The sequence below is a fragment of the Rutidosis leptorrhynchoides genome, chromosome 1, assembly GCF_046630445.1.
Source record: "Rutidosis leptorrhynchoides isolate AG116_Rl617_1_P2 chromosome 1, CSIRO_AGI_Rlap_v1, whole genome shotgun sequence".
Taxonomy (NCBI): domain Eukaryota; kingdom Viridiplantae; phylum Streptophyta; class Magnoliopsida; order Asterales; family Asteraceae; genus Rutidosis; species Rutidosis leptorrhynchoides.
Window position 1 is genome coordinate 260,621,380 of NC_092333.1, and position 72,089 is coordinate 260,693,468.

The following is a 72,089-nucleotide window of genomic DNA, read 5'->3' on the forward strand; positions in this document are numbered from 1 at the left end:
ACACTTTAACACCCTAACGAGCAACAAAACCCGATCAGATGTAGTATTTTAGGTTATCGTCCCAAGAAAGCGTAGATGCGTTATAAGTTGTTTTATTCTTTAGTCTAACTCTTATTAAAGAATTAGAAATATATATATTTATGTTTTTGGTTGTTGTTTAGGTTTTGGATATTATCTCTTAGGAAAGAGACAATTGAAGGTACGTTCTTAATGAATTGAATAACAAAATAATAAAGCAAAAATAAGAATAAAAGCAATTGTAAATAAAAGCAGTTACATGGACAAATAATTTGTACGGGAATCATATTAGATATGTTTAATAACTTATATTAACACATGGCAAAATAATAATCATTGGCCAATTATTATCCTAATCAGGTTAAGACGGGCATTGCATATTATTTAATAAGCAGGACTTAAAGCATATGCTAGATATGTGATGTGCATAACTAACATCTTAATTTTTCATGTTCAATTCAATTACATGATAAATATTAATCTTATGATGCGGATCAACATGCAAATAGACTGACAAATTATATTAGGTATTAATCACCAAGTAGATCAACTCAAGTTACTAGCTGAAAGTCAATTACTACTAAGTTTTCATGCAATCATTAATTAAACATATCCAAACAAAGGATCTTTGATTAAGCCTAACAATATTAATCTTCATTATATAAGCGTATGTCAAATTAAACAAGTTTATCACTATGATGCTGTTTAACTTAGTTGCATGCAATTCAATTTAACAAGTTTGATGAACTAGATCTAAACAAGTAGCATGAATCGAATAATAGATCATTGGATTAAGTATTAATTAATCCTAAAATCATGTTATCTAATCATTAAGCATGGCAATCAAGCATATTAAAGCATAACAGATTCAAAATAGTTCAAATATCATTACAGAAACTAGATCATATAGATCTGGAAAAGAACCAGAAACTGTACGGATATAAGCACGAAGCCGGAAGCTTTGTCCCAATCAAGTCGGTGGCTCAAGTTGCTGAAGCCGGTGGCTTCATCTGATTCCCAGACAAAGTTTAGTTTTCATCCAAGTAACCACTACGAACGTTTAGTTCATAATGGTATATGAACAGAAGCAATTAAAGTAAATAAAACAGAATAAACGATAATATAAAGATAGGATCATACCTCAAAAAGGTAGATGAAAGAAACTTGAATTAATAACTTGAATATTCTTGATTACAATGGAAAATAAAGCCTAATCTAAGAGTTTTCGTAATTTTGAGAAAAACCCTAAAAGAAAATCGAAACTGATATCTAAAACTAAAACTAAAACATAAGACCTATATTTATACTTTTTAGAAATGGTGGCCAAGCCAGTAGCTTCATTGGGAAGCCGGCGGCTTCTGTGGGTCAATGATTCCTTTTGCAAGTTTAACTTAGGCCGTAAGCACACAAACACGTAACAGTCAAAGTTAAGCCGGCGGCTTTGGTAGCAGGCCGGCGGCTTCAAAGATCCGGCAATCTTTTTGATTTCATTTCCATTTTTAGCTTGAACTTGGTCAGCAAGTTTATTAAACTATGTAACTTAGACCGGCGGATTCAGTGTGAAGCCGGCGGCTTTAACTGCTTTTGCTTGAACAACAAGTTCATCAAATTCTGCAATCAATTCTGAACATTATGGAATATTCTGTCCAAGCCGGCGGCTTCATTATATCCATGCCGGCGGCTTCATCCACTTTTCTACAGTTTTTACATGTTTTTGATCCTGTTGAAACATAACTTCAATAAAATCGTTAGAATTACCTTTTTCCCCGTTTTAGTGTGTTTTAGGATTAAAATGACTTTAAAATACTAAGATAACTCCTTAAAATGTTATCAAAATACTGTATAATTTCGAAGTTATCAAATTCCCCACACTTAAACCCTTACTTCTCCTCAAGTAAATCCAAATCATTTTAAATGGGTATTGAGTTTGAAGTAAAATGCAAAGTATGTCTAATTAAAAGTTAGCTTTTTATTATTATTATTAGAGTTAGTCTGAACTAAACCAAGGAATACAAGCAGTCCTAATGTTTATTAAATCAAATTTATACAACTTGGTCATCTTTGGACTCTTTTGTTTTCTAACTAGAATTTTTATAAGTGTGTGGTTCTCATTGGAACTCTTTTCTATCTCATTGGCATTCATTGGGCTCTTTTACTTTTCATTTGTTTTGCTTTCATGCTTAGCATTAATTTTACACTTGGTAATTTTTTCTAAGTTGGCCCTTATTAGGACTCTTTTGATGCCTCAGTGATCTATGCTTTTTATGCCATATGGTAGTGGCTATAAGTTTGCAATCATTTCACAATATTTGGGTTTACTTCTTATCTTAAACAAGTAATCCGATCTCGAAGTTGAGAGTAGTTCTATTATTATTTTAAGATTAAGTTAGTAAAAGACATAATTAAGAATTTATACTTCTTAAAAAAAAATTAATTTGTACCCATTTTTGCAATTATTTCAAATTTTTAGGAAAAAATTGTATTTCTTTAAGCTTTTAAGTGATTAATCACTTCCTTCCCCACACTTAGATTATGCAATGTCCTCATTGCATTTATAATCAAAAATAATAATAAATGAAAGACATAATTGAAAATACGAGAAAGAGTGATATTACTTGATTGTAGGATCATAAAATGATTGCGGAACACTTTGTGGATTTCTTTGGAATTTAATATGAACAACTTGACAGAATTTAAACAATGCAAAATATAACACAAATATAATATTTTATTAATAACTTCCATCACTTTATCACTTTAAATATTGCTCTTACATTCATAAACAAATAATGAAATACTTAGAAAAACATAATCATAATAAACATATATGGATAGGTAGTTTTGATTATAGAGTCGGTTGAGCGACTCATTCTTCCATCGGGATCACTCCTTAGGCTTATTCTCCCCACACTTGTTCTTCCCAATCTCATTTAACATTTTAATTTGCTCTAAGAAATTTAATGTGGTGTTAAGACCCTTACGAAATGACATTTCAAATTTAACATTTAACTCATGGATTTGCTTCCTCCATTCTTTACTAATCTTATATTTTTCTCTTATGAATTCAGTCACTATTTTATCAACGGTAAGGTCATCATCATCCTCTTTATCTATCTTAACCATCTTCACATTTGATCGTGGAACTCTAGATCTAGGCATTAGTGGAATGGCTTCAATAAGAGCACTATAACAAATGATTAAAGTATTATTTTCATAGTTAATGGTAGCATGAGCGGTATCTAGAAATGCTGATCCTAATATTAAAGGAGTTATAGGATCTTCTTCCATGTCCATAACCACAAAATCAATTTTATAAAAAGTATAACCAACAATGATTTCAACTTCTTTAACAATCCCCAACGTCTTTTGTAAACGGCTATCAGTAAAGCAAACAATCCCTTGAATAGGTTTCAAAGATGGCAATCCTAAGTGATTGGAGACAGAAAACGGCATAACATTAATGCTGGAACCAGTATCGGCTAATCCAATGACAGGAATGGGACCACAAATTAAGCAAGCAATTTCACATTCTCCCGGATCAGCACGCATAACAGGAAATTTGGGTGTTTCAGATGGTTCTAATGGCTCAACGGTGAATGAATAAAGACGGCGGAAGCCTTCCTTTATTCTTTCTTCTAGTTGCTTCATAGTTTCAGCTAACCAATCTTCTTTATTATCACACTCAGATTTTTCACTAGTAACTTCATCATCTTCACTAGCCTTTTCATTAACTTCTTCATCAAACAATTCATGCCAAAAAATAACATCATCACGATCAAGACCTTGAACTTTAGCATCTTTTGACTTATCTTCTTCATCAGCAGTTAGTTTCTTAATTTTTTCTTGATCATAATCATCTTCCTCCATTTCAAACTCCCATAAGAATCTTAAACCAGGTTCATAAGTTTCAACCCTTTTCACTTCTCTAACCATATTAACTTTCTCAAAACGAACTTCCTTAGAATTTTTAGATTCAGCTGGAACTTTTCCTTCAACAAGTTTGAATAACTTAGTAACATTACGTTCTAAGTTTTGAATGGATGCTTGATGATTATTTTGCACTTGGAAAAGTTGAGCGTTTATGTTAGCATTAGCTTCATTTTGATTCTTGATAAAAGTTAGGATGCTTTCTTCAAGATTGGACTTCTTTTCGGATTGAGCATTAGGAGACGAATTTGGAATGAAGGGCACTCTAACAGGAAAGAAACGGGTGGATTTTTGTTATTAGTAGGATAAGGTGTATTATAATTATTATGATAGTTTGGATTTCCTCCTTGATATTGATTCACGTAAGCGACGTTTTCAACTTGCTCCATAATAAGACTAGCAACACAATCTTTCGTAGCATGAGGACCTTGGCATTTTTCACAACCTACCTTAATGATATGCATTTCTTTGGTAAGCTTTTCAATTTTCCTTCCTAAATTACCCAACTGCGCATTCATATCCTTAATCATATCTTCGAAATCATAACTAACAGGAACGGGAAATGTCTAAGTCTTGGTGCCATTCATGGGAGTGAGCAGCTAACTTATTAATCAAGGATTCAGCTTCAGCGGCAGTTTTACTCATGATATTACCTCCAGCAGACATATCAATCTCTCTTCTCGTGGCAATATCACAACCTTTATAGAAAGTAGTTACCTTTTTGAATGTATCTAAACCATGTTGTGAAAAACCCTTAAGCAATTGACCAAATCTAACCCAAGCAGAGTAAAGAGTTTCATTATTTTTCTGACGAAAATTAGCAATTTTAGTTTAAAGGGTGACAGTTTTGGACGCGAGAAATAAACAAGTTAAAAAATTTTCAACCATAGTATCCCAACTAGTGATATCTCCTTCGCGCAACGAATTTAACCACTCCTTAGCTTCATCTTTTAATGAATATGGAAATAAGCGAAGAAAAATTACATTACTTTCAACATTAGTGATATTAAACAGATTGTAAATGTCCTTAAAGTTTCGAATGTGAGCATTAACATCTTCTTTTTCAGTACCCCTAAATTGGTTATCCTTAAGCAAGTGAAAGATAGTACCCTTAATGTCAAAATTTTCTTTTATAGTTGGCTGAGTAATAGCGTGACCTAATCCTTCTCGACCCGCTTTCATTAGTGCTTCCATTGAATTTTCGATATCCATTTCAATGTCTGAATCAAAAAGATATCCCAAATAAATAGAATCAGGACTAGATGGTGTACTAGACAATGAACTATGAGAAGTAGTTCCCTCATCGAAGTTTAATTTTCTAACAATATTCGGCTCTTTAGAATGTTTAAATAGTATATCAGGATTTGGTAACATGTCTTCTAAGACGGGATTCTTGGATCGGGTATTCATGTGATCTAAAATCATAAAAAGAAATATTTTAGGAGGAAATGTTTTAGACTTAAAGGGATGTAAATGATTTAATTTTAATATTATTCTTAATATGAATTTTATGTTTATGAGGATATTTCGGGAATATGTTAATATATTAACTAAATGTAAATTGATAAATATAATAATAAATATTAATGACATAATTATAAATATAAATATTAAATAACAATTTTTATCGCATAACAACAAATAATCAAACATAAACGTCCTATTGAATCTTTCAATACTTAAGTGATCGTCAGCGTCTAGGTTCGAGCAGGTGCCTTTAAATCAGAACTCCAGCCACCCTCCCTTAAAGGAAGACCGTCATCAGTTGTTTTCAAGAAATATCAATAACCAAAACATATCCAATTTCTGTATTTACCGCGCTCCCTGGCAGCTGCGCCAAAAAGTTGATGTGTGGAAAGTGTGTGCAGTAGTGATTAGTTTGAATTTCAACTTTTAAATAACCTTAATTTAATACACTTTAACACCCTAATGAGCAACAAAACCCGATCAAATGTAGTATTTTAGGTTATCGTCCCAAGAGAGCATAGATGCGTTATAAGTTGTTTTATTCTTTAGTCTAACTCTTATTAAAGAATTAGAAATATATATTTTTATGTTTTTGGTTGTTGTTTAGGTTTTGAATATTATCTCTTAGGAAAGACACAATTGAAGGTACGTACTTAATGAATTGAATAACAAAATGATAAAGCAAGAAATAAGAATAAAAGCAATTGTAAATAAAATCAGTTATATGGACAAATAACTTTTACGGGAACCATATTAGATAGGTTTAATAATTTATATTAACACATGGCAAAATAATAATCATAGACTAATTATTATCCCTAATAAGGTTAAGACAGGCAGTGCATATCATTTAATAAGCATGACTTAAAGCATATGCTAGATGTGATGTGCATAACTAACATCTTAATTCTTCATGTTCAATTCAATTACATGATACATATTAATCTTATGATGCGGATCAACATGCAAATAAACTGACAAATTATATAAGCTATTAAACACCAAGTAGATCAACTCAAGTAACTTACTGAAAGTCAATTACTACTAAGTTTTCATGCAATCATTAATTAAACATATCCAAACAAAGGATCTTCGATTAAGCCTAACAATATTAATCTCTATTATATAAGCGTATGTAAAATTAAACAAGTTTATCACTATGATGCTGTTTAACCTAGTTGCATGAAATTCAATTTAACAAGTTTGATGGACTAGATCTAAACATTTATCATGAATCGAAAAATAGATAAATGGATTAAGTATTAATTAATCCTAAAATCATGTTATCTAATCATTAAGCATGGAAATCAAGCATATTAAAGCATAACAGATTCAAAACAGTTCAAATATCATTATAGAAACTTGACCATACAAATCTGGAAAAGAACCAGAAACTGTACGGATATAAGCACGAAGCCGGCGGCTTTATCCCAGTGAAGGTGGCGGCTTGAGTTGGTGAAGCCGGCGGCTTCATCTGATTCCCAGACAAAGTTTAGTTTTTGTCCAAGTAACCACTACGAACGTTTAGTTCATAATGGTAGACGAACAGAAGCAATTAAAGTAAATAAAATGGAATAAACGATAATATAAAGATAGGATCATACCTCAAAAAGGTAGATGAAAGAAACTTGAATTTATAACTTGAATAATCTTGATTACAATGGAAAATAAAGCCTAATCTAAGAGTTTTCGTAATTTTGAGAAAAACCCTAAAAGAAAAATAAAACTGATATCTAAATTGAAACAGGAGACCTTTATTTATACTTTTTAGAAACAGTGGCCAAGCCGACGACTTCATTGGGAAGTCGGCGGCTTTCGTGGGTCGGTGACTCCTTTTGCAAGTTTAACTTAGGCTGTAAGCACACAAACGCGTAACCGTCTAAGTTAAGCCGGCAGCTTTGGTAGCAGGCCGGCGGCTTCAAAGATCCAGAAATCTTTTTGATTTCGTTTCCTTTTTTAGCTTGAACTTGGTCAGCAAGTTGATTAAACTACGTAACTTAGGCCGACTTTAACTGCTTTTGCTTGATCAACAAGTTCATCAAATTCTGCAATCAATTCTGAGCACTCTGGAATATTCTGTCCAAGCCGGCGGCTTCATTATATCCATGTCGGCGGCTTCATCCACGTTTCTGTAGTTTTTGATCTTGTTGAAACATAACTTCAATAAAATCGTTAGAATTACCTTTTTCTCCTTTTTACCCGTTTTAGTGTATTTTTGGATTAAAATGACTTTAAAATACTAAGATAACTCCTTAAAATGTTATCAAAATACTGTATAATTTAGGAGTTATCACCTATCCCTTTTATTCTTTAAAGTTTGTATTATCTTAGTTAAATCTAATCTATCACCACTTGTCATTAGGGTTAACTATTTAGGCACTTTTATCCCACATTACTGAGCAAACATACAAAATTACAAACCTAAGTTATACTTACCACTTACTCGTTAAAAGGAAGACAAGTAGGTGAAATATAGCTAGGAAACCCAGCTAAATATAAATAATAAAACCATTACTCCCTTTTGATAGCTGATTCTGACATTTTGCGACCTAACAACACCGCACAAATAAAACCATCCGTTTTGTCCATATCAAGGGAGGGTAAGTTTTTGGCGCCGCTGTCGGGGAATGAATTTTCTGTTTGTTAAGGTAATCGTTGATTCTGTCAAGATATCTGAGATTCTTGAGTGGTGTAAAAGAAAGACAATTATACACGGACTTGATTGTAGGATTTTCCGAACAGCCTCCAATTATATTGGAACCAAAAGGATCATGCATCTCCGTTGTCGGCCTGGCCACTTGTTTCAAATGTAAACTGATAAGGAACACACATGCTTAACAAATAGAGAGTTTGTCGGTATAGGATTTAAAGTCGCCATTATAGTAAACCCTTTATAAAACTAAAAAAACAAAATATTAATTATGGTAATAATTTCTGTAGATTCCAGTTCAAACTTAACCGATTATGAAGAAAGTGTGAAACAGTTGCTCTCCCACAACTTCGAAAACCAGAGAGGTTTTCCTTTATAAAAAATAAAATGAGTCTAACCCATAATGAGTCTCAACAAGAATTACTTCTTGATCCTTGTAGTCCAAGAAGCCGGATAATTTCATCTGACTTAGAGATTTCATTGCTTTTGGATAAGTTTTAATCAAATGAACCAGTATTCGACCCTCTTCACAATCCAAAAGGGAGGCTCAGTCTTAATGAACTCCTCATTATGGAAGATGAAATACGGGAAGAATACCCAACTATTTTCAAATATCCCGACTTGTTTGAATATGTTCCGAAAGAGAAACGACACGCTGATAACTCAGATCCTCTATTTACTGGAAATCTGTTAAATCCTAGCAGAAGGTTAGACATCTATAGAGAATTTGTTAGGCACCTATATTCCTCAGATTTAAGTTTCAAATAAATCTCTTAAAAGAGCTGCGTAATCAAGTTCGTTCTCTTCACAAACTATTAAGGGAATGTGGGGATGATATTTTTGTCATGTATCGGGATGTGGAAATCGACCTCAAATTTGATTTAGAGTTATTTGTGAGTTTTCTACCTCATATCGATGATAAGGATTTTCTCAAATTCATATCAACCGTTATGTCGCCGCAATGATTTCTGAATTTGAATTTTGGATTGAAAGAAAAAAACCTAACCCTATTTCAAAATATGGATATCGAGATTTCTTCTACTTTGACCCAGCATCATTTCTCATCAAAAGATTAATCGAAGTTTTTCCGAATTCAACCGAGGAAAGAATACATCAGAATTTCTTCACAAAAAGAATGGAAATATATTCTGAACTCGTGCAAATCCTCACTATGTCAAAATTTCCATTTAAACTTTCGCAAAGAAAGGTCATTCGAGAAATGTCTAAAAACTTTAAATTTACTATCGGTGATCCCGACTTCACGGAAGATCTTTTGTTTCAAGACACAGTGTCAAAACTTCTTTTCGAACTTAATTATCGAGATACCGGACCTAGGGATGGAATTTCAAACATTAAGAAAGTTAGAAGGGCTTTGGTTAAACTCATAGACGACAACGTGGATTTACAAAAGCGTGAGCGTAAAGTGATTTTGAAATATTCTCAGTACACTCCGCTGATTTACTCTGGATGGTTAAAGAAGCTTTAAATTTATCTTTCTTTTCGCGTCATTTCTGGAACTTAGTTGTGAAACCTGTGTAATTTGCGTTATTAATAAAAATAAGAATTTTTATTTTACTCTGTCTATTCGTTTTTTTCTTTTGGTTTAATTAGTAAAAATAACCGGATTAAAATCCGAAGCAAAATTTTATAAATCTTTTATTAACTTAGTGATTAAATTTAAATTTTAAAAATATAAAAAATCGTTAGTCGGATCGGGGAAATAAGCGCGTGCGCCACACGGCCCATTTTTCTTTTTCCTTTTCTTCTTTCTTTCAATCTTTTCTTTCTTTTCTTCTCTTCTCTTCTCCTTATTCCCTGCTTCGGTCGACGAGTTTCACACCACCACCATCATCATTTCTTGACCAAAATTTATGAATCAAAGCACTAATCTAAGTCTCTCATACCTTCTAAACTCGTTCGCGCTGTCAATTTCGCAAGTAAGGTACTCTTTTACGGTTAAAAATTGAATTTTTACTTAAGGTAAAATTTTTGACTTTTGTAAAAATTTGTGTTTTATGCCCAATTTTGATTCCCTACATGCTTAGTTAGACAATGTGATTGATATGTGTTAGTTTTTAGGTTCGATTGAGGCATTTTGGTTCACTTGTAGCTTACGATTCGTGAGTTTGTGTTCTAGGATAGAAATCGGTGAAATTTTTAGAATTTTGATATTTTGCTAGCTCATTTAGGATTAGCGATTCACCTAATACACTTAGAAAGTAGTTTGGAACAATTTAGGATCGTTTGATTGAAAATTGTAATTTTGATAAAAATGTACGAAATTAGGCTTTCGATTTTTCCTAACGTTAAAACATTTTTAAAACTTAGGATGACTTGAAAACTAGTTTGATTTAATATATCATTGACTTAAGAATGAATTTGGAACCTAATCTTTGATTTTTCTTATTTTGTACGTTTTAGTTAAAATGAACATTTTTCGATAAAAATGGTTTTAAATCACGACTTAAGGACGTTATTGGCAAAGTTTGATGTTTGAAAATATTTAAGGTAATAAAAAATGGCCATTAGGATCGTTGTATGCTTAGAAATCATCTTACTTTGAACCAAATTTCTTATTACGACTAACTCGCTACAATTATTATTTTTAGCATTATTTGTTGCAATCACGGGTACGCTTTGAATTTTGCTTAAAAATAAGTTTATAGTTAGTTTGGATATTGTTTGCGGTAATTTTGGCTATAAGTGACAATAACAGAGATATGGAAAATGCCATTTTTAAAACCCTCATTTCGAATTTTTTCAAAAAATATATGTATTTTTCATTGCTAATTGTTATAATAAGTCTTATTATTTTGGAACATAACCTACATTGTTTAATTATTGCTGATGGCAAATAGATATCATCTTCCCGTAGAGTATGAGTTGCCTCATTCTATTCACGGGCAAGATAATACGGGGGTAAATGAGCGGTTTATGAGAAACTAGATAAACACGCGAAAGGGTCATAATAAGTACATCAATTGGGAGATAATTAAACAATATGGATGGGCAGATGAATTGAGAGGAATGTTAAGTTTTCAGACGAATGGAAAAACATACAGCGTCTGGCAAAAGCTGTTTGAGATTAACGAGCGTGTGTATCAGGAACCATTTGCTGAGTTTATGGCTACATGGAATTTTGAGGCGAACGTTGACCCATAGTATAACGCTCGTAATTTCATCCACTTTCGCCTCCAAAATACCATGCAACACCTCACTCTTTCACAGTTCGCCACTAATCTGGAACTGTACAAGAATTCTCATGTAAACCGCTCAGTATTCAAAAGAGGGTACACTACTTTGGATCCTACAGTCTATCATCAGGTTTTCTGGAAAACCTACACCACCGATCAAGAAGCCTGGAGGTCAGGGAAAAATGATTCCAGTTTCATTAACTCAGTCCATCGCATCCTCCACCACCTCATCGTCAAGATTCTTCATCCAAAAACCCAACATAGCGGAGTTGTCACCATTGCTGACATATGTCTCATGCACTCCATGTTCCACAACCGGAACATGTAGGTTGCATATCTTCTGGCCCATGCATTCACTAATGAGAGAAACACACCGGGTACAGTTGAGCCGGTTTTGGGAGCCGTGGTCACAAGACTTCTTCGTCGGATGTGCATTTTGGGTAGTATTAAAGCAATGGGTTATCGGAGAGTGACTAAGTCGGAGGAGATCGGGTACAAACTGCTGCACAATTGGCAGTTCATTCAGATACGGGATCAGCAGATGATAGTTCTAGCTAACCCAGCGATTGCAGATTCAGTCGATCGGACTGTGCCTGGTGTGACAGTTGGAGGTTTTAGACCCGGCCCTAGGACGAGGGATGGCAGGAGACGAGGGGTTCACAGGAGCCAATGGATGAGAATGATCCTATGATGCATGGTGGGCCCACTGATAGTGACACCCAGAGACACTCACCAGTACGTCAGGGGGCTCAATCATATTATGAGCCGTATCATTATCACATGGGGGATTTTCCTGGGCAGGAGAGATGGTTCACTGAGTCTACAATATTCCAGAACCTGGAACAATTCACGCATTATGCAGGTAAACAGCTTAATGTCCCACCATATCCTTGGCAGTATCCTTTGATCGTCGCCCATAGAGAGGCTAGAGATGCAGGGACTAATTATTGGCATCCACCACCTCCGCCTCCTCAGCATCAATACACCCAGCACACGGCTATTTCATCTCCACCATGGGAGCAGAACACAGAGTACAAGGATTTCGCTAACAGCATTTTCGGGCAAAACCTCATCAACACACATATAGATACATCTGTTGGTGTTCAAACTTCTGTATGGGATCAGGCTGCAAGAAAGGGTATGGATGAGGATGTAACATAGGTATAGGAGTAATGGGTGTACACACTGATAAGGGTCGAGATCTGCAGGAAGGACAGGGTTGGCGTACTGGACCTATGATTCATACTAGCACCTCATCGCTTACCAGACTGATTGCACGTTCGGACGTGGTTCGTTTTGTGGTATCCTCAGGTACAAACACTTCAGGATAGGTACGACAGTTGGCCACTGACGAGGATATGGCCGATAAAGGACAATCAGACTTGAGACATATGAGGCAGCCCCGCACGAGCGTATCATATTCTCTCCCTCCGCACTAACCAGATCAGCCATGATTCTACCCTACCTCTCCATTTCATTTATGATCATCTGTGATGTTATGATACAATATTAAATTATTTCTCTACGCCCAATCTACGGCATAACTGCTTTTTATGTTTAGTCTGTGCGATATTAGTGGAATAAATTTTCATGAATAAACGTCACAAATAAATGACGATCGAGACCCTACACGAGATAGAAGCACGACTTGGAGCAAGGACGCATTAAATGAGAATGGCGCCACCACAAGAATAGGAGAAACCATAATCGGCGAACCATCCACACACACCTTGCGACCATAGGGGAGTACTACATCTTCACCACTTTTTCAATATTATATACGCAATATACTAAACCACTTTAAACACTAAGTGTGAGATTAACAACCCTACCAACATAAACTTCTAATAACAAAATGTTTTTTTCAAAACCTAAAGTGTGGGATACGCTGTATCCTTTACATTGAGGACAATATTAATTTAATTGTGGGATAGCAATATATTGCACATAATGATTCTCACAAAATCCTTAAGTGTTTAATAGTCTAAATTTCTCACAAAATTTAAAAACTTTTCGAGCCTTAAAACACTTAGGATTACAAAATTCTATAAATGATCAAAAAGTTTTTGTTACAAAATAGACGAAAGAACAAGATAAGGTCAAAACATTTTGCGAAAACTGAACCAAATTCTCCAAAAGAGCATTGCATAACCAAAGGCGCAATTTGACCCAGTATAATTGTTGTGAGGCACCCCAAAATAAGGCCTGACTAGCACTCATTTTTAGTGCTTCACTATATTCCCGTTGAGTGCGCCGATTTTAGCATCTCTGAATCAGAACTTGCTCTTGATCTACATTTCGGAATCACACCTTTTGATGAGAATTACTAGGTTAGAAACCTCGGCTATTCGTGAAGACAAGACACCCCCATCAAATACCTTCATTTCCATTTTCACTCCAAGCCACCACAATTCCATCTACCGTTACCTAGTCTTTTCATTCACTTCATAAATAATGAAATAAATCCCGAAGAAATCATCACTTCCAGGAAATCCAAGTCAAGTATCAAGGAGACCGCCAATAAAAGGAGACCTTGAAGAGAAAAGCAAAAGATGCTTGCTATATATATATATATATATATATTTTATGAATAAAGATTCTGAGAAAAGGAGCAGAACCAAAAAGATTCGAGAAAAGAACTCCTGTCAGTCACAAAGAAGGATGCTCACTCTAAAATTCCCGACAAAAAGCTGAAAGGATTATCAAAGATCGATCCTAAAAGAACTCCTATCTATCCAAACCCTTTATAACCCAAACCCAAACCTCCAATCACCATCCCTTCACAAAAATGATCTGAGCCTATAACTAAAAATTCTCTCGAATAAGTGATGGAGATTTGGGTCTTGATCATGCCTATGACGAAGAGTGCAAACATGACTGGCTATGAGCGATTTTATTTCTTCGAACTATAGGACACTCGATACACTTTAGTGAATTGAGTGACCCGAGTGAGATAGCCTTAGTTATGTAACCTCCTCTCATGCTTGCGGAAAAAGAGATTCGGGAATAACAAAATGGATAAAACCAAGTTTTCACTCCTACGTCTTTCGAAACAAAGATCGCTTGATCACTACGAATAGGAATCTTATGTGCTAAAAGCTCAAAAGTTTGCTTGAGGACAAGCAAAGTCTAAGTGTGGGATATTTGATATCGGCTAAAAAGTCACATTTTTACCTCGTTATTAGAGCCCAAAAGTGATAAAGTTCCAAACTTTGTCAGCAAAATATTCACTTTGTCAGTTAATTTTGTAGAATTAATAATTACAAAGATGATGCAAAAAGAATCAAGGAAATCAGAGCTAAAACGAAGATTCTAGAGTGAAAACGTTGAAAGATAAGTTACAACCAAGGAAATCAAGTTACGATCCAGGAAACACAAGTCGACCAGGGCAGGATATATGGCTTGCCATACAACCTGCCAGTATGTAAAATGACATGCTATAAGGCCTTGGCAAACGGTCATGCAAAACGGCTTGCCTGGCAAACCGGCCTTTTCATACGGCCTACCAGCCGTATGCAGGCAAATATCAAGTCTATTTAAGGAGCTTTTGTCATCCAGTATTACACACACCTCTTTTCACTCTCTCACTACAATAAACTTTCTGTCACTAGAGCTTTCAAGGCCTTCTCACCTCCGAACGGGAAATTAAGTACCCGGAGGCGAACGCTGAAGATTGTACTAGGAGCGGTTTAGAGGATGTCAACACTTATAATGGTCCAGATCTCGTCTGTAAACGGTGAACGCTTTCCTTAATATAATAAAGTTATCTTTTTACTTTAAGTTGCTTTCATCTTGCATGTCTATCTATCTGTTGCAAATGTTTATTACATGTTGAATTTCTTATCTGAAACTTATGTTATTGTTATGCTGAAACCTTGAAGGTTTAGAAGTCAAATTTACGGATCACCCTTTCCACTTATTCACATGGCTATAACCTAGTATTAGGACCTGATCAACCTTAGGATACAAGGTAAGTAGTTATGTGTGCTTAACGTCACAATAGGGATATAGTATGAAACGACCCGTCCTAATCCATCTGGACGAAGTCCATATCGATTATAAACGATTCACAATAGTTGATTTCATTGCAAGGTACTTGACCTCTATATGATACATTTTACAAACATTGCATTCGTTTTTAAAAAGGCAAACTTTTAATACATTGAAAGTTGACGGCATGCATACCATTTTATAATATATCTAACTAGAATTGACTTAATAATAATCTTGATGAACTCAAAGACTCGAATGCAATGTCTTTTGAAATATGTCATGAATGACTCCAAGTAATATCTTTAAAATGGGCAATTGCACAGCGGAAGACTTCTTTCATACCTGAGAATAAACATGCTTTCAAGTGTCAACCAAAAGGTTGGTGAGTTCATTAGTTTAACATAAATAATCATTTCCATCATTTTAATAGACCACAAGATTTTCATTTTCAGTTCTCATAAACATACGTCCCATGCATTGAGACAAAAATCATTCATATGGATTGAACACTGGTAACCGACGTTAACTTAATGCATAGAATATCCCCAAAACAGAACCTCTCGTATGTATAATAATCTCGAAGTACTAAAGCATTCGTACCCCGAATGGGACTTGTCAAGGTCCATAGATCTATCTTTAGGATTCGCGTCAATTAGGGGCCATTTCCCTAATTCTTAGGTTACCAGACTTGAAGGGCGATATTCGGTTAATAATCCAACCATATAATGTAGTTTCAAGTACTTGTGTCTATTTTGTAACACATTTATAAAATCAGCGCATGTATTCTCAGTCCCAAAAATATATATAAAAAGGGAGTAATGAAACTCACAGTACTGTATTTTGTAGTAAAAATACATATGACGACATTGAACAATGCAGGGTTGGCATCGGATTCACGAACCTATATCATTTGTATATTTATTAATACATATAATCGTATTCGAATGAATATATATACATATATATATATATATATATATATATATATATATATATATATATATATATATATATATATATATATATATATATATATATGTATATATATATATATATATATATATAAATTTATTAATTACATTATTTTTATATTAATAACATATATTTTTAATTTGTATGTACATTCAAATGGTTAATATTTTTATAGTTATATTAATATATTCATATACATACTTGTTTAATGTTATATTTAAAAATCGATAATTTTGTTGTTTGTAAGTGTTTATATAAATAATTTTAGTAGGTTTTATATATATATTTATGTGTAGTTTTAATATAAGTATAGTATATATAATAAATATATTTTATGTACAAAATATTTATTTGCTTAAAATTATAGTTTTGATATTAAAGTTTTACTAGTGATCATAATAATAACTTTATTAATAATGAAAATATTAATAATAATAATGATTTTGTTAATAACGATACTTATGTTAATAATAAGGTTTACGATAACAATTTTAATCATAATTATATATTATCTTATACTTATAATTTTTATCATTATCTTTTAAATCATAATACTGATAATTTACTAATCATCCTATTTAGTATCTATCATTTTATCATCTCTTATATCCTAATCGTAATAATACTTATATCAATATTACTAATACTAATAATAATAACACTAATAATAATGTTAATGATAATGATAATAATAATGATAACTAAATGATAATAATAATAATAATAATAATAATTACAATTCTATTAATAATTATAATACTAGGAATAATAATAACCACAATAATAACAATAACATAACAATAATAATTATAAGAATAACAATAATAACAATTAATAATAATAATAATAATAATAATAATAATAATAATAATAATAATAATAATAATAATAATAATAATAATAATAATAATAATAAAAATAAAAATAAAAGCTTTATACCCTTTTATAAAAACTGCTGTAAAAAGAATTGCTCCAAACCGGGTTCGAACCCGTGACCTCTCGCACACCCAACAACACCCTAACCATACAGTCTAGCTCATTTTTCAATTTCATATTCACTACTTAATATATTAACCCGTTCTTTTTTTTTCTTTTCCCCTCTTTCTTCTTCCTCATTTTAATTCTCAATCGACCAGAAATCGTACCCAGGTTAACACAGCTAGTTCCTTTGGTTTTAAGACCCTCAATCCAAACAAAAACTACTACGACTCAGTTAACTTGGATTGTTTAACAGAAAATAAAAAAAATAATGGAACAGTCGTGTTCTTGAGTTCCATGAACTCAATGTTTGATTATGTTTTTAAGATCGTTTTAAAAAAACTTTATACATGAAATAGATTGGAAATACTTCTTAGAAGCTTTCGGTAATCTCAGTTTAACTTAAAACACAACCTATAGCTTGAATTCGATTGAAGAACATTTGTTTGACTTTTTAAATTATAACTTTGACTTCCAGAATTCGCGATCAATAAGAGGAATTGGAACACTAAATTTTGCAGAAAGATCAAATAAAAGATTCCTAATAACCCTACATTTATAGATTTTTAAAATTACATCAAATTCGAGCTCTTCATAATTTTAACCCACGACAGAGTACAGACCTGTACTCTTTATTTATATATATATATATATATATATATATATATATATATATATATTTTTTTTTTACAAAAAAAATCGACAATGCAAACCTTATTAAAGTTATTTGTAACTGGTAATGAAAGAGAAGAATTAAGTGAATTGTTTTACATCTAAATTTCTCAACTGATAGGTATAACGTGATATATTGGACAGATTATTCTAGCCAAGGACTATCAAACAATAAAGCTAAAAAGCAGATAGAAACAATTAAAAAAATGAATCTGTGGTCGATCTCTTAACTGATTTTGTTTGTAATCTGGACAAGAATCGACATATAATATTTTCAAGGACGGAAATAAAGGATGATACTGATAGGAGAAGGAATCACACGTTATATATTAATTTTTATTATATATCTGTATTCTAATTAATATTAATGACTAATAATTATATTAATAATAGACATCTAAATAAAATTAATACTGATTCCCTATATAACTGTATACACTACGTGTATATATATATATATATATATATATATATATATATATATATATATATATATATATATATATATATATATATATATTATGTAAGTTTGTATATATCTATCTCTCTATATATATACCTATTATATTTATATATATATATATATATATATATATATATATATATATATATATATATATATGTATATATTTATAGATTATAATTAATATTATTATTAAATACAACTATAATAATAATACTCTTAATATTATACATATTAATAATGCAATTTATAATGATATAATAGTAATAATAATGTAACAAACTACATGTAACAACTTTTTATGTTGATATATTAAAATTACTGATATCTTAATATTTATTTTAATGGAAGTATTAATAATAATATTGTAACCATATTTTGATTATAATTTCATATATTATAATTCACTAATCATGTAATAGTTTAATAATTGTTAAATAATATATCAAATTTAATATTTGTACCTTTTATATTATCATATGCATCCAATAATAAATATATACATAAATCATATGTTATATTTATAGATTAATAACAACTTGATTATTATATCGTTTATTATTTTACAAATTAGTTCTTTCCATTAATCATATATTATTTCGAATTATTATAAATATACTTATATTTATATTTACATATTTATTTACATACTATTGTTCATGAATCGTCGGGAGTAGTCAAAAGGGTAAATGCATTTATGTAAACTGTTTCAAAATTTTGAGACTCAACATTACTGACTTTGTTTATCATGTCGAAAATATTAAATCATATAAAGATTAAGTTTAAATTTGGTAGGAAATTTTCGGGTCATCACATAGTACCTACGTACGGTTAATCACTTATCCGTCAAAGAAGAGCTGCTCATTTAGGTTGTGATTAGAGTAGGCAATATAGAGTTCAGTGAACACTGGCTTACTCAAAAGCATGATTCACGTCAAAAGCAACGTTCTTGCTCAGTAATACTCAAATTTCTAGCAAAATCACTATGATATTGCATCCAGTATTCTATTTAAACTGAAAGTTTGTAATCTTCATAAGTCATGTTCAGATCTTTGGTTGTGGCTACTACGATTCTTCCTTCTTCTGTACTTTGAAGAATGGAATATTCTTCCATACCCATACCCAGTTGATGAGCCTCAGCAAATAGAGCTTGATCTTCAGGAGTTCATAGTCTTTGCTCATTTACTTCATGCACCAATTGTCAGTCCCAAGTTCATAGTCTTTGCTCATTTACTTCATGCACCAATTATCAGCACCAATTGTCCAGTGGATGATGTAGAACTATGATTCTTATTTCTCTACCTTCTCTCACCATCTCATCTCTACGCTGCCATTCTTCAACATATATTTTCAACCTTTAGGCTTTTCATTCCTCAAATGATAAAGGTGGAAGTACATAAGTGCTTGTTGACATAACTTCAGCTGTACCAGATCGACCAACTTCTCCATGTTTAAGAGATTCCATCATTCTATCAAGATCAGCTTCCAGTTATGGATTCATAGTTGAAGATCCTGCTTGTTAGTCAGCAGCAACTGGAGTTGGTCCAGAGTTAGTACTTGTTTCCTGTTCTTATGTACCTAGCTACTAGCTACCAGCAGAGACATACTTAGCCTCAGTAGTGGATGTTGAAACAGTATTTTTCTTCTTGCTGGTTAATATCGGTGAAAAAGTCGTGTTTTTACCCTCAATATTAAGCCCAAAATCTGTCACGACCCCATTCCGATCCCAAAATGTGGCGTGATCGGTGTCCCAGTTATAATTAACGATTACTAAAGACGACAGTGGAAACGTTTTTATTACGACATACAAGTACAAGTTTTAAGTTACATGCCGAGATTTAAAAGTAAAGTACACCAAATACAACCAAAATATAACATAGTACAACACTAGAAAAGTTCATGATGATTTATTTTCAAAAGACGTCCTGACATCCTAATGACATCCCAAATGCCAACCTGTAAATATGCGGACTCCTGCTTATGGACCTAAGAAAACACATGCTTAAAATGTCAATAATAATGTTGGTGAGATCATAGGTTTAATATATAAGTGTATGGACCATAAGATTTTCAAGTATGAATAGTTGTAAATATATTCTATATAAACATGAGCTCCCGATATCGAACTTAATAATCAAGAACCCAAAATCATGTAGTCTCACTTAGCTAGAGCTACAAAGTCGAAGGTTATGCATCCGCTAGCCCGAAGACTATGCCGGATGTGAGGAGTCACCCTCAAATAGATCTATCCATAGTATTCGCGTTTACCGTAAACAAGTAATTAACGATATCAAAATCGGGGTTTAAGCTAAGTCACAAACTCAACACAATAGAATATAGTTTTAAGCACTTATGTACATAATTTAAAGCATAAAAGAAGCATGTTTCTCATCCCAAAATAATAAGTTTGCTAAAATCAAATACAAATGGGACTATGATACTCACAATGATGCATAACGTTAGATGTTGTAGGTGCGGTTAAGTGATCAAACGACTCCAAGATCAAGGACCTAGACAAATTATTTAGATCAGTGGTCATATTATGTCAAATATAGTATTTATTTAAGTTTATGATCTGAGTTCATAAGTTTTACATGTTCGTTTCGGTTTTCGGTTTAGTTTAGTACTTAGTTTTCTAACTTAGTATTTTCAGATTTTTTGTTTCAAACCAACACTTTGACCCAATTATTTTTTTTCCCAAAATACACATCCATCTAGGATGAAATTACCACCCCTAGAAAGGTTTTTGTTTCTAGTTAACAAGCATTTAAAGTTCTGTTTTAGATTCAAAATAAAAGTTAGTCAAAATTGTGTTCTCTTACAGGTGTGCAAAAACTGTCCAGATTTACACTATACGCTTCCATGCCAGCTTAAAAATAGTAAAACACATTTTTTTGACTTAGGAATTTTACATAGGGTTTAAAAGATGTAAATAAACATATGTTTAAAAGGATTCATCTCCAGGTTTTTATTAACTTAGTTTTTATAGGTGGTGTTCTAGACCATCATTAGACTACAACAAAATTATGGGTCAACTTTGGATGGCCATTTCTCCATGATTACTACATGGATTTAAATGGTTCAATTTGTGATTTACTCCTATATATGTGCCATTTAAAGAATACAAATGTATATTTCCAGAATCAGTTTAGTTTTTGATTTTTACTTGATTCTTTTGAACTTGGTCATATTTGCTTAAAAACTGAAATGTAGTGAGAAAATAAAAATCAAAAATACCTTTTTCTTTTTAGAAAATTATGAAAAATTTACAGAAATTCAAAAACATATATATGAACATGGATTAAAAGTATAAAGTCCAGAATCAAAGTTTAAGTTAGTTTTTAGGTCGTGATATTATGAAGGTTGATTTGGACAGATTCTTGTTTATGAGGTTTCTATGTGTTTTTGTTACTTCTTCTTGGTTTTACGTGTTCAATTCATTAAGATAACTTTTATTAGAGTTATATAACATATATATAAGTACATATATATCCACAACTTGACAAGATCATGGCTAGTGATATGAACATCCTTGTGTTTAAAACACTACTTCTAACATTTACACTAAGTTTGATCTTGTTAGAGGGCTTTATATAAGAGAAAGATGAAAAGAAGTAGTTTAGTTTTTATACCTATATGACGAATGATGAATGAAGATGAAGAAGATGGTTGAAGATATGATGAAGGTGTATGAATATGGTGTTGAAGGTGGATGAAGGTTCGAGAGAAAAGTGTAAGTAACAAGTTTGGTGTGATGGTGAGAATGATGGTGGTGGCGGCGTGAGATAGGAAGAAAAAAGGGAGGAGAAGTTGGTCAAAAGTTCATGAAACATTAAATGAAGTGATGTGATTCATTTGCATGAAATTAACTTTACCTAATCTTAAGTCATTAATCTAATTGTATAAGTAAAGGTAATTTAGTATGTAGTTAGTGTTAAATGTTGCTAGTTATGGATTAGGGATGCAAGTATCATTTAATGTACAAGTTCATGTATTACTTTGATCTTACAAGGTATATATGACATGTTACTTGACAATATAAGTCTTTTATTTACCATTGTAAAATACTTAGGTGATTTGTTTATATACATTTATATTATAGATTTGTATAAAATGTTATAGTATTTTATTTGTTGTCACCTTATGAACCCGTTCGAAACACCATTTTCTCTCTCCTTTCTAAGATATGTTGCCATGAGTATAATATTACCCGTATTATTGAGGAAATCCAACCCCTACTCCGCATCACTAATCAACCAAATCTAGTAGATGAAGTTAATGAACTTCGTACTAGAGTAGTGGCTTTGCATATTAAGGTGCACAATTTGCAAGCAGCACAGGCACCGCAGGCACCAACACCAGCAGCAGTAGCACCACAAGCCTCAACATCACAAGCACCGCAAGCACCATGAGCACCAACACCTCACACATCATTTTCACTCCTCTTTATGTTTTGTCTCACGATGATTATGTAAGCTCTAAAATTCTGGAGATTTTTCATTCCCTAATTTCGATTGCTAATCAAGTGGGATTAGTAAAGTATTAACATTATTTTCATTTTACGTTTGAAAGATTTATGTGTACACATACACACACACACACACACACATATATATATATATGGACCATGTAAGGGCTATCCTCGGGGGTGGGTTCATATATATACGTGTATATATATATATATGTATATATACATACATATATACGTATATATATATATATATATATATATATATATATATATATATATATATATATATATATATATATATATATATATATATATATATATTCTAGACAAATGTTATTTTATATGGACATTATAACATATTCAAAATTTATGGTTTAACTCAAAGTGGAAGTATGATTTTCAATTTGGTCATCAAGATGTCCAGCCTACGACGAAAATGATCACCATAACCTATTACAGAAAACCGTCCAAAACCGTTTACTGAAAACGAAGCACTTTTTTTTATAAGTTAGGTCCCATTAATACATAACATTTCCAACTCTGTTTTGACCAAAAACATAATATCATATCGATACGTTTAACAATTTATAACGACTCTTGGTACACAAATAACAGATTAAAAAAGCATTTGTAATAATGACCCAATCACGCAAAGTACGGTTTAATACTCAATAACCCAACCCGATACCAAGAGCATAATCCCGGGGACTACCAAATCCCCAATCCGCGTCCAAATATCCAAATGCTACCCCATCGAGCCCAAGCGCTCCTACGCATCTAGTCTATCAACTAGCTAGCTTCATAATCACAATACCTGTAAAAGGTAAACAATGAGAGGGGTAAGCATAAAGCTTAGTGAATGCAATAATTATACATATACATATATAATCTACTTACTTGCAAACACTTACACAAATACCGCATACGAGCTAGCAATTCCCATGCAATCACAATGCAAAACTAAATATCCGCAATTCACAATAAGCTAGCATCGTCAATAGCATATAGTTCACAATTTAATATGCTAAAACTACAACACACACAACCATGGTTAACCAATCGTACAAGGGAATGGTGCTCGCGAAAGACCATCGGAGTTCACAACATCCATTAGTGTACTTAACACCGCGTATCACTAAACCCCAGGTGGCATCTTAACACCTTGATACTTCACCCCCGGGTGGCATCTTAACACCTCGATACTTCACCCGTCAAACTTCCCAGAGTGGTGTCTTAACACTTCGACACTTCACTCGTCGTACATTTCGGAGTGGTGTCTTAACACTTCGACACTTCACTCGTCACGAGAAATGTGGTGTCTTAATACTTCGACACTTCACATCTCATGCTATACAAATAAATACATCATATACATACACATATAATTATTCCACTCACCTCGTGAACTCGAGCATTACAAACCATGCGCGAAATCTCCACCAAACGCAACCGAGCAAGCTTTTACCTATAATACGCATATAGGTATACAACACAATCAACATACATCCTCTACAAGAGAATTTGACACCAAAACCTTAACCAAGTGTTTCTACTTACCTCAACAACCCGCCCATTTAGACACCTAAAATGGACTTCACCAATTACCACTACGGGTGCTAATTTCGACCCATTCAAACATGTATAACTTAACCCAAATTATACTTGACACCAATTAGACCAACTTAGGCCTTAACACCAAATTACTACTTAGGTAGTAATTATTTCAAACGCCAATTACACCAAAAACCCCAACATGTTCAATATTGACCCATATTGCTTTTGACTACGTTTGACTTATGTTAAAATATCATTTTAACCCAAAATTACTTCTCACGGGTAATTACATCCAAAAACATCATTTAACACTTAACACAAATGTTAAACATCCATTTGACCAAAACTAGTGTCATCATCAAATTTGACCCAATTCAATATACGCATTTTGACACAAGTGACCAAACATGCCCAAAATATCTAACGGATAGTGATTATATTTCCAAAACACCAATAACACTTAAACCAAGTATTTACATACTTGATTCACCAAAACTTGACTCAAAACTCATTTTGACTCCAAACCAAGTCAACACCCATTTTGACTGGCAAACTTGTTCTTAAGAACATCAAAATCACCAATACACTTATAAACTAGTGACTAATACCCAAAACCATGACAAATACTTCCAAATTCGTCATCAAACCCTAAACCCACAACTAATTTCATGAGAAATGGGGTTTATAACCTTAACTAGCTCAAACCCCATACACGAACAAAAACCTTAAACAATTAAATTCGGTGTTAGAACTTACCAACACTACCATAACGTAGCCGTGAACGAGGTGAACAACTTTAACTCTTGAGACCCGACCCGAATCACTCTTCTTCTTCCCCACATCCCCAATCCTCTCTAGAACCTCTCACACTCTCTCTAGGGTTTGATGTGTGTGAGGGTGAAGAAAAGAGGATGAAAATGAGGTTGGGATAAGGTTTGGGTCAGTTTTATGGCCAAAAACCCGTCCACATGCAAAAAGACAATTATACCCCTCATTTACACTTTAAAATGAATTCAGCATCAGCTGCAGCTTTAGCCCGCGGCGCGACTTAAAACTAAAAAACGACATCGACACATTTCAAAACCCAGACCTTCAATTCATGCTTTAGCCCGCGGCGCGGCTCGGTGTTGTATCTGATCCTGATTCTAAAATGCACGGACTGAAATTGTCTAACTCTAATTCTGATGCAAATTTTGAAAATGCATAAGTGTTAGGTTCACGTTTAGGGGCACTTTCTGCTGCGCACATTTACTGACACTTTCAGGAACATTTTCTGACTCACAAAATTCGGGATCTTACAACTCTCCCCCACTTAAACTGGATCACGTCCTCGTGATCTCCGTCACTTAACCAACCGGACCCACACTCTATGGTCCTCCGAAACATACCCAAACTCGATGTCCATAACAATTCAATTAACCTGAATATCTCACCACATGCTAATAATCACTAGCGTGCATTACCGCAGCAAGCGGTATCTCATATGCTCAACGCCCAAAATGCCCACTTAGGAAATACGAAAAACACCATATATCCCTTCAAATTCTCTCGGCTACAACTCGTAACAAGCTACATCCATAACCATATCACCCAACGCGATCTACTAAATCCACTATGCCGTGAACCAAGTCTTGCATTAATCCAAATCGAGAAGGATCCATGCCGCGTTAAACCCCGTACTTCAACGGTCCATAAACTTACAAATCAACAGTCGCACATCCGCTTATGCGCAAACATTTGTTTTGCACCCCATAAAACCCAAAATTTTCAGTTCTACAAGTCGATGCCAATAGGGCAATTGATACACTCCCCCGATGAGAACTTCTTACCTTCAGCTTATCCGGGTTATTCCTTCAACGAAGAAATTTCGGTATCACGAAATAATTACAATAGGGACACAAATTTTTCCATCAATCGATCCGCACACGACCATCAGTCTCTGGATTAATCCAGGATGACAATAATACACCACGAGTTAGACGATACATCAACACTCGACACAAGGTTTCTCCCCTAAACCCTACAACACATCCATACAATACGGCTTCCTAGCACTAGCATGAAAACTATTCGTGTAATAGAATCCCGTCAACAGTGAATTATCATCACCACAATTCGCAATTCATCACGCGACCCACAAAAATATCCACCAACGCCTGGTGAATCCTCCAACCTAGACCGCCCATTAAGGATGGTCTCGACATTCAATGCATTCAACGGGTCGCATTACTAGAGAACACACTCTCGCAAACAAACAACATCCGCGCATCTCTAAGTGAGACAATCGGAACCGGCACTCCCCCTCACAATCATCCATAAAGTGGAATAATCCACTGACAATTTTCACGACCACGTTTCCCGAAAGGGAAAATATGGTATCCATCATGAAATCGAGCTCGTACATGCTCAACAGTACTATCCGGGTGTCACACCCACCCAAATTTACATCACGAGAGCACCCACAATGACAATTACATTCTCTCACTTCCGTGATCTCAAACTTCACACTTGGTCTCATAACGCACTTTGGTACTACATGACTACCTTACATAGGAAGTCTTACACTTCACTTGATCTAATACCACCGGAGCTCCTTCGGGCGACAGTAAAACTCCCTCACTTAGGATTCAGCTCCACATTCTCACCGCCAAGATGATAACATCCCGTGGAATTCTCATTTCACGACACACATGACCATTCTCATCGTTGGTCATACACACCAAATCACTGCAAATTCACCTTAGGCTCTCAGAGTCGTCATACTCAATCACTTCAGATGTCGTACATGCGACGACATCGCACCTTCATACCACAACTACAATCAACAGTCCTTCATCATCCGCAAAGCGAACTCCACTAAAGTCCCACATATGCCTCTATGACTAGGCATATGCCACTCCGCTTAATCAATCGTGCATCTCAGTCGAGATCACCTGGCCTTCTACGCAACGAACCTTTATCAACAACTGCTCACTCTCATGGAGAAGAGTGACCAATCCGACACAATAATTGCATCGACTGCAATATCAATTCTTCATCATAATCCGTCACCGGCTCACCGGTCATCTTTACCCATCTATCACTTAAGAGCAAACAGATTCGCTCATCTGTCACTTCATAAGAAGTATTTACCGCAATGCTCTTAAACTTCGACTTTTTGTCAACCGTCGAATTACTATCACTCATCGATCACTCTTGTAATCTCCGGCGCTTCCAAGGGTATCTCACGGACACCCTAAGCACAAAGTGCTCACACCATCACCGGAGTTGAACATCACACTAGCAGGTATAAGGGGGCACCTGACGCCGTGTCATACAGACTCCCCCCACATTCTACTGAGATTTAGAAACTCGATCTTTGGTTCCATACACCCGATGTCACCCATCTCTCGACAATAATGACCCGAAGTCATACCTACCCGACAAACCTTACGGGTTATTATCTCATCAAAAGTTACTAGCGATCACACACTACCCACAATTTCCACAAGGCCAAATGATATAGCCTAAAAAACCCTTCCGTCTAACACTAAGAGGTGCTTGGAAACATCAAGTCTTACACCCTTTCATATATCGACACAACCACTACAACAAGGGGTGTTACGTTAGGAATGTTACCCTATACTCCACAACACACTAACACACTAACGCAATCACCATGATACGGGTCCCACTCCCATGAGTTTAACTGCTCGAAGACTCCTCGATTCGCCAAATTCCAAGGCGACTCACAACTAGAATCCTTACACGGTTCTCTAACCACACACTCTACTGAGTGCACCCCAATTCTACAATCATTAGACTTACTACATCCCATTAAGGGATTCGAGTCTTCATAGTACACACACTCACTAATCGGTCATCCTAGTTACAATGAGTAACTGCAACCATGACAATCTCAATAGTGCACCCTGTTGGTTAAGATTCCAATCATAATATGTAAAAGTTAATCACTCGGTTTTGATGATGACATAGTGGTTAATCATATGCAAGTCGACATGAGTTCATGAGCCTAAACTATCTCTAGCACAAGACCAATGCATAAGTAAAAATGATATGCGGTTGAACCACGGTCGACTGTGATGCAGACCGTGTGTGTCATGTACCAACGAATTCAAGTTTGTTTAAAACTGTCAATATACGGCTACCATCAAGGTTGACCGCAGCCCGATCGCAGTTTTCTCTATTACCAAAATCATCCACTTTAAGATAGACCACTTTAAGGCATCTATAATTTATAAAACCTTTTTAAACACACTTATAATAGTTGCCCTTTTTGATCTCAAAAGAGCTTTGAACTAAAAGATGTTAATTTTTACTAATCACACCTAATGACATCTTAATGACATTTTAAGCTTGATTTAGACTAAAACACTTAAGTGTTATATCACTTTATCCAAATGCATAATGTCATTTAAACATACTAATAATGGTCATTAAAGTCCCAATTAAAGAGTTGCTCTCTCATTAGTTCTATCTATCATTATTTGTATAAGAATGCAATTAGTTCAAGTCTAGTCAAGTTATAACAAGAATCATTATGTTCAAACTAGATTCAAACTAGTTCATTTAAGTTGTAACAATGTTCCAAAATGCAATATACTTCTATTAGCAAGATGACAAGCAATTAAGAAATGTTGATGAAGTTTTTGGAAGATAATGGTTTGTCATGAGACAAAACTCTGCAATTACCTCTTTAGGTAATCAATAACAAATGGTCAAAGATTGAAGACTTTCTTCTTTAATGGACATGTCAACTTCCATGCTTATGTCCAAAACAAAAGGGGTAATAGGGATAATTTTAGAAGTAATTGGCCTTTAGTTACAGCTATTCAACAAGGGAAAATGACAATTTTCAAAGGACAAAAATGTCCATAAGAATCAGATGTCAGACGTAACGGTCGAACCACGGTCGACCGTGCAGCGAGCCGTATAGCTTCCAGGGAGATTTCTCTTTCCTATAAAAGCCAAGCCTTGGAGCATTTGAAGACTCACCTCTTGCATTCATATTTTCTCATATTTACTGATATCATTCTTATAATTAAATTATAATCTTTTGGAGTGATTCTAGCAAGAGTACTTGTAAGCTTAAAGTTGTAAGTTTACTTGTAAACTATCTTCTTAAAGGGATCTAGAGGATAGTTGTGTTTTCACTAGGATATTTCATTAGGATCTTGTGGTAAGAGCTATAGGTGTTTGTTGAAATGTCCCGTTCTTATTGATTAAAAACGTTCCATATTAATTGATTTCGTTGCGAGGTTTTGACCTCTATATGAGACGTTTTTCAAAGACTGCATTCATTTTTAAAACAAACCATAACCTTTATTTCATAAATAAAGGTTTAAAAATCTTTACGTAGATTATCAAATAATGATAATCTAAAATATTCTGTTTACACACGACCATTACATAATGGTTTACATTACAAATATGTTACATCGAAATCAGTTTCTTGAATGCAGTTTTTACACAATATCATACAAACATGGACTCCAAATCTTGTCCTTATTTTAGTATGCAACAGCGGAAGCTCTTAATATTCACCTGAGAATAAACATGCTTTAAACGTCAACAAAAATGTTGGTGAGTTATAGGTTTAACCTATATATATCAAATCGTAACAATAGACCGCAAGATTTCATATTTCAATACACATCTCATACATAGAGATAAAAATCATTCATATGGTGAACACCTGGTAACCGACATTAACAAGATGCATATATAAGAATATCCCCATCATTCCGGGATACCCTTCGGATATGATATAAATTTCGAAGTACTAAAGCATCCGGTACTTTGGATGGGGTTTGTTAGGCCCAATAGATCTATCTTTAAGATTCACGTCAATTAGGGTGTCTGTTCCCTAATTCTTAGATTACCAGACTTAATAAAAAGGGGCATATTCGATTTCGATAATTCAATCATAGAATGTAGTTTCACGTACTTGTGTCTATTTTGTAAATCATTTATAAAACCTGCATGTATTCTCATCCCAAAAATATTAGATTTTAAAAGTGGGACTATAACTCACTTTCACAGATTTTTATTTCGTCGGGAAGTAAGACTTGGCCACTGGTTGATTCACGAACCTATAACAATATATACATATATATCAAAGTATGTTCAAAATATATTTACAACACTTTTAATATATTTTGATGTTTTAAGTTTATTAAGTCAACTGTCCTCGTTAGTAACCTACAACTAGTTGTCCATAGTTAGATGTACATAAATAAATCGATAAATATTATCTTGAATCAATCCATGACCCAGTGTATACGTATCTCAGTATTGATCACAACTCAAACTATATATATTTTGGAATCAACCTCAACCCTGTATAGCTAACTTCAACATTCACATATAGAGTGTCTATGGTTGTTCCGAAATATATATAGATGTGTCGACATGATAGGTCGAAACATTGTATACGTGTCTATGGTATCTCAAGATTACATAATATACAATACAAGTTGATTAAGTTATGGTTGGAATAGATTTGTTACCAATTTTCACGTAGCTAAAATGAGAAAAATTATCCAATCTTGTTTTACCCATAACTTCTTCATTTTAAATCCGTTTTGAGTGAATCAAATTGCTATGGTTTCATATTGAACTCTATTTTATGAATCTAAATAGAAAAAGTATAGGTTTATAGTCGGAAAAATAAGTTACAAGTCGTTTTTGTGAAGGTAGTCATTTCAGTCGAAAGAACGACGTCTAGATGACCATTTTAGAAAACATACTTCCACTTTGAGTTTAACCATAATTTTTGAATATAGTTTCATGTTCATAATAAAAATCATTTTCTCAGAATAACAACTTTTAAATCAAAGTTTATCATAGTTTTTAATTAACTAACCCAAAACAGCCCGCGGTGTTACTACGACGGCGTAAATCCGATTTTACGGTGTTTTTCGTGTTTCCAGGTTTTAAATCATTAAGTTAGCATATCATATAGATATAGAACATGTGTTTAGTTAATTTTAAAAGTCAATTTAGAAGGATTAACTTTTGTTTGCGAACAAGTTTAGAATTAACTAAACTATGTTCTAGTGATTACTAGTTTAAACCTTCGAATAAGATAGTTTTATATATATGAATTGAATGATGTTATGAACATCATTACTACCTCAAGTTTAGTAGGTAAACCTACTGGAAGTGACAAGAAATGATCTAGCTTCAAAGGATCTTGGATGGCTTGAAAGTTCTTGAAGTAGGATCATGACACAAAAACAAGTTCAAGTAAGATTTTTACTCGAATTAAGATAGTTTATAGTTATAGAAATTGAATCAAAGTTTGAATATGAATATTACCTTGAATAAGAAAGATAACCTACTGTATATAACAAAGGTTTCTTGATCTTAGATGATTACTTGGAATGGATTAGAAAGCTTGGAAGTAAATTAGTAAACTTGAAGGGATTTTTGAAGTGTTCTTGAAGTGTTCTTCCTATGATGATTATAGCTTAATTCTTGAAGTGATTTTTGATGAAGATGATGATTAACTACTGGAAAAATACGTTCACAATAGTGTGTGTGTGTTGAGAGAGAATTAGAAAGAGAATTGGAAGTGAAATGGAGTGAATGATGAGTGGTAATTGGTGAGTGGTGAGTGGGGTTAAAAGGAGTTCTAGTTAGTTGACTAGCTCATGGTAGAAGTTAAAATTGATTAGTCATACATGACATAATCAAGAGTGGAATCTCATGCTAGTTCCTATTGGTATATACCCATAGTAAGTACGTTTTGAAGCTGTGTATAATACGGGTAAGAATACGACTAGAATTCTTGATGAAAGAAAAGAATGGGAAAGTAACTGTAACCATTTTCGTTAAGTAGGAGTGTTTTGATATATGTCTTGAAGTCTTCCAAAAGTATTTTAATACATCTAAATACACTACATGTATATACATTTTAACTGAGTCGTTAAGTCATCGTTAGTCGTTACATGTAAGTGTTGTTTTGAAACCTTTAAGTTAACGATCTCAATTAATGTTGTTAACCTATTGTTTATTATATCTAATGAGATGTTAAATTATTATATTATCATGATATTATGATATATTAATATATCTTAATATGATATATATACATTTAAATGTCGTTACAACGATAATCGTTACATATATGTCTCGTTTCGAAATCCTTAAGTTAGTAATCTTGTTTATATGTATATAACTCATTGTTAATATACTTATGGAGATACTTACTTATCATAATTTCATGTTAACCATATGTATATCCATATATATATCGTCATGTCGTTTTTACAAGTTTTAACGTTCGTGAATCGCCGGTCAACTTAGGTGGTCAATTGTCTATATGAAACTTATTTCAATTAATCAAGTCTTAACAAGTTTAATTGCCTAACATGTTGGAAACATTTAATCACGTAAATATCAATCTCAATTAATATATATAAACATGGAAAAGTTCGGGTCACTACAGTACCTACCCGTTAAATAAATTTCGTCCCGAAATTTTAAGCTGTTGAAGGTGTTAAAGAATCTTCTGGAAATAGATGCGGGTATTTCTTCTTCATCTGTTCTTCACGCTCCCAGGTGAACTCGGGTCCTCTACGAGCATTCCATCAAACCTTAACAATTGGTATCTTGTTTTGCTTAAGTCTTTTAACCTCACGATCCATTATTTCGACGGGTTCTTCGATGAATTGAAGCTTTTCGTTGATTTGGATTTCATCTAACGGAATAGTGAGATCTTCTTTAGCAAAACATTTCTTCAAATTTGAGACGTGGAAAGTGTTATGTACAGCTGCGAGTTGTTGAGGTAACTCAAGTCGGTAAGCTACTGGTCCGACACGATCAATAATCTTGAATGGTTCAATATACCTTGGATTTAATTTCCCTCGTTTACCAAATCGAACAACGCCTTTCCAAGGTGCAACTTTAAGCATGACCATCTCTCCAATTTCAAATTCTATATCTTTTCTTTTAATGTCAGCGTAGCTCTTTTGTCGACTTTGGGCGGTTTTCAACCGTTGTTGAATTTGGATGATCTTCTCGGTAGTTTCTTGTATAATCTCTGGACCCGTAATCTGTCTATCCCCCACTTCACTCCAACAAATCGGAGACCTGCACTTTCTACCATAAAGTGCTTCAAACGGCACCATCTCAATGCTTGAATGGTAGCTGTTGTTGTAGGAAAATTCTGCTAACGGTAGATGTCGATCCCAACTGTTTCCGAAATCAATAACACATGCTCGTAGCATGTCTTCTAGCGTTTGTATCGTCCTTTCGCTCTGCCCATCAGTTTGTGGATGATAGGCAGTACTCATGTCTAGACGAGTTCCTAATGCTTGCTGTAATGTCTGCCAGAATCTTGAAATAAATCTGCCATCCCTATCAGAGATAATAGAGATTGGTATTCTATGTCTGGAGACGACTTCCTTCAAATACAGTCATGCTAAATTCTCCATCTTGTCATCTTCTCTTATTGGCAGGAAGTGTGCTGATTTGGTGAGACGATCAACTATTACCCAAATATTATCAAAACCACTTGCAGTCCTTGGCAATTTAGTGATGAAATCCATGGTAATGTTTTCCCATTTCCATTCCGGGTTTCGGGTTGTTGAAGTAGACCTGATGGTTTCTGATGCTCAGCTTTGACCTTAGAACACGTCAAACATTCTCCTACGTATTTAGCAACTTCGGCTTTCATACCCGGCCACTAAAAATGTTTCTTGAGATCCTTGTACATCTTCCCCGTTCCAGGATGTATTGAGTATCTGGTTTTATGAGCTTATCTAAGTACAATTTCTCTCATATCTCCAAATTTTGGTACCCAAATCCTTTCAGCCCTATACCGGGTTCCGTCTTCCCGAATATTAAGATGCTTCTCTGATCCTTTGGGTATTTCATCCTTTAAATTTCCCTCTTTTAAAACTCCTTGTTGTGCCTCCTTTATTTGAGTAGTAATGTTATTATGAATCATTATATTCATAGATTTTACTCGAATGGGTTCTCTGTCCTTCCTGCTCAAGGCATCGGCTACCACATTTGCCTTCCCCGGGTGGTAACGAATCTCAAAGTTGTAATCATTCAATAATTCAATCCACCTACGCTGCCTGATATTCAGTTGTTTCTGATTAAATATGTGTTGAAGACTTTTGTGGTCGGTATATATAATACTTTTGACCCCATATAAGTAGTGCCTCCAAGTCTTTAATGCAAAAACAACCGCACCTAATTCCAAATCATGCGTCGTATAATTTTGTTCGTGAATCTTCAATTGTCTAGACGCATAAGCAATCACCTTCGTTCGTTGCATTAATACACAACCGAGACCTTGCTTTGATGCGTCACAATAAATCACAAAATCATCATTCCCTTCAGGCAATGACAATATAGGTGCCGTAGTTAGCTTTTTCTTCAATAACTGAAACGCTTTCTCTTGTTCATCATTCCATTCAAATTTCTTCCCTTTATGCATTAATGCAGTCAAGGGTTTTGCTATTCTGGAAAAGTCTTGGATGAACCTTCTGTAGTAACCAGCTAGTCCTAAAAACTGGCGTATGTGTTTCGGAGTTTTCGGGGTTTCTCACTTTTCAACAGTTTCTATCTTTGCCGGATCCACCTTAATACCTTCTTTGTTCACTATGTGACCGAGGAATTGAACTTCTTCCAACCAAAATGCACACTTTGAAAACTTAGCGTACAATTCTTCCTTCCTCAATACTTCTAACACCTTTCTCAAATGTTCACCGTGTTCTTGGTCATTCTTTGAGTAAATAAGTATGTCATCAATGAAAACAATGACAAACTTGTCAAGGTATGGTCCACACACTCGGTTCATAAGGTCCATGAACACAGCTGGTGCGTTAGTCAATCCAAACGGCATAACCATAAACTCGTAATGACCATAACGTGTTCTGAAAGCAGTCTTTGGAATATCATCTTCTTTCACCCGCATTTGATGATACCCGGAATGTAAGTCAATCTTTGAATAAACAGACGAGCCTTGTAGTTGATCAAATAAGTCGTCGATTCTCGGTAGTGGGTAGCGGTTCTTGATGGTAAGTTTGTTCAACTCTCGATAGTCGATACACAACCTGAATGTACCATCTTTCTTCTTGACAAACAAAACAGGAGCTCCCCACGGTGATGTGCTTGGTCGAATGAAACCATGCACTAAAAGTTCTTGTAATTGGCTTTGCAGTTCTTTCATCTCGCTGGGTGCGAGTCTGTAAGGAGCACGAGCTATTGGTGCAGCTCCTGGTACAAGATCTATTTGAAATTCAACGGATTGATGTGGGGGTAATCCCGGTAATTCTTTCGGAAATACATCGGGAAATTCTTTTGCGACTGGAACATCATTGATGCTCTTTTCTTCGGTTTGTGCTTTCTCGACGTGTGCTAGAACAGCATATCAACCTTTTCTTATTAGTTTTTGTGCCTTCAAATTACTAATAAGATGTAGCTTCGTGTTGCCCTTTTCTCCGTACACCATTAAGGGTTTTCCTTTTTCTCGTATAATGCGAATTGCATTTTTGTAACAAACGATCTCTGCTTTCACTTCTTTCAACCAGTCCATACCGATTATCACATCAAAACTCCCTAACTCTACTGGTATCAAGTCAATCTTAAATGTTTCGCTAACCAGTTTAATTTCTCGATTCCGACATATATTATCTGCTGAAATTAATTTACCATTTGCTAATTCGAGTAAAAATTTACTATCCAAAGGCGTCAATGGACAACTTAATTTAGCACAAAAATCTCTACTCATATAGATTCTATCCGCACCCGAATCAAATAAAACGTAAGCAGATTTATTTTCAATAAGAAACGTACCCGTAACAAGCTCCGGGTCTTCCTGTGCCTCTGCCGCATTAATATTGAAAACTCTTCCGCGGCCTTGTCCATTCGTGTTCTCCTGGTTCGGGCAATTTCTAATAATGTGGCCCGGTTTTCCACATTTATAACAAACTACATTGGCATAACTTGCTCCGACACTACTTGCTCCGCCATTACTCGTTTCGACACCATTTGTTCCTTTCGTTCTATTAACCCCTGGTCCGTAGACCTCACACTTCACCGCGCTATGACCATTTTTTTTACACTTGCTGCAAAATTTGGTGCAGAACCCCGAGTGATACTTTTCACACCTTTGGCATAGCTGCTTCTGATTGTTGTTGTTGTTGTTGCGGTTATTATTGTTGTTGGGATGATTGTTGTAGTTGCTGTTGTTGTTGTTGTTGTTGTTGGGCCGTTTGTTGTAGTTGCGATTGATGTTGCGATTGTTGGGATAATTGCTGCGATTATTGTTGTAATTGCTGTTGTTGTTGTATTGGTGATTCTTATCACCGTTTTCCTCCCACTTTCTTTTGACTTGCTTCACATTGGCCTCTTCAGCAGTCTGTTCTTTAATTCTTTCTTCAATCTGGTTCACTAGTTTGTGAGCCATTCTACATGCCTGTTGTATGGAGGCGGGCTCGTGTGAACTTATATCTTCTTGGATTCTTTCCGGTAATCCTTTCACAAATGCGTCGATCTTCTCTTCCTCATCTTCGAATGCTCCCGGACACAATAGGCACAATTCTGTGAATCGTCTTTCGTACGTGGTAATATCAAATCCTTGGGTTCGTAACCCTCTAAGTTCTGTCTTGAGCTTATTGACCTCGGTTCTGGGACAGTACTTCTCGTTCATCAAGTGCTTGAATGCTGACCACGGTAATGCGTACGCATCGTCTTGTCCCACTTGCTCTAGATAGGTATTCCACCATGTTAACACAGAACCTGTGAAGGTATGCGTAGCGTACTTCACTTTGTCCTCTTCAGTACACTTACTTATGGCAAACACCGATTCGACCTTCTCGGTCCACTGTTTCAATCCGATCGGTCCTTCGGTTCCATCAAATTCCAAAGGTTTGCAGGCAGGGAATTCTTTGTAGGTGCATCCTACACGATTTCCTGTACTACTAGATCCAAGGTTATTGTTGGTATGTAGCGCAGCCTGTAGTGCGGCTATGTTTAAAGCTAGAAAAGTACGGAATTCCTCTTCATTCATATTCACGGTGTGTCGAGTAGTCAGTGCCATTTCCTTCAAAATAGTCAAATGGAACAAGTTAATCATACAGAATATTAAGAGTAGTTAATAGTATTTCGTAGCATAATATGAACTCATTTATAAAAGCTTTTTCTTCATATTAGCGTTTTATAAGTTTAAATTCGGGTAGTACCTACCCGTTAAGTTCATACTTAGTAGCTAATATACAATTCAACTACTACAATTCTATACGAAAAACTGATTATAATAATATTTCGCGTTCAAACTTTTACACAATATTTTACAAACTTACAATACCGCTTATTTTACATATAGCATGAAATATAGCACACAATAAATTTAATACAAGATGGTTGTGAAGATAATTCTAGCTAGTACACAAGTCGTTCAGCAAAGGCAATAAAGACACGTAATTCATACGTCCAGAAACAAGTCATGCATTCTGGTTTTACTAGGATTACTTCCCATCCTTGGTCTTGTGGAACATAACCGTTATGGTCGTTGATAAGACAGCGTGTTGTAACGTCGTCAAAGGGACGAGGGTTACGTAATGTCCAACAGTCCCGTAACAATCTAAAAACCTCATTTCTTACCCCAATTACCGACTCCGTCACTTGTGGGAACGTTTTGTTTAATAGTTGTAGCCCGATGTTCTTGTTCTCACTTTGGTGAGAAGCGAACATTACTAATCCGTAAGCATAACATGCTTCTTTATGTTGCATGTTAGCCGCTTTTTCTAAATCACGAAGTCCAATATTCGGATATATTGAATCAAAATAATTTCTTAACCCATTGCGTAAAATAGCATTTGGGTTCCCCGCAATATATGCGTCAAAGTAAACACATCGTAACTTATGGATTTCACAATGTGATATCCCCCATCTTTCGAATGAAAGCCTTTTATAAACCAAGGCATTCTTGGAACGTTCTTCGAATGTCTTACAAACTGATCTCTCCTTAAATAGTTGTGCCGAAGAATTCTGACCGACTCTAGACAAGATTTCATCAATCATGTCTCCGGGTAGGTCTCTTAAAATATTGGGTTGTCTATCCATTTTGTGTTTTTATACTGTAAAATAGACAAGAGTTAGATTCATAAAAAAATACTTATTAATACAAGCAATTTTTACATATATCATAAAGCATAAGCACACTATATTACATATATTACACCACACGAATACAACTATCTTATTCTGACTTGCTTGTTTCTTCTTCTTCGGTTTTGGTTCGTTTTACCAAGTTTCTAGGGATATATGATGTTCCCCTAATACGAGCCGTCGTTTTCCACATTGGTTTAGAAAAACCTGGTGGTTTAGAGGTTCCCGGGTCATTGTTACAACTTAAGGACTTCGGGGGTTGACGATACATATAAAGTTCATCGGGCTTGGAATTAGATTTCTCTATTTTTATGCCCTTTCCCTTATTATTTTCTTTTGCCTTTTTAAATTCAGTTGGGGTAATTTCTATAACATCATCGGAATTCTCATCGGAATCCGATTCATCGGAGAATTGGTAATCCTCCCAATATTTTGCTTTCTTGGCGGAAACACCATTGACCATAATTAACCTTGGTCGGTTGGTTGAGGATTTTCTTTTACTTAACCGTTTTATTATTTCCCCCACCGGTTCTATTTCTTCATCCGGTTCTGATTCTTCTTCCGGTTCCGATTCTTCTTCCGGTTCCGACTCTTCTTCCGGTTCTTCTTCGGGAACTTGTGAATCAGTCCACGAATCATTCCAATTTACATTTGACTCTTCATTATTATTAGGTGAGTCAATGGGACTTGTTCTAGAGGTAGACATCTATCACATAATATCAAACGCGTTAAGAGATTAATATATCACATAATATTCACATGTTAAAAATATATAGTTTCCAACAAAATTTGTTAAGCAATCATTTTTCAAGTAAACACGGTCGAAGTCCAGACTCACTAATGCATCCTAACAAACTCGATAAGACACACTAATGCAAAATTCTGGTTCTCTAAGACCAACGCTCGGATACCAACTGTAATGTCCCGTTCTTATTGATTAAAAATGTTCCATATTAATTGATTTCGTTGCGAGGTTTTGACCTGTATATGAGACGTTTTTCAAAGACTGTATTCATTTTTAAAACAAACCATAACCTTTATTTCATAAATAAAGGTTTAAAAAGCTTTACGTAGATTATCAAATAATGATAATCTAAAATATCCTGTTTACACACGACCATTACATAATGGTTTACATTACAAATATGTTACATCGAAATCAGTTTCTTGAATGCAGTTTTTACACAATATCATACAAACATGGACTCCAAATCTTGTCCTTATTTTAGTATGCAACAGCGGAAGCTCTTAATATTCACCTGAGAATAAACATGCTTTAAACGTCAACAAAAATGTTGGTGAGTTATAGGTTTAACCTATATATATCAGATCGTAACAATAGACCACAAGATTTCATATTTCAATACACATCTCATACATAGAGATAAAAATCATTCATATGGTGAACACCTGGTAACCGACATTAACAAGATGCATATATAAGAATATCCCCATCATTCCGGGACACCCTTCGGATATGATATAAATTTCGAAGTACTAAAGCATCCGGTACTTTGGATGGGGTTTGTTAGGCCACATAGATCTATCTTTAGGATTCGCGTCAATTAGGGTGTCTGTTCCCTAATTCTTAGATTACCAGACTTAATAAAAAGGGGCATATTCGATTTCGATAATTCAACCATAGAATGTAGTTTCACGTACTTGTGTCTATTTTGTAAATCATTTATAAAACCTGCATGTATTCTCATCCCAAAAATATTAGATTTTAAAAGTGGGACTATAACTCACTTTCACAGATTTTTATTTCGTCGGGAAGTAAGACTTGGCCACTGGTTGATTCACGAACCTATAACAATATATACATATATATCAAAGTATGTTCAAAATATATTTACAACACTTTTAATATATTTTGATGTTTTAAGTTTATTAAGTCAGTTGTCCTCGTTAGTAACCTACAACTAGTTGTCCACAGCTAGATGTACCGAAATAAATCGATAAATATTATCTTGAATCAATCCACGACCCAGTGTATACGTATCTCAGTATTGATCACAACTCAAACTATATATATTTTGGAATCAACCTCAACCCTGTATAGCTAACTCCAACATTCACATATAGAGTGTCTATGGTTGTTCCGAAATATATATAGATGTGTCGACATGATAGGTCGAAACATTGTATACGTGTCTATGGTATCTCAAGATTACATAATATACAATACAAGTTGATTAAGTTATGGTTGGAATAGATTTGTTACCAATTTTCACGTAGCTAAAATGAGAAAAATTATCCAATCTTGTTTTACCCATAACTTCTTCATTTTAAATCCGTTTTGAGTGAATCAAATTGCTATGGTTTCATATTGAACTCTATTTTATGAATCTAAACAGAAAAAGTATAGGTTTATAGTCGGAAAACTAAGTTACAAGTCGTTTTTGTAAAGGTAGTCATTTCAGTCGAAAGAACGACATCTAGATGACCAGTTTAGAAAACATACTTCCACTTTGAGTTTAACCATAATTTTTGGATATAGTTTCATGTTCATAATAAAAATCATTTTCTCAGAATAACAACTTTTAAATCAAAGTTTATCATAGTTTTTAATTAACTAACCCAAAACAGCCCGCGGTGTTACTACGACGGCGTAAATCCGGTTTTACGGTGTTTTTCGTGTTTCCAGGTTTTAAATCATTAAGTTAGCATATCATATAGATATAGAACATGTGTTTAGTTAATTTTAAAAGTCAAGTTAGAAGGATTAACTTTTGTTTGAGAACAAGTTTAGAATTAACTAAACTATGTTCTAGTGATTACGAGTTTAAACCTTCGAATAAGATAGTTTTATATATATGAATCGAATGATGTTATGAACATCATTACTACCTCAAGTTTAGTAGGTAAACCTACTGGAAGTGACAAGAAATGATCTAGCTTCAAAGGATCTTGGATGGCTTGAAAGTTCTTGAAGTAGGATCATGACACAAAAACAAGTTCAAGTAAGATTTTTACTCGAATTAAGATAGTTTATAGTTATAGAAATTGCATCAAAGTTTGAATATGAATATTACCTTGAATAAGAAAGATAACCTACTGTATATAACAAAGGTTTCTTGATCTTAGATGATTACTTGGAATGGATTAGAAAGCTTGGAAGTAAATTAGTAAACTTGAAGGGATTTTTGAAGTGTTCTTGAAGTGTTCTTCCTATGATGATTATAGCTTGATTCTTGAAGTGATTTTTGATGAAGATGATGATTAACTACTGGAAAAATACGTTCACAATAGTGTGTGTGTGTGTGTGTGTTGAGAGAGAATTAGAAAGAGAATTGGAAGTGAAATGGAGTGAATGATGAGTGGTAATTGGTGAGTGGTGAGTGGGGTTAAAAGGAGTTCTAGTTAGTTGACTAGCTCATGGTAGAAGTTAAAATTGATTAGTCATACATGACATAATCAAGAGTGGAATCCCATGCTAGTTCCTATTGGTATATACCCATAGTAAGTACGTTTTGAAGCTGTGTATAATACGGGTAAGAATACGACTAGAATTCTTGATGAAAGAAAAGAATGGGAAAGTAGCTGTAACCATTTTCGTTAAGTATGAGTGTTTTGATATATGTCTTGAAGTCTTCCAAAAGTATTTTAATACATCTAAATACACTACATGTATATACATTTTAACTGAGTCGTTAAGTCATCGTTAGTCGTTACATGTAAGTGTTGTTTTGAAACCTTTAAGTTAACGATCTCAATTAATGTTGTTAACCCATTGTTTATTATATCTAATGAGATGTTAAATTATTATATTATCATGATATTATGATATATTAATATATCTTAATATGATATATATACATTTAAATGTCGTTACAACGATAATCGTTACATATATGTCTCGTTTCGAAATCCTTAAGTTAGTAGTCTTGTTTATATGTATATAACTCATTGTTAATATACTTATGGAGATACTTACTTATCATAATTTCATGTTAACCATATGTATATCCATATATATATCGTCATGTCATTTTTACAAGTCTTAACGTTCGTGAATCGCCGGTCAACTTGGGTGGTCAATTGTCTATATGAAACTTATTTCAATTAATCAAGTCTTAACAAGTTTGATTGCCTAACATGTTGGAAACATTTAATAACGTAAATATCAATCTCAATTAATATATATAAACATGGAAAAGTTCGGGTCACTACATTTGTGAAGTCTTCAAAGGGAAGTAAGAGTTCACAAGTTGCGGCTTATCGAAGTACTAGTGTTGTATCTGGACACTCCACCGAGTTTGGAGTATCATAGTAAAGAAAAATCTCAATTCGTAGAATTGAGAAGTGGATTAAGGAAGATTAGTTAACATCTTTCCGAACCACTATAAATCGCTATTTTTGTTTATGAACCCGTGTCTAACCATATCCTAGCTAACTTTTCCTATATCCTACATGTATTTATACATGTCATGACTTATTCCTTGTAGGTATATAGAATATACTAGTCTTGGTTAATTCTGAGAAATACAATATAGTCTTGATTAGTTAAGACAACACGTATACAATACGTTTGGATAAATCATAAGACAACATGTATATAATACGTCTTGGTTAATTCTAAGACAATATGTACACAATGGGTCGTGATTGACTCTAAAACAATATGTATACAATGGGTCGTGATTGACTCTACAACAATAAGTATACAACACATCTTGATTAATTCTAGGATTACTTATTGGACATTATGACTTGGACTACTAACTTAAAAATATATATATATATATATATATATATATATATATATATATATATATATATATATATATATATATATATATATATATATATATATATATAAACTTGTTTTATATAAACTTGTTTTATTGTTGTTATATATTTGTATTATTAAACATTAAACATGATCCTCTGTCATTTACACTCAACAAAGAAGCTCATGTGACACTAACAATAAATCAATTAGTACTAGCTATTACATGTGAATTTTTTTTAACGGGTAGATTATACCCAGGAAAGATCATAAAATGCTTTAAAAAGTACTTTTATAATATTAATTCACATATTTAATATGCTACAATGTACATTTCTCATCGACGATCTATTAATCTTGATCTATATTCTCTACTTTCGTCACGCTATAAATCCGTTCATAAAAATCAAGATTTCTATTTTAATACGAGCTTGATTATATACTCCCGCTTTGAAGTATCCGAAATTTTTTGAAAACACCTCGATTAATGGACAATCGAGAGGTGGTATGCATCAAAATTTATCTAAGTATTACTGATGTGACACTCAAAACTCAAGTAATACTTTACCACGCATCATCTCCCCAAAAATCACTACTTTCTTGAACCACTATTTGTATTCATTTGTACTCTGTAACAATAATCATTACAGAAACACACCGGGAATCATCATTCATTACCTTTGAAATTCACAACATTTTTCTACTTTAACCATTATATATCTAAACGGCTATATCCTGTGTTTATATGCTTCAGTTCGGAAATCCTTGAAAAACATCATCGTTTGTTAACTAGTACTTTGAAATTGTTAACTTTGAGAATACTGGCGAAACGACTACAACTGTAGATGGTCTTAACATCCAGAAGCAAAAAAAAAAAAGCGGTATGTTGATAAAGCTAAAGAAAAAGAGTGAAAGGGAACAGGAATTGAAACAACGATTTGAACAAACCATGAAGGAGGCTGCAGACAAATCACAAGGACTAAACCTGTACACAAAGAAATTAGATGATTCAGTTTCTGACGAAATCTTTAGTGAATATCTTGCTCCTCTCGTATTATAATTCTTTGCAAAAGAATTTTCTTTATCATTCCTCTATCATACTCCCTCCGTCCCAATTTAATAGTCCACAGACAAAATGGCACACAGTTTTAGGAAATCCCACTAACTTCATTTATCCACCAATAAAATATTTTCTCTCTCCAGATCCACCAATCAAATGTCCTCTTTTCTTTCTATTTATGGAAGTAGACTATTAATTTGGGACATCTCAAAATGGAAAAACATGACTATCTAATTGGGACGGAGGTAGTAATTATTTTCAAAAATTCTAAGATATCATCATATCTTTCTTCATTATAAATATCTCAATATTTCTGAAGATATCTTTATATAGTGGCATCCGTAATTATTTTTACTTTCGCTCAATCCTTATTACATCATAAAAGAAACTATTTTAGTTTATGAATTTCCAGAGAAATATTTGAGTTTCTAATCCATAGATATTTGGGAGTAGTGTTGGAATGAAAACATGAGTTAGTGCAATATAATAACACTTGATCAACGTGATTATATTACAGTAAGTCATGTGAAAATCTTAATGGAACGTGATGGTAGTAATGCTTGATCAACCTTACCGACACCATGTACCACGTTACATGACTCTGTTGATTTCATTATCATCTGAAAACACCAAGATTACATTTTCTTGGTCCTATCATTACAACAGTTTGCTAATATATTCGTGGTATTTCATTTTTCTTTCTAGCTCAGAACATTAGTTATGTTCATTCGAAATCTCCAAAAATACTTACTGACTCAAGACATGTATACTCACTTTACTTATGTCGGGAGATGAAAAAAAAACAAAAGCATGAATCTTCGAAATATAGGCAAGAATATAAAAGACAGCAAACGTGGAAAATCATAAACCATTTATATCAATGAATATTGAAATACAAAGGCAAGGAAGGATTATGAAAACTACCACCCCAAGAGCATTATAGAAGTAAAAAACAAGCCCTCGAGCCTCCTTTGTGCCGCCTTCCTAATAGAAGCCGCCGGGTTGACCCCGAAGGCTATATTCTTTCAGTAAAAGACTAAAAATAATGACCGTATATACGGTCAAGATAATAGCAAATATCAAAATAGGATTGAGCATCTTCATAATCTTTTAAAATAAGAGTCGAGGAAGAGAAGAATGGAGAAGAGAAAATAAGGAAACGAAGACGATTAATTTATATCAAAACTTTCAATCATAGCAACGCGTCAACCGGTGAAGATAACCGTATCAAATTGAGAAGAATTATAATTTCCTTATTTATTGAAAACCAAAATCCTACAGATTTAAGAAGATTTTCAATTCCTTAAATTTAGGAAATCAGTTGTGGAGAAAGTCAAGGCTGACATTTATTATCTCATTAATACCAACATCTTCTCCTGTACATTCCGTGTAATCTATATAATTTTATTCACATTTCTCAATAATGAGTAACTTTACACTCAAATCTGATGTCACCTCTCTTAACCGAATCGTTTCATTTATTTCCTTAATAGTGAGAAACTATATACTCATTTGACTCGTGTTTATCACGAAACCGAACTTTTAGACAATATCGTATTTGTAAACCCTAATAACAAATAACTTAAGCTGGTTACTTTTCGTATACAAATCTTATCTTTCTCCTTGATAAAATACGCGTACACGATCGAATTCTTATTGAAGAATCCATGGAAATTTAAGTCTGTATAGACAAACTATTCAAGCCAAGTGCAACTTTTACCACCGAACTTCGTTACAATTCTCGCAGAGAATTCGAATTCACATAAGATCTAATGATACGAGAATATCTTTATTTTCAACAATGACTGCCATCAGCTAAATTTAGGGATGAATTTTCTTTTAACAGGTAGGTACTGTGACGACTCGGAGAAATTTTGACTTATTCTTAGTTCAAATCTTTACACAATTTGAATTCTCCGACAAGATAAGTAAATTTGTTATGTTAAATTCTAAAACTTCAAAGAGTTTCATACATTCATTCACCCGTTTGACCATTTCGACGATTCACGAACAACAAGTTTATAAATAGATATGTATATATAAATATATATAATAACTTGAAACACGTTAATAAGAGCGATTTGATTTTCAAGATGAAATATGTAAAATAATTTGCGACATAATAAAATCTATTATTAGCAAGTATTTATATATACAAGGTATATCGAATATAATTAGTTTTGAAAACACATATTACACGTAAAATTTCATATTACAACTTATTAGTTTTCAAATATATATATATATAGCGAGTTAATAAAACTTATTAAGGTATTTATATATATGAATATATATACGTATGTACATATAATTGTGGATGCAAAAACATGTTGCACTAGTACGGGTTGCACTCGTAATAATTGACTACCACTATGTTACAAAATTTTGAATTTAATTATTATATGAAGAATTAGTGAAAAGTGAGATGTGTACACTACCCAATTATTTAAGTTCACTATACGAGTAGGTGGATTGAGTGAAAATAATTTCTTGTAAAGAAAGTGGACATGTTAATATTATTAATAATAGGTTGAATAGTTAATATTTAAATTAAAGATAGTAACACTCGTTTTTCTTTTTCAATTTTATTAAATGAATTTAATAATAAGGAAGGGGGTTGGTAAATAAATTAACAAAATTAAAGTTTTACATTAGTTGATAAAATACTTATATTTTAATTTTAACTAGAAATTTTATATATTACATTTTGATGGTACGTATATCCTACATCGAACGTATATAGTAATATTTTTTAAATAAATGAATTTTTTTAAGAATAGTTTTACAAAGCTTAAGAGCAAAATAAATATATGTATTCGATTATAAAAAATGGGATTTTTATGACAACTTTTACCCGTCATTGATTAGAAACAGAGCATGATATACCAGCCCATCAGTAGATAAATGACAAAAAGGGGGCGGCTTTCCTATTCCTCCACGTTTCAAGATTTTGATTTTTTAAAAATATTTAAATTATTAAATTATTATATTATTAAATTTAAATTATTATATTATATAAATTATATTATTACTATATTTATGGATGGATCTGTTTTTCACTCGATCACTCATAACACATATACATATATTATTACTCCGTAAATTTCGAGTTATATTTACAAACTAGTATTAGTAGTATAATATAAGAAGTAAACGAGTATTTTTAATTCGGGTTTCAAACCTTTTTAAAATAAGGAATATATGGGTATTGTTCGTGAATCAAAGGTCAACCTAGCACTTACCATTTACGTTGCGTCTGCATATTTTTCCTGCAAATATATATTTTTGGGCTGAGAATACATGCGCTGCTTTTATAAATGTTTTACAGAATGGACATAAAAACTACATTCTATGACTGAATCGTTATACCGGATATCCCTATTTTTTCTAGGTAGCCTAGGAATTAGTGAACTGGCCACTAATTGACGCGAATCCTAAAGATAGATCTATGTGCACTAACACCCCCCATTCTGGAAAATGGAATGCTTTAGTACTTCGAGGTTTTTAGTATACAGACGAAATTCATGTATGATGGGGGATATTCTATATGCATCTTTGTTAAGGTCGGTTACCAGGCACTCGTCATATGAATGATTTTTATACACGGGATTTGTGTATGTTGTTTATGAAAATGAAATATTGTAGTCTATTAAAATTATTGAAATTATTGTTTATGATAAGCCTATGAACTCACCAACCATTATGTTGACACTTATAAGCATGTTTATTCTCAGGCATTAAAGAAATCGTGCATTTGCTCATTTTAAAGATATTACATGGAGTCATTCATGGCATATTTTCAAAGACGTTTCATTCAAATCATTTGAGTTCAAATAGATTGTTATTAAATAAATGACAGATTAGTCATTTATATTTTGGGAAACATGATAATATCATTTGTATGAAATGTATATATTTTGAAATGGTATACATATTTGTAAACTTTCGTTGTAATGAAAGTTTTTTTTAATGAATGCAATGTTTGTAAAATGTATAATATAGAGGTCAATACCTCGTAATGGGACTGACAAATAACGTACCGCGTCTATAGGGATTTTGGCGGATCATTTCAGCAAAGCATCAGAATTAGTTACCAAGAGGGAGTAATGGTTTTATTATTTATATTTAGCTGGGTTTCCTAGCTATAATTCACCTACTTGTCTTCCTTTTAACGAGTAAGTGGTAAGTATAACTTAGGTTCGTATTTTTGTATGTTTGCTCAGTAAGGTGTAATAAAAGTGCTTAAATAGTTAACCCTAGCGACAAGTGGTGATAGTTTAAACTTAACTAAGGTGATACAAACTATAAAGATAAAAAAGGATAGGTATGAAGAATAGGATACTGATGGAGAGCTGTTAAAAAAGTTTAACTTCTTAGAATGAACACTAAACCTCAATCAACTGGGCTATGAACCTAGTTAATTTGTCACTAAGAGTTTAGGCCTTGAAGATTCTGGCTAAGACGGATATCCCTACTCCCAATGTTAACCCCAGAGGGTTTAAACGACCTTATGGATAGAATCCTAGTGATGAAACATGACTAGGAACTTCGAGATCAATAGGTTTAATTCACACAATGGTGGAATTAGTGAATCAAACCAATCAAAGTGAATATGGGAAGCTTTTTAGGATTAAATTAGTCAAACCACAACAAGGATTGTGATTAGATTAATGCCTAGAGCTATTATTCACGCCCTGGAGTGATTTGGGTTAAGAGAGAATCGGATCAGATGAACCAGATCTGAGTGATTGTGTGTGAGAGAGGCTTAACCTAAAATGAAGAACATAAACCTTTATATACCTCAGCTGTTGACTCAACCGTACGTGTCATCCATCACTCGTACGAGTTGGCCTCATCGGCCGTACGGTTGATCACTCACTTGTGTCTTCTCATTTAGGTTATAATTGTAACTTAGCTCAGCATCAACCGTGCGTATGAGCCTGTCAGCCGTACGAGTGATGCTTCACTCGTACGTCTGACTAAGTCTAACATAGTCAAACATCCTTATCGCGTTCTTGTAATACCTGTAACCACATATAAACACAGATAGGATAATAACGAGCGATCATAGTATCTTGTAAACTGTTGCACCTGCAATGGATGTGGGTAGATGTATAGGGACTTGCATAAAATGCATCAACAACTCCCCCTAGGACCTAGAACATCTATTACAATTAAGTAAACGTCCATAAACCATTCAAGTTCATAAACACAAACAGTTTAGTAAAGTTATTACAGATCCAAATTCTCTCTCTCTCCAAAATACATCATCATCAAAAACCAAAACAAAAATTACAAACTAGCATCACAGTATTCGACACACATCAGCTGGCATGAACTTGATTTGAGCTCTGAGCATCACTTTCTCTGTTGAGGTACGCATAGAGGACATCGATCACACGTTGATATCTCATAGCTTCCTCCTTTCGATCATCTCTGAACGTAATGTGATTGCGATGAAGAGTCTCCACATCAAATCTCGACAAGTTCCTCAGCCACATAAGATCTAAAAACCTCACATTGTTGAACTGTATGCTTCCATCATCCTTCTCAATTGCAATCAAGATCACTGCTTCCTCTGACAATTCATCATAGAATCACCATCTGAAGTTTTTACAAATATCCTTGGGTAAGGGCATCAAGGGAGATTTCTTCATGTACTTAGCTGGACGGAACTTTACAACACGAACAGGTCCTCCCTTAGAATTCTTCTTTGTTGGATGAATGGAGAATCTGGCGGCTGTTGACCTAAAGATATCCCATTTCCCTATCTTGTATTCATATCTTAGTTTTCTCTGAAACCATCGGGAAATGTCACTATCTTCAGCGTTCAACATCTTTAGCTTCGCAAGATGCATAATCTCGAAGTAATGTAGAGTTTTGAAGTGACTAGGATGTGCCATATAATCTACTCCTCCTTCCCACTTGATAGCAAAGCAATTAATCTCCTTGAAGTAACCCCAGCTCAGTATTTTACCCTTGGAATACTTCTTGGTTCTCTTTCCTTTCTCATAAAAACTAACAAACTTTGGCTCGAGTTCTGGCTTGTCTACTTAACCAGGGTTAACAACGTTCTGTCTCCACCAACTTTGACGATCTTTGTCTTCCTTAACGTTTCTATTCACTTTAACCCTATCACGCACAAACCATTTCTGAATCTCATTCCATCCCTCGGCCCTTGCTTGTTCGGCTTGGAGTCTCTTATTCTTCAGCTCAGTTTCTTTTCTCCTTTTCTCGGCAAGCAGTTTCTCATGACGGAACTTTTTGTTTCTTTCAATTAACACATCAACGTCTTTCACTTGTTCTTTGTATACCTTCCTCGCCTGTTCTAGATCTATTAAGTTCTTTCTTTTCACCTCACTACTCAAATCGAAAAAGTCTTTCAAAGTATTGAGTGACGGGTGAGAGTATTGTGCAAGCGAAGGCATAACAATCTCAACTTCTTCTTCTTGTTTTTCTTCTTAATCAGATTCTGTTACAAATTCATCATCGGATTCAACAATCACATCCTCTTTAACACTTTCCTTACCAACAGAATCTTCACTCTTCTCATCAGCAAACAAATTATCGAAATCACTTAAGTTGATATTTTGGATTGATTCGGGAGGGATACTAGCAAATGACTCTTCTTGTGGAGCCACATTCTCAGCTTCAACTGTCTCTGCATTCTCTGTATCGTTTTCACTATCGTATGCTAGAGCAGCAAGCTGTTCCATTGGGAAATCACTTGGTGGACTGTCCCTCTTTTCTGCATCATTAAAAACATTTGAATAATTCATATAATATTCAGCAGTAAAGACCTCACCGTATTCATTAAAACTTTGAATAGGTATCACTAACGGTATCTCAAAAGAGGGTTCCTCAGTTCCAGCTTCTTCATCATCATCTCTTTCAATGTCTTCACCCAAATCAGAAGAATACTGTTCTCCTTTCTCTGTTATCAACTTGGTTTTACCCGTGTTAAGCTGTTCGATTCTTTCATTCAATGCTTTCAACTTCTCCCTATTCTTCTTCTTCACAGTCAAAAACTCCTTCTTCAGCTTATCTGTTCTCTCCTTCTGACGATCCAGCCTGTCAGATAACTTTTTGTTTTCATCAGCTAAAGACTCAATCCTAGCATTACTGAGCTTCTTATCTTCAATGGCTTGATTCTCAAGATTGGTTATTTTCGTGATCAAAGACATCAACAGATTTTGCTGAGTCTTGTATCCATCCAAAGTGACCTGAGGGGATGTTGTAGCAGGTTTAGGTGAGGTAACAGCGGTTCTTGCATCCTTCATAAACTCGAATGGCTTTCTCGAAACTTGTTGTTTAGAACCTCCCTGTGATGATCTCTGAGGTGTATCATAAGAATACTTCATTCTTCTTTCCTTCATCTTTGGTTGCTCGGGCATAGGATCCTTTCCTTTCCTCTTCCTTTGAATCAAACTGGCATCTTCCTCAGTTGCTTCATCGTCACCCTTGATAACCTCATCAACAACATTACCTCCTCCTTGAGTATTACCAGCAGCTCTCTGATTATCACCTTCACCTTCCTCATCAGTAACTTCGTAGTTAGAGTCTGAATCCTCATTCCTCCAAGCATTACCTGCTAGGCATCGATAGTTCTCCTTGATAAGATGACAAATGAGCTTTCGGCAAAAGTCAGGCTTCAATTCTTTGATTCTCGTTTCTTCCATTCTTCTAAAAGTAATCGAAGCCATCGGTAACAGGTGAATAATATCTTCTTCAAGCTTAGGTAGGTCAGGTGCAGCATCATTAATGATCAATTGTAGAAAACTAGCATATATCAGATATTTCTGGGAAGAACTGAAATGGTTCGCTTTGAAGTAGTGTAGAACAAACCCTAAGAAATCGTATGGTGCCTTTAAGACTAGTGCCACAAACATACTCTGCACTTTTTCATTCAACTTATCAAAGCCTGATTTGCGTCCACTCAAGCAGTGCATGATCACATGAGCAAGATATCTAAACTATGGTGGCAGACATGTCTTCACCAACTCATATTTGCCAATTAGTTTACCAGAGTAAGCACATCTCTTAAAACAACCATGGATTCGTTCTCTACTGATAGTCATATGTGAGCATTTTGCATCATTAAAACCCAAAATCCTTCTGATCACATCTTTAGAAACAGTAATGTCATGACCTTGAATCTTACTCACAAGCTTATCTTCATCAACATCTAGCACAGCATATCTCCAGAACTCTCTCTGATGACTATAGTATGCAGTGCATTCAGTGGAAATAGCAGTGTGAATCCTTGATCTCTTAAGGAATTCAACAATCTCCTTAAAGTAAGAGCCTCTTTCCAGTGTAGTGTCAGAAAGAGCAACTTGATTGTTGTGTTTGCCCATCTCTAATGGAATCTCTTGTTGAGCAGGTGGGTTGACGGGATTAGCTTGAGGATTAGCTTGTTGCTCCCCCTATCCTTCAACATTAGCCACTGGAACATTTACTTGTTGTTCTGCCATTTGTTGATAACTTAACAAGAACTAATAGGTGGCGCTGAATTCGTCCAAAGATGCTTAACGTTCATTACAAAGGAATGCTTGATCGGTGATGATCGAATTTAGAGAGAGAAAACGAGTTGGGTGCACAAGTGTGAGCTGCTGAGCTCATCACCCCTATTTATACTCTCGTGATCAACTGTGCGGTTGATCAGACGATCCACCTTCAAACATGCGTCTCATCTACATCACACGTACGTGTGATCCAATTGTCTTAGGACAAGTTGATTAGGGTCATCTGTACGGTTAATTCTCAAACGTGTTGTCAATCGTACGGTTCACACATCAAACGTGCGAGTGAGCACTTAGGAAATTTCAAAACTTCAAAATTTTACAACCTTAGGATTTCGACTCGTTCGTCAATCTTAGATCTAACAATCACTTTCAACTTGAGTCGAAAATCACTAAACCTTCAAGAAATGATCATTAACACTTAGGTAGATCAAAAATCCTAACCTGACCAAGGTTATTACCCTAAACATTCTGTGTTCCAAAGGTAAATCCTACAGTGTAATGTCAACTTATCTTCCTTAACACTTAAAATATAAAGTCCTTCAAACAATCACAATCTCTACAAACATCTTTCTCATGAATTTGGTGTCCAACAATATCTTGATCTCGACAAGGTTCTGTCAGATGTTAATGCACATTCAGAGGATTAATCAGAAAATAAAGATAAACAAAATCTTTAAAGCTTTTCTGAAATATAATGTCATGCAACTAAAAACATGCAAATAAAAGACATTCTATCATGAAATGCAACAACATGCAAAACCAAAATCTTTTTGTTGTTTTGAGTTAACAATGCAAACTAATTAACAGAACAGATATACAAGACATACAAATCCACATTCTTTTTGTGAGCAAGATGATTAACCAATTTTAAAAAAATGGATCAGAACTGACATATTGAATCAATTTCTGTTGTTCATTTCCAATTATCCAGTCTATGTCTATTATCATGCAATTACTGATATCAATCCTCATTAAACATGAACATATTCATTCTGAACACTTCGACAATCATGTTGGCATTAATTACTTGAACATTATAGAGCAGTGATTTTTGAGATCACGCTAAGTTCATTAATCCTTGAATCTTTCATCACTTATGATTGTGCATTTTTATTAGGTTGTCAATACATTACGCGTAACTTTTCGTTATCTCTTTCCATGTACTTCATTCAAATTGAACAGGATGGTTCTCACGGCATTTTGAATAACCCTGTCAGCCTTTGGCTTCTACCAATGTTTTGACAATCTTCAATCTAGTTGGCTCGGCTGATCTCAGAGTATATTGGATTATCCGAATAGGCGCACAATTTACCACGGGAATTGGTCTACAGTTAAAGCAGACTTGCCTGATGACCAGTTGTCACACGAAGTAAAACTCAAGGCCCTTAACTTCTTTATGTTCAAGTTGTCATGGAAAGCAGAATCGAAAGTTAAACTTTCTCTTATATGCCTTTGGCACATCATATGTTTTCACACATTATATGCTTTTAGCACATGTATAGTATTCTAGAGTATATATAGGTAAGTATCTTCCTATCTTTCAGCCTTAATAGGTATAACTCTAGATTGCAGACGGGAAGAATCTTGATAGTTCAGAGTGAACGTCCTGATTAAACAATTCAAGCTGCGCGGGAGCGTCACACTAAGAATGATCTGAGTTCTTTATGAGCACATCATGAATCAGCATTCCAATTTTCAGGATTTTGCCATCTTGATACGCCAATTACTTTTGACTTTGATATTCTTTTGATATATTTTTTTTCAGCATATCATTGTCTTTTGATATATTGATTTTGAATGTCATCATGAATGGATTTTCCATTTTTATGCATGAACTCATGTTTCTTTGTTGTGTGCTCAGATCACTCAAAGGTGTTCTCCCTTATGCTTGAACGGTCCGCAATAAAGAATTATACTTTTCGACCTTAAGTGAGAAGGGACACTTACTTCGACATAAACTAATTTTATCTGATATTATCGGGGTTTAGTTTCGATTATAAAGTCTTAGGCCCGTGACAACGTGGTATCCACCAGCCAAACAGATAATCCTCAACCCCTTAAATGATCTATTGAATATCCCAATCATAGCTGTGAGGCTGAATTGGTAGAGCAACGTTTGAATATTGCTTGGGGACATCCAACACCAACTTTCTCTAACGATTATCAATTATGATAGGGGATACCCTCAATCGACTGTTGAGATCCTCAACAATTTTCATTAGATACAGTTTTGGAGATAATTAGGTGACTACCTTCAAACACTACAGATCGTCCATGACTTCTGATTCTTAGATGATTATGGTTCTTATTATGATTGTCTAATATCAATAATTCATAAGTCACATCTATCAGTACATCACACAACAGATAAACATAAACATTCAAATCAGTCCTTACTAATCAAATATATCAATTCTCAGTACAGTAATTTCTTCATGTCCTCCATATTAATCAAAACAAACTCATTTTCGGATTTTTCAACTTTTTAAGATTTTCTGGTGAGGCATTTTTCACTTTTTAAGTATTTTTTGCTGCTAACATATACTCCCCCTAAAATACTAAAACATAAAATCTTTTTGTCTTTTAGGATTTTAACAAAGGAATACAGAAAATAACTACAGACTAGCATGTAAACATGAAAGAAATCATGCAAGGAAATGCAGACAGCAAGTAAAAATATGCAATACAGATTAAAAACTAAAAACTATATGTCATGCATCCTACATGCAAAGTCTAAAAGTTTGATTAACCCTCACAATCAACATCCGAAATTACTTTGTCTCGATCAACAATGCCATTCATCTCTAGTAGTAGCAAGAACCTAGGTTTATCAAATGCCTTAGTAAAAAGGTCAGCCCTCTGGTCCTTAGTACCTATTCTCTTAACCTCAATCATCTTTTTCTCATGGCAATCCCTAAGAAAGTGATATTTAACACCTATGTGTTTAGTCTTAGAATGTTGCACAGGATTCTTAGTAATTGCTATGGCAGCAGTATTATCAATATAAAGAGGAGAGAAAGAGATTTTTATCCCGTAATCGCGAAGTTGTTGTTGAATCCAAACCACTTGCGAACAGCAACTTGTAGCAGCAATGTATTCAGCTTCACACGTGGAAAGTGCGACTGCAGTTTGCTTCTTGCACTGCCAAGTCACCAGCCTTTCACCTAAAAATTGACATCCTCCTGATGTAGACTTGTTGTTGATTTTGCATCCTGCATAATCTGAATCGCTGTAAGCTACAAGATCAAACTTCTCATCGTTCAAATACCAGATACCGAGATTTGGCGAATGCAACAGATAACGTAGAATTCTTTTGGAAGCTGTAAGATGAACTGTATTCGGATTAACTTGATAACGAGCACACAGACATGTTGCGAACATAATATCCGGCCTAGATGCAGTGAGATACATGAGCGATCCGATGATTGCTCGATAATAAGTAGGATCAACAGGTTCTCCTTAGCACTCTAGCGAAATACCATGATTCACAGCTAACAGAGTTGACAAAGGACGCTCTTGAGTCATACCGAATCGTTCGAGTATATCATTTATATACTTTGCTTGATGAAGAAAAATACCATTACTAGTCTGTTCGACTTGTAAACCAAGAAAGTAGTGTAAGAGACCCAATTTACTCATTTCGAACTCATCCTTCATCACCTGTTCGAACTCATCAATGAGTTCCTGCTTAGTAGCACCGAAAATAATGTCGTCCACATAAATCTGGACCAAAATGATATCATCATCCTTAACCTTTGTGAACAGAGTACAATCTACCGTGCCCATTTGATATCCTTTTTCAATTAGATAACTCGATAACCGTCCGTACCAAGCTCTAGGAGCTTGATGTAAACCATAAAGGGCTCAACGTAAGCGGTAAACTTTGTCAGGATGAAGATGATCTTCAAAACCCGGAGGTTGACTGACATATACTCTTTCATTTAGCTTGCCATAAAGAAATACACTCTTAACATCCATTTGAAACACTTTAAACTTCATAAATGAAGCAAAAGTCAAGAAAATAAGAATAGCATCCAATCTGGCAACAGGAGCAAAAACTTCATCGTAATCAAATTCAGGATCTTGCTGATAACCTTTAGCAACCAATCTTGCTTTGTTACGGATAACATTGTCATCTTCGTCGAATTTTCACTTCCAAACCCATTTGAGATCAATTACTTTAGCACCATGCGGCATAGTAACTAGCTTCCAAATATCTAGACGATGGAATTGCTGAATCTCTTCTTGCATTGCCATAACCCAATCAACATGCTTCAAGGCTTCCTTTGTTGTCTTTGGCTCTATTCTAGAAATATGACATGAGAACTCAAAATATGCAGCAGCGACTGTCATATGAGTATCAATTTGACCATCAAACTGAACTTGTCTTCTTGTTCTAACACATGCATTTGGATCTTCAATGATATTCTCTCTAGGATGAGCAGCTGTAGTTCTGGGAACTGGTTGTGCGGGAACAGGTATCTCAGGTTGTAGATTCATAGTATCACCAATATCTTTAGGATTATCAGAATTTTCACTTGAGATATCAGATCCGCAGGTGTCGTACACTGGATCAACATCTTGATCTGAATCTTGAACTGGCTCATTGACTGTGGGTAATGGATTTGAAGTTGGAGTAGGTGCAGGTACTTCTGGTTCATTCTGTAAATCAAACAGCATCTGTAACTCAACTTCATTTTCTATTGGATCTGGTGCAAGATTGAATGAGTCAATCAGCTCATCATAGTTGTAAATCCAAGGATGACTTTTCTGAGCATTCTTCGTATGATTCCTTTGGACGTCAACTTCAGACCATTCTTCAACACATCTTGTCTCATTGTTGAAAACTCGCTTGTTAGGAGAACTATATCCTAGAAATACTCCAGTAAACGCTTTTGAATCAAACTTACTTCCTGGTTTTCTTTTCAAAATGGTACATGGTGCACCAAATGGTTCTAGATGCTTCAGAGATGGTTTTCTCCCATCTAGTAGCTCATAGCAGGTCTTACCCAGTCGTTTAACAGTCAGAACTCGATTCATAGTGTAACACGCATTAGCAACAGCTTCACTCCAAAAATGAACAGGCAATGATGAATCTGCCAGCATTGTTCTAGCTGTCTCGATCAAAACTCTATTCTTTCTTTCAGCAACACCATTCATCTGAGGAGCATATGCAGAACTGAACTGCATATTAATGCCTTTTTCAATACAGAAATCTGCAAGGTACTGATTCTTGAATTCTGTACCGTTGTCGCAACGAATCTTTCTTACCTTAAGATTAAAGCCTGTTTCTAATAGATTGATTAGCACTTTCAATTTTTCAAACGTATCAGACTTTTCTTTCAAAAACATTACCCAAGAGAATCTTGAATAATCATCAGTTACCACCAGACAATACTTACTACCATCAATGCTTACAAAACAAATTGGACCGAAAAGATCCATATGTAGCAATTCAAGCGGAGCAAAAATTGCATTATACTTCACCAGCTTATGAGCTTTCTTGCTCTGCTTACCCTTTTTACACGGAACACATGTTCTTGGAATATGAAAAGATCGAAGATCAACACCCTCTACAAGATTGTTGTGGATAAGGTGATTCATTTTCTGAAAACTTAGATGACCCATGCGTTTGTGCCAAGTGATAGAATCTTGTTCAGTCGCTTTAGAAACAAAAGCTTGATGATGTTCAGCAGTTGAAATAGCAACATTCATATCTAGCATGTATAAATCAGCTTGTCTAGGAGCCTTCATCAATATCATTTCAGGAGGAATCACAAACTCTGGTTTCAGAATGTAGCTGAATTCGTCATCAAATGCTACTTTGAAAGTTTTATCACAGATTTGTGAAACCGACAACAAATTGTTTGCAAGCTCTTGACAGTAATTCACTTTGTTGGAACTAACTTTCTCATTCTTCAGTAAACCCTGAGCTGAAATGTGACCTCCTTTATCTCCGGCAAATGCAACATAACCTCCCTTAATTGGGTGTACATCCGAAAGAAGAGATAGCTGTCCAGTCATATGTCTCGAAGCGCCGCTATCCACTATCCAGGTGTTGTTTGTAGGTACCCTGGTTCCCTGCATATCACATTAAGAAAATTAATTGATAATGAGAACCCACGCCCTGACGGCAGTAGGTTGTCCATTAACACCCATAGCTTGAAACTCCATCCATTTCCCATTTGAGTCAGGTGGAATCTCATCGTTGGAAACCATAAACTTAGACAGTTTAGAAGAAGCAACATTGCTCCTCTGGTTTTTCACATTCTGCTCATTCTCAGAGCGATTCACTCGTGGTTTGTTGCGGGAAAAATATTTCCGACGACTAACTTTTTGTGAAGGTGATCGTGCCTTAGGTTCAAAAGACTTACCCCGATCACTTGATTCGGCAACGCTTGCCTTGGTATCCTTCTTAGGAACTTCCATCTTCACAGGGGAAATTGACCTATTGAAGTTCTTTCTCTTATAGTCTCCATAGACAATATTTGTCGTATGTCTTCTAGAACAAACTTCCTCACAAATAGGTGAACCTGTTCTGTGAGTATGAGGTGATCGGTGATCATCATATGTGAGGTCAATCTTACGTCTTTGTGTTCTATACCTTGTAGGACAGTTAGTAGCAATGTGTCCAAACACACCACAACTAAAACATTGTCGAAATTCTCTATATCCTCTAGATTGATATTGGTCATTAGAGTTAGAGGAAGGGGGATCTTGTGTTTTTGCAGACACAGAAGAAACGTTTGATCTCTTTCTAGGAACAGATTTAGATACAGGTTTAGGTGTAACCGGTGGAACCACTCTATTAGCAAACTTTAGATTTTTCATAATCCGAATTGGCTCATCAGGTGTTATCACCTTCCTTTTCTCAGACTTATCTCCTAGACCAGTTTTCTTGTCTTCCTCATGATCTAAAGATCCTTCAGTGGTATCATCAGAAGGTGCATTCTCAGTTGAGTTACACTTTTTGTTCTTCTCAACATAGTCCTCATAACTAGGTGGAATACAGTCTTCTGGTCATCCATCAACAACATTTGCATTAACAAATTTGTTCTGAAACGGTGGAGCTGCGGTCTTTAATCCAATACCCTTTCCCTTGGTGCCATTTAATTCAACCATTAATGCATTCCATTGTGACGTACTTGCCCAACATTTCATCTTAGTTGACATAGCTTCTAAATCAGCTTTAACGCATTCATTTTCTTTCTTCAATTCGTTTATTGTGTCAACACGTTTAACTAAAGCTTGATTTATATCAAAGTTATAACATTTCAGATCGTGAAGTTGTTTTTTATAAACTTTGATTTGCTCTTTCAACTCATTTTCAACCTTAGTGGTCACATGGTCAGCATGCCATTTTTCTTTCATTTCCGCATATGCCTTAGTTAAATTATCTATTGTTACCTTAGATTCAGCACATTTAACACATTCAACAACAGTAGATGAATCAGAAGATACCTGTTGAGCATTATTTGATGAGGAAGTCTCGGCCATAAATGCAAAGAAATCTGTCTTCTTCCTATCATCGAGCCCATCTTCTGATTCTGACGAGTCTGTAAGAAACTCTGAAGTATTAGCATCTTTTTCCAAATGAATCTGCTCAAGTTTATCCCATATGTCCTTAGCTCTTGTCAAGCCGAAAACCTTTTCAAGATCACTAGCTGATAAGCACATCTTCAATAAGTCAACTGCTTGATTGTTCAATGCTTCAAAATCAGTTTGATCTATCCCAGTATGATCAGCTTTATCTTCAACCTCTGATTCTGACGTCTTGTCTGAATCATCAATTTCTGAATTTACACTCTCGAGATCCGAACCTTCACCCAAAAGAACTAGCATCTCCAATTCAACAGCAATCATTCTACCTCATTCGTCTAATTCCTTATCAGCATCAACCAATGTTTCTTCACTATGATCTGCTTCTAGACTGTCTTCAAACACTGAGGTATCACCATACTTATCCTTCCAACTGTTGAAGTAGTAGTCCTCTGATGATGTTGGTGAGACACTTCCAGATTCAGTTGTACGAGGAACTGAATCACGTGCCTTTTTGAATTTGCTCACAACTTATTTCTGAACCTTCTCTTTTCGAATGGTTCTTGACAATTATTCACCTCTTTCAGCACGAGCAGTCAGCTTCTCAATTAAACTCTTACTAGTGACACAATCTTCTTCTACTTCAGAAATCTTAGCCATGTTAGCCTTAGGTTGTTGATCAGCTATATTTAACTTCATAGACCAATCATCATCGTCTCCATGAATGACAACCAAAGCTTTGTTCGGACTTTCAGCTGTTTCTGCCTCATTTACTTTATCAGTAATGTAGATCTCGCGTTTAGTTGAATGACTCTGAGAACTGTAGTTCTGATTCTTGAATGGATTACGATTACCCTGCTTCTTTTGTTTCATACACTGTCTTGAAAAGTGACCTAATTCTCTACAGTTGTAACAAGTAACAGAATTCATATCAAAACCCAGTTTTGTATCCTTGGTCAGACTGATCGTTTTTCCAGTTCGCTCTTCGTAATCTTTTGCTCGTCTCACAAGATTTGCCATACCCCACATAATATCCATCTTTTCTGCTTCATCTTTATCAAATTGATGATAATCTTCGGTTGTTAGATGAATGCTGCCCACACGACCATCAAGATAACTATCATAAGAGTTGACCAGGCTTGATAGCAAAGCTATATCTTCACTTATCTTTTCTTTCCCAGCTTTCCTCATGTTTTCAATCTTAAGTGCAAAAAGAACATCTGATGTAGTCGGTGTAGACGTCTCTGTAGTATTGGTAGTAGGCTGTAATTGAGTATTGAGAGAACATGATGAAACTTGTGGTGGATACGAAGTTTGTTAAATAGGTGCACTGCTTACATTCAAACCATATATATTCTGATTGTTCGTAGCGAAAGCAGTTTGAAATGGTGCATGAGCCGACTTAGGTGGTGTATAACCATTTGGACAATACATTTTCGTGTCTTGAACTTGTTTAGACCTCTTGACTTTGTTTAACAACTCTAGTTCCTCTTCTTGAAGTCTTGCAATAAACGAGTTCACTGTAGCAGTAGCTAATTCTCCACTGGTTTTCATAGTCAATACGAAACCATTCCATTCTAACGGTAATGCTCCAGCTAGACATGTTACATTGTCTTTCTCTTCAATGGTTACATCATGCTTATGTATTTCAGCTAGCAAATGACGATATCTTTCAACCAATTCTGTAATGGACTCTCCAACTTGCCAGTGAAAACGATCAAACTCAACTTTCAACTCTAAACCTTTTCTGGTTCTGTAAGACGAATTCCCTTCATTGAAAGTACGAAGTGCTTCCCATATCTTGAACGAATTGTGATGACACAGAAATTGATGGAATATTGGACCATCAAGAGCACTTGTCAAGTTACAGTACATCTTCTTCTCCAAATTATATTCTTCACGCTCTTCTGAAGGCATATTGTGTAACGTATACAATTCACTTGTAACAGGTGAACGTGGCCATTGAAATTCAGTTTCAATATACTTCCAAAGCTTTGTATCCTAACCATCAGACCAAATCTTAAATCTTGACTTCCAAGTGGAATAGTTATCCATATTCAATAACCTTGGACATTTTGTACCACTTCCTAATTCACTCTCAGCGAGGAGTAATCGTTGAGTCATACTCATAATGCTCTGGACTAACGGTGCAGCCAACGCGTAGTCATTTGAATTAAACATCTTAAAAAAAAATTAACAAAGATCAGACGTGCAATATTAGATATCACTCGTACGTGTGATAGTATCAACCGTACGTGTGAAAGTATCAATCGTACGTGTCACAGACTCAGACGTACGTGTCACTACTTATCCAATAAAATCAAACACTAATTCTTAGACGTGCGAGTGATAATCAACCGTGTGATTACTCGTACGAGTCACCGTCAAACGCGTGATCACTCGTGTGATCAGACTTGTCACTTAACCTCAAAAGGTTATGCTTATCCGTGCGTGTGAGCTCACGAGTGACGATCAACTGTGTGGTCAACCGTGCATGTGATCAAGAAATTTTGACCCACTCGTGTGAACTGCTGTTCAGCTCAAATCACCCAAAAACCCTAAAAATTGATGCTAAACCTCAATTTCTTCGTCCAATAGCTAGATTAGCACTAAACAAACATAAACACACTCTCTAATTACAATTACACACGTAAAAATGATTCCTTTTTTATTAAAATCACTTTTATCTCAAAAACCCAAAAATAAACCCTATTAATCACCAAAAATCACTTGATGATGTTGAAATCACAACCAATGCTCTGATACCAATGATGAAACATGACTAGGAACTTCGAGATCAATAGGTTTAATTCACACAATGGCTGAAATAGTGAATCAAACCAATCAAAGTGAATATGGGAAGCTTTTTGGGATTAAATTAGTCAAACCACAACAAGGATTGTGATTAGATTAATGCCTAGAGCTATTATTCACTACCTGGAGTGATTTGGGTTGAGAGAGAATCAGATCAGGTGAACCAGATCAGAGTGATTGTGTGTGAGTGAGGCTTAACCTAAAATGAAGAACATAAACCTTTATATACCTCAGCTGTTGACTCAACCGTAGGTGTCATCCATCACTCGTACGAGTTGGCCTCATCGACCGTACGGTTGATCATTCACTCGTGTCTTCTCATTTAGGTTATAATTATGACTTATCTCAGCATCAACCGTGCGTATGAGCCGGTTAGCCGTACGAGTGATGCTTCACTCGTACGTCTGACTAAGTCTAACATAGTCAAACATCCTTATCGCGTTCTTGTAATACCTGTAACCACATATAAACACAGATAGGATAATAACGAGCGATCATGGTATCTTGTAAACTGTTGCACCTGGAATAGACGTGGGTAGATGTCTAGGGACTTTCATAAAATGCATCAACACCTAGGTACATGAATAAAGTGGTATATCCCTAGAGGAAAGTCTCAGCTTCTCTTAATCCTAGTTGGTTTAACTACAGTAACATTCCTCCACTTAGTACTAAGCTATGCCTTAACATTGTGACAACTCGAAAATTTCCGACCAAATTTAAACTTTAATCTTTATATATTCCCGACACGATAAGCAAAGTTTGTCTCAAGGATTTTAAACTATGGTCATACATTCATTTAACCTCGACCAAATTCCAATGATTCATGAACCATTAAATGAACGTAAAAGATTATATATGAATACGCGTATATATATTATAACTTGATAACGTTAACGACATATTAAGTATAAATACTTTACAATATAGTATTTGGTTCCATATATTTGTCGATGTAATTCCATAATAATCAATTGATGTAGTTTTCAACTGTACGAAAACACTGTTTTATATAACAGGACTTGTCTATCTAAACTGCCTTTGAATAAATAAACGAAAGTTGAAATATTGGTTGTAACGTGTATTTAAAACGTGTTCATTAAATATATATGTTTTCAAATTAAGTATACGGTAGTAACACCCGCCTGGTGACGCAATTGATATTTAAAAAACGTTACGCGCTAAACTATTTTCCTAAATGAAATAAAAATAAACTTTGAAAATAAATAGTTTTGAAAAACTAAATGTTATATTGTTAGATGAAAGATTTTGGTAACAAAATTTATATTTCTAAAAATGTATATATATATATATATATATATATATATATATATATATATATATATATATATATATATATATATATATATATATCTATATATATTAATCTCGTCATAAAACGTCTTAATTTAAAATAAAATATTTTGGTAAACAACGAGTCACTGATTTATAGAAGCAAATGACCACGACGCTCAAATTTTATAAGATACATTTTTACAAAGTAATTTATTGATGAATAAATCAAACTATTACTAAAGGTACACGTCGCGTAACGTAAAAGGCTAGTTTTCTAAACGTACGAAAGTGCGCTCGAAAAACCGAAAGTGGTACATGAGTCGTGAGACCACATCCGTGTCATTTTTGTAAAAATTATATTTTTACCATGAACGTAAATATAATATAATATTTAATTAATTCTAAAGATTAAATATATTATATATTAATTAATATATAAATAAACCTAATATTACGTAGTATATGTAAAAAGAAAGAAAAGTGTCGGCAGCTTTTTTTTTAATCGAGCATATGGGCTGGTAAAAATTGGTCATGCGATCGCATGATAAAAACAAGGAGCCCCCATGCGATCGCATGGGGGGTTAGGTGCAGCCTAAATCCTTTAAAAGCTCGCTCGATCTGGTTTCATTCTCATTTTCATTATCCATCTATCTCTCTCTGTATTACTCCGTATTATTTATTTATTTATTTTATTTATTAATTATATTACTAAAGATTATTATGATATTAATATTAGTAGTATTATTATTATTAGTATTAGTATTATACATAAAATACTACGACAAGGGGTACGCACGAGCTATTGCAATATGGGTTTTATGAGTAGGATAAGGCTAAGGAAATTATGGGTTATGACTATGGAGGTGATGGGTATGGTTCATGGGTATGCTCGTAAGGTCAATTTGGTAGCTATCGTCTCCGTTGCGTCTACGTACCTTTCCTACAATATTGAATCTCAATATTGATACGTGAGTACTCGTAAATTAATTTTTACATACTAATAGTGTATCCCTGACTAGTGCTCGAGAATATAGGATAATGCATGCTCGTACTTTTGATATTGCCATTAGATAGGATATTTTGAATCTTGAATTAGTTACACCTGCGATTGAGATAAGGTATAAGATATGCATGTCCTTGGAAAGCTAGCGAAAAACTAAGAACTTTTCCTTTAGATACCGAATGGTTTTGATGAACGGATTAGAAGTTATAGTCAATTGAACTTTTGTATTATATTTAAAAATGATTATTATTATCGTCATTATTATCGTCGTTCTAGTTTTTTTATCAAATTGTTATAATTATTATTATTATTATTAATATTATTATTATTATTATCATTATTATTATTTTCAATAAAAAGTATTATCATTAAAAGTTGTTATTTTATTATTATTACTATCGTTATTATCATTAAAATTATAATTAGTATTATTATTATTATCATTAAAATAGTTAGTAGTATAATCATTATCATAATATTTATTATTATTAGTAATATTATAATTAACACTAATATTATTAATACTTAATTATTATGATTACTATTATTATCATTAATATGAACGCGATATAAAAGACGATTTAAAGACTATTAAAAGAATCGATTAGGAAATAATGAGCATGGGTATCATGATGAAATTAAAAATGTTATAAGATATTGATTTAGATAAAATATCGTTTTTCATCACTATTATTATTAAAAAATATCATTTTTTTTACAAAAATTATTATTTTTAAGAGGAATATCATTGTTAATCAACAATATTATTATTGTTTTAACATAATTTCATTTTTAGTAAATATAAAAACTAATATTTTTATAATAATTATTATTACAAAATAATACAATTTTTACTTATTATTATTACCAATGTTATTTTATCAAATAAATAAGTAATACAAATAATATAATTACCTTAATGAAAACTATCATAATATTTTTATGAACTTTATAAATTTTATTACTTAAGATATATAAAAGTATTTTTTTAATAATAAATGAATTATAATATTTACTCTAATAAATCTTTTAAAAATATTTAAAAATATAAAATGACGATATTTAAACTATATAATAATCATGTATAAATTTGGAAATCATTTTTGAGTCAAATTGACTTTTGCTGACTTTTGCATATTAGTCTCGAGCATTAGGATTGTGGTACACTATGACCTAACCTAAATTGTTAGACAAATATTGACCAACATATAAATATATATAATTAATATAGGTTCGTGAATTCGAGGCTAACCTTGCACTTGTTCAATGACGTTCTATGTATTTTTACTACGAAATACAATAGGTGAGTTTCATTTGCTCCCTTTTTATATATATTTTTGGGACTGAGGATACATGCGCTACTTTTATAAATGTTTTACGGAATAGACACAAGTAATCGAAACTATATTCTATGGTTGAATGATCGAAGACGAATATACCCCTTTTGCTTGGTAACCTAAGAATTAGTAAACCGATCTACTAATTGACGCGAATCCTAAAGATAGATCTATTGAGCCTAACGAACCCCATCCAAAGTACCGGATGCTTTAGTACTTCGATGTTGTTTTTATCATGTCCGAAGGATTTCCTAGAATGATAGGGGATATTCTTAATGCATCTTGTTAATGTCGGTTACTAGGTGTTCAATCCATATGAATGATATTTTTGTCTCTATGCATGGGACGTATATTTATGAGAATTAGAAATATGAAATCTTGTGGTCTATTAAAATTATGAAATGATTGTTTATGATAAACTAATAAACTCACCAACCTTTTGGTTGACACTTTAAAGCATGTTTATTCTCAGGTATGAAAGAAATCTTCCGCTGTGCATTTGCTCATTTTAGAGATATTACTTGGAGTCTTTCATGACATATTTCAAAAGACGTTGCATTCGAGTCGTTGAGTTCATCAAGATTATTATTAAGTCAATTATAGTTGGATATATTATGAAATGGTATGCATGCCATCAACTTTCGATGTAATGAAAGTTTGTCTTTTAAAAACGAATGCAATGTTTGTAAAATGTATCATATAGTGGTCAAGTACCTCGTGATGTAACCAAATGTAATGTATTCGTCCAGATGGATTAGGACGGGTCCCTTCAGTTGGTATCAGAGCGGTGGTCTTAGCGAACCAGGTATGCATTAGGACGGGTCCCTTCAGTTATTGAAGAAAAAGCTAACTACGGCACCTATATTGTCATTGCCTGAAGGGAATGAGGATTTTGTGATTTATTGTGATGCATCAAAGCAAGGTCTCAGTTGTGTGTTAATGCAATGAACGAAGGTGATTGCTTATGCGTCTAGACAATTGAATATTCACGAGCAAAATTATACAACTCACGATTTGGAATTGGGTGCTGTTGTTTTTTCATTAAAGACTTGGAGGCATTATTTATATGGGGTCAAAAGTATTATATATACCGACCACAAAAGTCTCCAACATATATTTAATCAGAAGCAACTGAATATGAGACAACGCAGGTGGATTGAACTGTTGAATGATTATGATTTTGATATTCGATACCACCCGGAGAAGGCGAATGTGGTAGCCGAGGCTTTAAGTAGAAAGGACAGAGAACCTATACGGGTAAAAGCTATGAATATAATTATTCGTACTAACCTTACTACTCAAATAAAGGAGGCGCAACAGGGGGTTGTAAAAGAAGGAAAGTTAAAGAATGAGATACCCAAAGGATCAGAGAAACATCTTAATATTCGTGAAGACGAAACCCGATATAGGGCCGATAGAATTTGGGTACCAAGGTTTGGAGATGTGAGAGAAATGGTACTTAAGGAAGCACATAAAACCAGATATTCAATGCATCCCGGAGCGGGGAATATGTATAAAGATCTCAAGAAACACTTTTGGTGACAGGGTATGAAAGCCGATATTGCTAAATATGTAGGAGAATGTTTGACGTGTTCTAAGGTCAAAGCTGAACATCAGAAACCATCAGGTCTACTACAACAACCTAAAATCCCGGAATGGAAATGGTAAAACATTACCATGGATTTCATTACTAAATTTCCAAGGACTGCAAGTGGTTATGATACTATTTGGGTAATAGTTGATCGTCTCACCAAGTCAGCACACTTCCTGCCAATGAGAGAAGATGACAAAATGGAGAAGTTGGCGCGATTGTATTTGAAGGAGGTTGTCTCCAGACATGGAATACCCGTCTCTTGTAACATCCCGCGTTTTTCCGTTAAATTTATTTTTAACACCGTCTTTTTCTTTTAAATAATACCTTTCGTTATTTAAATTCGTAGTTTCCGTTGACTAACGTTCATAATAATTCCGTCATTTAATTATAACATCTCTCGTTAACTTGCGTTTTAAAAATATTCGATCGGTTAAATCCCGCACCCGCTTTGAAACTCGAGGGACCGGAGTTGCCAAATGGGCAAACTAGTTGACTAGGTCAACTAGTCAACCCATTTCATCCATTCCATCATCTCCCTCATCCCTTTTCTCTCCATCTCAAGAACACACACACAAACCCATTCCATTCATTCATCATCTAAATTCAATCTTGGAAGCTCACAACAAATCCGATTACATATTTGGAATCCTCTCTTCATCCTCTACAATTTGATACCAACTTCATCTCGTTTGGGTAACATTTTTAAAACTCTAAATTTCTCTAAATTCGTGTTTTTGATTTGAAATGGTGTTAGTTAGTGTCTATGGTTCGAGTCTAACATGAATATATGTTTGGTTTGCTCGATTTGTTGTTTTTGGAGTAACTAGCATGAACTTGAAATGGGTGTGCTTAATCCTTGATTTTGGATGAGTTAATATTGTTAGATTGTTAAAGTGCATGTTTTAATTGTGTTACTAGTATCACTAGCTTCGTTTTGATGCGTAGGTTGATTAAGAAAACTTCAAAAACATGAATATTGATTTTGTGATGTTTGACTAGGGTTTGATAGTTCTTGACATGAACTTTTGATGCTTGAATGCCATGGAATGTTAATTGTTAGTGATTAGTTGTAATGTATGCTTAATTACCTTCGAAACGGCATATCGTATGTGTAAATTGGATTCCCGAATCATAAAATACGTTTTACGAACTTGAAACCTTGAAAATAAACCTTTCTTGATCAATTGACTAGTTTTCGGTTATTGTAAATGATGTTTTTGATTGATGAGACGTGTTTAGTTGTTTTCCTTGTCAAATTACCTTTCCGACGATATATAGTATGCATTTTGGATGTTTTCGGTTCATAAAATAGGTTAATTTGAGTTTTGGTTCGTGACTTGGTCTTTTTCTGCAAACTGCATGTTTCCCAGGTATTGCGCGCCGCGCATATGCCCGCGCGCCGCGCAAAATTAGCAATCCCAGATGTTTGCCTTCGTGTTTAAGTTCTGACCAGGATTTACACTTGGGTGCACGCCGCGCAACCCTTTGCGCGCCGCGCATATGCCCAGCTCATTTTAGTTTTTATTTTTCCTTTCACAAAATGTTTCCCGCTTAACCGTAACTCCGATTAACATGAAACTTGGCCATTCTGCTCATAAATGATTTCTCATCATGAGAAAATTGTCGGACACCCGATCCGACCCCGTTGACTTTGACTTTGACCAAGTTTGACTTTTAGTCAAACTTAACCAAACAATTATACGATCGTTCTAACATGCTTAGTTACTTGTATCGTGCATGAAACTTGACTAGTTGATTCACATGCTACATAATCGAGTCGTAACGAGCCATAGGACTAATTGAACACCTTTGACCTATCGTGTTTACCGTTATTGATACAACCTATATGTTTAGGTCAAGACTAGCTTTGTCTTTGCACGCGTCTACTTGTTGAAGTACTTTATTAACTCTTGCACTCAAGGTGAGATCATAGTCCCACTTTTACTCTTTTTGAACTTATATTGGGATGAGAAAACATAAACGATTCTTTTGAACTAAGTGAACACAAGAACGGGAAAACAAACATTCTACATACGAGTTTAGAACAAAAATCCTCAATTCGATTATCATTAGTTACACTTGCCGGGTGTAAGCGAGAACTTATGTTATATGGCCATATGGGTTGACAACCCTCATCCTTGACGGTTCGCTACCGTCTACGGATGAAATATATTTTCGAGAATCAGTGTTTGTTCTAGCACTAAGTGATGGGGTATACAATGGAAGGAATGTTAAGCTTTGATAATTGGGTGCTCGTGAAACAAACTTTTGGAATGTATTACTATTATTTCATTGATGCAAATCTTGTGGTTCACTTGTACTTACTTACTTAAACCTATGATTTCACCAACGTTTTCGTTGACAGATTTCTATGTTTTTCTCAGGTCCTTGAACGATACATGATACATGCTTCCGCTCATTATTTGATACTTGTATTGGATGTCGAGTATATGTGCATTTCATGGAGCGTCTTTTGACTTTACTTTAAACCGTGTCGCCTAGATTTCATTCGTATTATAACGTTGTAACTTAACTATTGGTTGAACAATTCTTGTAAACTTTGGGAACAATCTTCACTTTGAAATGAAGGCGACATATTTTGGTCAAACTTTGTCTTAAAGACTTATGACCACGTAACGGGACCTAAGTAGACGGCGCCGTCAAACATGATTTGGTCGGGTCGCTACAGATGGTATCAGAGCTGGTTTAACCTTAGCCGTAAAGGTAGTCACGCGCGCCGGCTGTCAGGCCAGGCACTCATACGGACTATGCTTTTTGGCGGGTTAATCGTAGAGGGGGTTCTCACAGTGTTACCTGTGACGAAGCATTGGCTCTTACCCCTTGCGATCCCTTGGAATTTGAGGGTTGGCAGTTTGGCAGAAATGCGGGCCGTAAAATCAGTGTCTGAGGTACACTCAGTGGTCACCAAGCGGTTAGCTGGAAAGGCACTGGGTGGGTTTCTACCCCATCTGTCGCTACAGATGGTATCAGAGCCTTGGTTGTAGGGATTTAGAGTTCATTTGTGTCCACCCCGAGTCATAGGGTACATAGGTGAATCTAGACTACAACCGGCATATAGACTGAAGTAGGAATTACTTGACTATTTGTGCATTTATACTCGAACTCTTCTATCATATCTGACTCGTATTCGATCTTGATCTTACGTTGATAAATTTTGTTGATGCGCCACTTTGACTTTATGAGGTAATGTTAAATGCACATGAGAATCAGGGTAATATAATTTCCGGGATTATATTACGGTGATTCACATGGACGTTCCGACATTATGACATAAAGAATTTAAGGCGAGTCAAGGAAAATTTTTCTCTATATCCTTATTCCATATCACGGTTAGTATTGTTAAGAATACTAATCAACGATATTCTTGTGTCATGAAGGAACAATGGCTCACCAAGGTCAACACAATACTCCTCTCGAAACTCTAGAACAAGCTCTTCAACGAATGATAACCACCGCCGTGGGTACGGCCGTGGCCGATCACTTTTCCAACAACACCAATCGTGGAGCCGGTAATTCAATCGAAGGTTGCTCCTACAAGAACTTCATGAAGTACAATCCTCCCACTTTCGATGGAACCGGGGGACCGGTTACTCTCACCCGATGGTTTGAACAAATGGAGACCGTTTTTAACACAAGCGGTTGTCGAGACCAAGATAAGGTCAAGTTTTCCACCCTCACTTTC